We start from the raw sequence: 72,089 nt of genomic DNA on the forward strand, positions 1-72,089 counted from the left end.
CTTCATTTTAGCTTCGTTTTTAATTGTTTTAACACGGGATTTTCGCTCAAACTTTATTTGAACATATAAGACCCCTTTAATTAATGATTTATCATGTTTTTAAAGATAAAACCTTATCCAAAAGAGTGGGTGAAGTACAAAGGTGGAGTGTTGACTTTCCTTTATTTTAAGACACAAGCAACCTCCCATACCCACTCCATGTCACTATTCCCCATCAGCCCTTACCTAGTCACTTCATTGTACTTTTCCCACCTTTTTCCAACCACACAATTGGTCAAAGGCTAGAAAAGTCTCCTCTCTCCTCACTTCTCTCATTTTCTCTCCTATCACAAAAAAGATCAAACTCTTTTCTCTCTCACTTCCTCTCTCTAGAATTCGAGATTCAAGGGCTGATCTTGGGTTTTCCTCCACATTTGGTAAGCAAAATCCATTCTCCTTATGATTATTTCACTTCTTTCTACTCAAATCATGGATATCTTATACAAACTCCATCATAATTGTGTTAGATCTTCGAATCTTCAAGTGATTCTTCAAGTGTTCTTGGGTTGAACACTTCTCTTCTTCAACACTTATCTACTGAAATCACTCAAGGTGAGTTCATACCCCTACATTTTCATGTTTTCTCAATTTTTTAGGGGGGGAATACAAGTTAAAACACCAAGAACATAACTAAACTTTTCCAACAACCTTCATCAGAAAAGTTCAACTCCATTCATGGACTGTTTTGGACAACTTAAACATTTTAGTTTTCAAAACTATTTTAGGTGCAAGTAGTTCCACTTCTTAGCTTTAAAATGACTACATTCACATCTCCACACGATTTTTCTACAATTTATGGTGATTTTTACAAAACAGCTTGTCTTTTCAAACACAAATCCGGACGAGTCTGTGAATATGAGAATTTTAATACAAGTTAAAGGCTTCCAAAAATCATAATAAAAATTATGAGAAAACTAGACACAATTTAGGAACTCTCAGAATTTACGGATCTAGTTTTTGACTCCGTATGATTTTTCTATGAATTTTCTAAAACAGAATAGAAATGGCAATACTAGAAAAATGTTTTCAATTTCATATACACCTTGTAACTTGTTGAGCAAGGTGTGTACCTTCATGTGATGATGTGTTATTACCATATATGTCATCTTGCCTTATTATATAGACATACATCAGAAAACAAATGGATTCTTACCTCCATAAGTATGGTAAATATATATAAATGATATTACAAGGCTATATCCATTAAAATACAAACATTGGTAAACTATGACAAGTAAGGCTTATGCTCACTACCCACACAAATATTTAATAAACTATAATAGGTATAGTTTAGGGTTATTTTACATAACAAACACATTATTAAAGGTGTCACACATACAAAAGAGTTATTACCACTATGAATAATTATGATAAACTATAATAAGTATAGTTAAGCCATTATACCCCCCACAAACGAACATGCTAGTTATAATCGGTATAGTTATGGCATATATATATATATATATATATGTATATATATATATATATATATATATATATATATATATATATATATATATATTACAAACAAAGTGATAAACTATAATAGGCATAGTTTATGTTTCATCTACACTACGAACTTAATTACAAGAAAGGAATTCACCATCACCACCACTTTTGATAAGCTATAATATGCATAGTTCATGTTCACTACCACTATCACTATTTGATGAACAATGATATGTATAGGTTATATTCACCATCACAATCACTTTTGATAAGCTATAATATGCATAGTTCATGTTCACTACCACTATCACTATTTGATGAACTATGATATGTATAGGTTATATTCACCATCACCACCACTTTTGGTAAACTATAATATGCATAGTACATGTTCACTAGTCACTATCTCTATCCGATGAACTATGATATGTATAGTTTATGTTCACAGTCACTATTACTATTTCGTACACTACACTAGGATTGGTTCCGGTTTTTGGATTTAAGTCCACATTCAATTTCGCATTGTTAGTTTTCAGCTATAATTTCTAAGTGTATATGCTAGAGTTATATAGAAACTAGTCGTGATTGGCTTAGAATTGGTGGTTCCGCCTCATCTCCTGTTCCTCATTGGGTTGTGGACCTAGGGCAGACCCATTACATTCGACGTTTTATCTAACTCTAATTTTATATAACTTATATATGCAAGGAAATTATAGAAGGAATCTATAGGGAATTCTAGGATGCACTATTTCATAACATAGAAACTTACATTTCACATTTTGAGGAAAAGTACCGGGTTTTCATACGAATGGGTACATTCCAAAGTATCGGGTTCACATAGAATAGTTATTTTGGTATTAAAACTATATTTCATCTAGAATTGTTAGACTTCAACCATGATCGCTGAGCGTATATGCTTGAGTCATATAAGAATTTAGTCTTGATTGGCTTAGAATTGGTGGGGCCCGCCTCATCTCCTGTTCCTCGTTGGGTTGTGGACCTAGGGCAGACCCGCTATATTCAACGTTTTATCTAACTTAAATCTTATATAACTTATATATGCTGGACGAATATAGGGGAAATCTATTGGTCATTCTAGGGTTCATTAACGCATCATATAGAAATGTTATGTTCATACTTAACTAAGAAAATATTGGATTTTCTGGAAATCAAACTCTATCGATTTTACAAGGAAAACGGTTTCTATTTCAAACAAAACTCTTATGAACTCACCAACTTAATTGTTGACACTTTTTCAAAACTACTTGTGTTCTCAGGAAATCAGTGAAACAGGAAAACTTCAGCGCTTTGAGGATGGGACGTTAAACCGTCAACAAGTTATTTTTGTCATCATAATGTAATTGATTTTGAAACATGTAAACATATACTTTGGTGTAACTTTTTCAATTATATTTATGACGGTTGTATTTACTTTGAGCACTATTATATACGTTGTTGTGATACTGTACATGAAGTCCTCCACCCCCGGACGTTTCCGCCATCCTTGGTTTGGGGGTGTGACAAGTATGCAGTTTATGTGTTCATGCTACTTGATATGTTTATGCTATGCTATGTTATGCTCAGTCGTTTCTGAACTTTGGTCTGATGCAGTTAGTTCCGGACTTCGGTCCGATGCAGGGGACAAGGTCCCAGTCAGTTCCGGACTTCGGTCCGATGCAGAGGGCAAGGCCCTGGTTAGTTCCGGACTTCGGTCTGATGCAGTTTCCAGACTTCGGTCTGATGTAGAGGGCAAGGCCCTGGTTAGTTCCGGACTTCGGTCCGATGCAGTTTCTGGACTCTGGTCCGATGCAGTGGGCAAGGCCCAATATGTGTTATACGTTATTGTATGGTATGTGGTAGTTTAGGGAAGCTCACTAAGCTTCGTGCTTACAGTTTCAGTTTTGGTTTCAGGTACTTCCGCAAGTAAAGGGAAGAGCTCGGGATGATGGCATCGCACACACCACAGCTTCAGTTTGTCCTGGGAGTTGATTTTAGCTTTTCATTGATATGTTTTGATTTAGTCTTGATATAGTTTTCTTGTGATACTTGTTATGGTTTTGAGATATTGACGTATGGGTTTTATTTTATGGTATTGATATAATGATTTTTGTAACGATTAAACAAAAAATTTTGGGTCGTATTTAGAGATGTTACAAGTTGTTGTTTACAGATAGGTTGCACATTGATAATACGTAAACACATCATTAACTTGATGTTATAAAACGTATTGTTGTGTTGATTTGATGAGTAAATAGTACAAGCATATGAGTCAAATTTTATCCATTCCTTTTACCCTAAGAGGGATGAAAGCGATATTTGTGGACCCCTAGATGATTTAGTGATGACACCTGAAGTTCTTGGCCAAGCCTGGACTAAGTTGATGTGTTCAATTGTAGTTAGTCTTCATAAATTGGAAATCGGGAAACAACACATGGATTGAGAGAATGATTATAATCCATGTCTCATATCCATATGATATCTTGTAGAATGGATGAATATATGATCCCTTATCTAAAGAACACGTCAGAATTCGATAACGGATTTTCAGAGCTATGATTGCTAATCGGATTTTGAAGTTGCATTGGCAGTTATAGTTATTAGTCTTATCCAAGTGAGAGACTATCGGATTCGGTGTCTAAGCCCAAAACTATAATTGATATGTACTTGACCAGATAGTAGCATATGGTCCATTTTAGGTTGCATTCACCAAAACAATTTGATAGGATGGATATTTCTGAAAGAGGTTATTTGTGATTTATTAATATATTATAAGTATAATATATTAATTGAGAAATCATATTATTTAATTAGTATTTATCAAGAATTAATTTGGAATTGATTTAGTGATCAAAAGAGACCGATTAAATTAACGGGGACTGATTATGTAAATCATTGATACATATGGTTTGGGCTAATGATCCATGATTGATTTGTGATGGGATAAACTTATGAGACAGTCCATGAAGTGTTTGTCCAAATCAATTGTTGGATCATAAGCCTAAGTGTAAGAATTAGGGTTTTCAAGTGAGTCTTGCAATTCTACACTATATATTGTTGGGTTTTGAGCATAACATCATTCATATGGTATACATTGCAACCCTAATTGCTTTGGATCTAGGTTTTTCTAATTTGAACATATAACTATGAATACCAAAGCAATAACCCTATAACTAGCATACATATATCGAAAATCACATATGATTAGGGTTAGAAGCTTTACCTCACTTGTTATATTGTAATAACAAGAATTCCTTGACCTTTGAAAGATTAGTGCCCCGAGTATTGCACCTCTAATGGATTCACAAACACCACTAACAACAAGGAAGAACAAGAGAGAGAGGAGGAGGCTTCAAAAGTCGGCTAAGGTTCCTTCTAAGGCATAGGCCGATTTTGAGAGCCATAGGGGATCCTTTTATAGTTGAGGATTACTAGGGTTTTTAAATTGGAAACCCTAATTCCATTGCTTAGGACCTAAAAACATATGGACTCCTATTTTTCAAGCCTTGGACGAAATCTTTATGGACTCTCATATAGATTTCGTCCACCTTACACCAATAAGGTTCATGAGCCCAAACGATAAATATTACTGATTTACATAATCAGTCTCCACTAATTTAATCAGTCTCTTTTGATCACCAAATTAATTCCAAATTAATTTCTGATCAATACTATTTAAATAATATGATTTCTCAATTAATATATTATTCTTATAATAAATTAATAAATCATAATTAATCCTCTTTCTCCATTATTCATCCTATCAATTGATATGGTGATGGCAACCCAAAAGGATCATGCTCATAATCAAATCAAGTACATATCAAAAATAATTATGGGCTTAGACACCTAATCCAACATATATGTAACCTCTAAGCCCCTAAAATCGTACCAAGAGTATTCTAAGAGGATATAACCGATTTTTGGTGCTCCAAGCTCTCTTTCTCATTTTCATCCAATTGTTGGTGGTGTTTTGTGAAACATCTGATGCATCACACTTGAGGTGCTAAGCTCTTGAAAAGCCAACTTATACAAGCTACAACAAGAGGTAATCATCTAACTAGTTTTTTATGATTCAAATATCAAATTTGTATGCTAGTTAGGCTTCATGCTTTGGAAAAAGAATATTGCATGTATAACTAGTGAAAACTTAGATCCAAAGCATTATGGTTGTATGTGCACCATAGGGATGTTATAGTGCTCAAAACCCAACAATTTCAAATGTAAATGTTTATCGAACAACAATTTATTACATATAGTTAACTACCTGGAACTCCTCCCAATATAATGTGTGCATTGCTTTGCTTACTTTTCCCCAAGTGTACCCTTGTGGAACTACTCTTTGTAAAAAAGGATTGACTAATAATGTGTGCACAAGGGCCTGGTGGCATGAGCCTGCAAATAATCATGTGATTGTTTTAGTTTTAAATTAATTTGTACGTGTACACTAAAAGGTTATACGTAGAAAAAAGTTGTAAGATATGATTTGTAACTCACGTTTTTTTCCAAACATGAACAGTTAAACGTCTATCTGGTCCACAATCTTCATAGGAATTGTTTTCACCTTCTACACTTTCCACAACAGATCCATTCATGGTTCGTTGGGTTGGTGATGGGGTAGATTCTGGGATAGGTGTTAGTGATGGGGTATATTCTAAGGTACGTGTTGGGATAGATGTATATGTTGAGGATGTGGTAGTTCCTTTAGGTAATGAGGATTTGGTAGTTACTGTAGTTGTTGACAATGGTAGTGTCGATGATGGTTTTGAGGTTGTGGTAGTAGATATAGGTGTTGATGATGTGGTAGTGGATGTCCGTGTTGAGGATGGTTTCGATGATGTAGGTGTTGAAGTTTTGGTTATAAATGTAGGTGTTCAGGATGGTATTGGTCTAGTTGTTGAAGTCTTAGATGTATTTGATGAGGATGGTGTGGATGTTGTAAGTGATGTTGAGGAAGTGGTAGTCATAGTTGGTGTTAATGATTTAGGTTTAGGGGTTTTAGTGCTAGATGTTATAGGTGCATTGGATATGGTTGCTGATTTTGGGAAGTCAACTTCTTCATCTTGTAATTGTCTGCTTATGAATTTTGCAGTTGAAATCCTGTTGCAGTTCAAAACCTGTGGTGCAATGAATGTAGTTGCCTTCATGACTGATGCTCCTTTTGGTTTCAAGTTCGACATCTTTCTTGCTTAAAAAAAATAAAAAAACTACGTCAATACCAATGTATTAAAGATGATAAACTATTGATGAGAAAAGAACAATCATACAATAAAAGTAAATTATAGATGAAGGCATTACTACGCATGCATACTATTTAATACAATTAATATTACCTACTTCGTTAATATGTGATTAAAGTGAGGCAATCATAGATTATGAAATCAAAACCAATGTAGTTGTAATTTAAGATGATAATATATATATATATATATATATATATATATATATATATATATATATATATATATATATATATATATATATATATATATATATGAAGATGATCAAAGAACAAAAAATGATGATCACGACAATAGTAAATTAAATAAAAATAAATTTTAGATGATTGACAACCTATATCGCTAAAGTCGGTTCACAAATATAATAAAGAAAGATTTCGATCAATTACCCACCGGAGATGATTACAGAAAATGTAAGCACTATTTGTAATAAGTTAAATTACCCTAATATGCAGCCTTAACGTGTGTAGGTTAGAGCGAAAGGAATTGCGAAATATTTTGAAGCTCCACTAATGAAAAATTCAAACTGTACAAATTAGCGCTAAATATCTAGTAATTCAAAATTTTAAAGTAGTTCCAGCTTGATAAAAAGGGTATATAACATCAAGAAAGAACAAAGAGCAATGAGGTGTTCATAGTACCATAATTTTAATTTAAAATTATAAACGAGAATTAAACAATAATAAACTATACATCTTTATGTTGCTATGTTTGAACCAAAATTTATATATAAAAGACGTATGGGTCATGGGTCGATGTGTTAGTTGCTTATAGTGTAATGGTAACACCCATGGATGACATATGGGTCTTGATTCATGTGGTAGTTGCTTATAGTGTCATGGTAACACCCATGGATGATATATGGGTCATGGACCAAGTTGTAGTTGCTTATAGTGTCATAGTAACACCCATGGATGACATATGGGTCATGGATCAAGTTGTAGTTTCTTATAGTGTCATGGTAACACCTATAGATGACATATGGATCATGGGTGTGATGGTAACACCCATGGATGACATATGGGCCATGGGCTGCTTATAGTGTCATGGTAATACCCATGAATGACATTTGGGTCATAGGTCCATGCGGTAGTTGCTTATAGTGTAATAGTAACACCCATGGATGACATATTGATCATGGTTCATGTGGTAGTTGCTTATAGTGTCATGGTAACACCCATGGATGACATATGGGTCATGGGTCATGTGGTAGTTTCTTATAGTGTCATGGTAACACCCATGGATTACATATGGGTCATGGATCAATTTGTAGTTGCGTATAGTGTCATGGTAACACCCATAGTGTAGGAAACGGTGTGGGCGTGGACTTTTAGGAATGGGTAGATGGGTGAGTAGGTGTGTGGTAGAAGTAGCTTAGGGTGGGTGTGGGATTATAGGAATGGTTCTAAACCTCTAAGCCCTAAGTCATAAGCCTTACAAGCCATATGCCTTAAGCCCTAAGCTATAAAATGCGATGTTTCTTCCCCTGTTGTGTCGCACAGGTAAATAAAATGCGAACCTACTCCTGATTTCCCTCTTTACAATTTTGTTTGTGATGTTGTTTGATTTGTTCACGTCAATTTCTTGAAACCCCTACTATTTGATGTTTTAAAAATGGATTTATCGATACACCTTTGATAATAGTAGGTGTTATGTACCTTTGTTCTAATCCTCTGCTTTTCATGCTTGTATTGTACCATAAATGACATAAGCAAAGTTAATTGCACTAACGAGAGATAGTCAAAGTAAATGGTTTTCATGCTATAAATATTTGGGCATAAATAATGATAAGTGGTTTAATTAATCCATTGAGATCCTTTTGTTGTAAAGCTGCAGCTTTGATTGGAGACTATTGTTCATGGTTAGAGTATAATAGATTATTACATCTACTCAACTCTTGCAATGGGTTCTTCAGATATTTTATGTTGAACTGTTCTTATTGTCAACCCTTTACGACCACCAGTCAATGTTGATTTCACAATTTGAATTTTGTATGAGTTAGAATTGTACAATGCCCACCCCCAAATGTATAAATTTATCAACGTTTAAATGGAAACTATTTTCATTTTATGGCACTACTCATTATTAGGCATAGTGCCCCCCCCCCCCCCCCCCCCCCCCTTAAAAAACTAAAGAAGAAGTATCTACGCCTTTAGTGTCAAAGATAATTGGTAGCTTGTTAAGGGAACGGGCATGACTAGACATTGGTCTTGAGTTGAAAATGTAATCGTGGTTCGTAATCCGGAAAGAGAATCAAAATCAGGTTCGGCTGTAAACCGACGTCGAGGTGGATTGAGAACCAAAGATGATTGTGTGTCTTCCCGTCCAAATGGTATGATAGAATGATACCTCATAGGACTTGTCTAACATGGAGTAGGATAGGGCGAGATATCTCCTAACAGTTATCATATCAGTACCCTACCCATATTCGGAGAATAATCGCGAAAGAAAAAAGTTTGAGGCACCGACAATTGTTGCAGATAAATTGTCGATACCGAGTCCAGAGGTTGATTGTCGGGGACGAAATCAAAACTCCATAGCGACAACCGAAGGGGAAAATCTCCAACTCAAAGTGAGGTCTGGTAGCAAGATGATACACCCACAACACCGAAGGCAATGAGGTTTAAGCAAAATACAATTAATAATGGCATCATGAAGTTCTGATCAGTGAATAATTGAATATCCCCACTATTTGATTTTCTCAACATTATTTAGTTGATGTTTTGCACCAAAAAATCACTTCATCTTTGAAAAGAACTGTATATACACATATAAGGAACTGTATTATTTCATTGAAAAGAATTGTAGGCAAATGTATGGTTTTAATATTGAAGGGCAATTTAGCCGATTAGCTTTTTCTCATAAATTAATATGATTAAAAATTATAAAAACTGATTAAAAATGTTTAAAAATAAATTTGGGTAAATTCGATATTTTAAAAAATTAAGAAGGATAAATACCATATTTAGAGTTTAGAATATGATATTTAAATGTTTAGTAAAGACATATATGAAATTCTTTTTTTTTAAATGAAAAATTATAGTACTAAATAAATAAGTTAACTATTATAAAATACATATCATAAGTCATTTGATATCAAACAAATCAATGTGAAAATGCTTTAACAAACCACATTTGATGTCAAACAAATCAATGTGAAAATGCTTTAACAAACCACCAAATATACATGGAATTTCAAATACTAACAATCAAAGTAGTCGACTAACATTCTGTCAAAATCAAATAGAAATGCAAAGTTGGCATTTTATTTTTAACTGTCGTTCTCTTTTTCAAACAATTATGGCACTAAATGCGAATTTTATGTGACAAGTATTTTGTTGCTAGGCTAGTTGGTTAAGACAAGTAGTAGTATCCATCATGTAAAGTTCTTAACTCATTTAATTAGCATAGTCTACATTAAAAATATTTGTTTGTTTTGAGATAAAAAATACAATTTACTCTATTCGATCATTATCTTCTATATATAAGTTTCCTCCATCTAAAAAATACAATTTACTCTATTCATTATTTTCTATATACAAGTTTCCTCCATCTCACGTAGACATATATTATTGCACTGCCTAGTTTCCCTTTCGAGAATACAAACACAAAATGTCAACTAGTGAAACATCATATAGGAGAGTTGATTTTCTTCTTGTGTTATATGTGGGAATTTTACATCTATCAAATACAAAAGGAGACATTCAGCCATTAGTTCCTGGAATCATGGTATTCGGAGACTCTATTGTTACAGTCGGAAACAATAACCACCTCACAACCGTTGTACAATCAAACTTCCCTCCATACGGTAGAGACTTCAAGAACCAGCTCCCCACTGGTCGGTTTTGTAATGGAAAACTCGCCTTGGATTTCACTTGTAAGTATTTTATGATAAAATTATCACCATCACATGTTACAATTATTGTATATATTTCATACTTTATGTACAGGTGAGAACCTTGGATTACCAAAATACCCTCCTGAAATACTAAACAAAGAATTAGCTAAAGGGGAGAATCTCTTAGTTGGAGCAAACTTTGCATCTGGTGGCTCGGGATATTATGAGACCACTGCCAGGCTATATGTAAGACCAGGTTTCCCTTGTTACAATGACTTTAACATCATGTAAGAAATTGATATATAATTAGAATATAATCCATTTTAGTTTTTTTGATATATAATTAGAACACGATTCCATTGAGCAAGCAAGTTGAGTATTACAAGGAGTACCAGATAAAGCTGGTGGATGTTGCAGGGTCATCGAATGCAACTTCAATAATCAAAGGTTCAATATACCTTGTGAGCGCTGGAACTAGCGATTTTGTCCAAAACTACTATGTCAATCCATTCCTATACGAAGTCTACACACCTTACCAATTTTCAGACATCCTTATACGAGCCTACTCCCATTTCGTCCAGGTTTAAAAAAAAAAAAAGTTTTTAACACTCGAATTCTGGTTTACGTTAATAAAATCGTATGGCGTAACTTTTTTTTTGTTGTTGTTTTAAATTGATTGAAATAGTTTGTTACACTTATGGGGTTACAAACAATAAAGGGTGTATATCTTTTTCGAAATATATTCCATATATAACTTTCAAGAAACTTGAATTATTTTAATTTCTCAGGAACTATATAGGCTAGGAGCAAGAAAGATCGGAGTGTCGACATTGCCACCAATTGGGTGCCTACCAGCATCTATTACACTATTTGGTAAAGGTTGCAATGAATGTGTCACAAAGATGAACTCGGTAGCCCAATACTTCAATAAGAAGCTCAACGCCACATCTAATATACTAAAGGCCAAACTCTCAGGCCTTAATATTGCGGTGCTCAATGTCTACAAACCTCTTTATAACCTGATACAGAAACCTAACGATTTTGGTATACGATTGAAGCGTAAAATTTGTTAATGCATGCATCTTGTATATACATATAGCTAGTAATGTAATGATTCGTATTTTTAGGGTTCTTTGAAGCACGGAAGGCGTGTTGTGGTACAGGTTTGCTGGAGACATCGTTTCTATGCAATGAGAAGTCACCAGGGACGTGTGCTAATGCCACGGGATATATTTTCTGGGATGGGTTTCATCCATCGGAGGCAACAAACAAGATCTTGGCAAACGAGTTGCTCCTTGATGCCATCTCTCTTTTGTCATGAATCATAATTAATGGCCTAGATCGGATCGAATTTGTATACAATGGTACAAACATAATGGAAATTCAAAATGGTATTTGCACAAACTTGCTTAGTATTAAAAGTGGTGCATCCCAAAATCATAATGTAAATGAAAATTATAATTGTATCGGTTGACTCTTCATTTGTTAAAATCAATCTATGAAATCTTAGTAGAAACATATCATTCTCAATGAAAATAAGCAAATGATCATTTGAAATTTGACCACTCATGTTATTCTGAAACTTATATTTGACATGACTCAATCTTCTAGAAAATATTATTTCTATACTTGTCCATATCAACGGGAAAAATCAAAATTAACTTGTAGCAAGCTTAAGTGCTTTTTTATTTTCGAAAGAAGTAAAGAAATCTTTAAGACGGAAGCAAACCATGCATATAAGCAACTCCATAGTCATTTATGTAAAATATATGGTTATACTCTCCCTATACTAATAAAAGACTAGTTCTATTGTTATGTGTCACCATGTTAGGCCTTGCAATTAATATCATGTCACTTGTTAATATATTGATTCTCCATTTCAAATTTCAAATTTCAAATTTTAGATTTCTCATTTTAATTACATTAAATTAATAACATTAAAATAAAAATAAAATAAAATTTATACAAATTAAAAAATGATATAATTTTACGTATTTATTTTAATCAACGACAATGATTTTATATATAACTAAAAAAATATATTTTAATTAATAAGTTATTTAAAATAATTAATTAATAGTTTTGAGTTTTTACTTAGAAAGTTTAATTAATTTTGTAATTGTAGTTCTCACGGGTTATAAACTAGTTATATATAAACTTATAAGTACATACAAAAATTATTTAAATGGAATAAAGTAATTAATATACATATAAGAAATAAATTATTATTTACCAAATAAAATAAATAAATAAGTAATTATTTATTAATTTATTATTTATTATCTAAAAACAAACTAAATAAATAAAAGAGTTATTTTATTAATTAAATTAAATGGTATATTTATAAACCATTGTCACTAAATAAAATAGGTCACTTACTGTAAAGTTAGAGGTGATAATTTTTTATTACACTAGTGACAAAACAATAAATAGGTTTGAGTTGAGCTTTTCTGATTTATCAACCCGCTAACCGTTTATTATATGAGTCGTGTTCGGGTTGTAAATAATTATATGGGTTGACTTCTGAACCTGTTTATTTTATTAGATTAAAAAAATAAAAAAATACAGTATATATTTATTAAATAAAGAAGAAAATAAGGACTAAGTAAATATATGTTATTTAGACTTTTCCCTATGACCCATGAACCCAGTTCTGAGTCATGAACTTGAACCTGATCAAGGAATCTGAATCTGACCTACAAACCCATGTAATTAAAAGAATTATACAAATTAGCATGTTTGTGACTAATTTATGTTAGGGTTGAAAGGGACGACACAAATATTTATGAGTCATCTTCGAACTAATCTTTTATAGTTTGCAACCTATTAACGCACAACCCTTCAACCTGAAAACACTATGGTTGCCACCCCTATGTAAAACCATAAGGCTATGAGGAGTGGTCACCACCAACCCACCAGAAAAGTGATGTCACCTCTACGCCACATCACTTTCACCAGCAACCCATTCAACATAGGAAATGGTCACCACTAACAATATTTATTTTTTTATTTTTTTAATTTTAAAACATTAGATTAAATAAAAAATCATTATTATAAACATAAGTAATCATTTTACTAATTAAAAAATCAAATAAACATAATGTTAATTTTTAAAATTAAATAAACATAATTAATTATATATAGTTAAGGGTTTAACATAATTCAAATAAAAACAAAAGGGTATAATAGTATTAACAGAATCTCAGGGACCAAATATATAAGTTGAATTAAATCATATAAATTTTCCACCCGGTTGTCTTCTTCGCCTTCTTCACCCGATTACTGTAAAACGAGTTCATCCTTTTATTCCTTTTTTTTTTTCTAATTTGATAGATTAAAAGGAAAATCCAACGTGCTTAACGGTAAAAAAGCATTGAACCAATCACTTCCTCCGTCTTCTCTCGTCTCCGTGAAGACGCAAAGCCCAACCCACCGGGATGGGGGCGGTGTTCACGCGTGAAGAGAGGCCCCACGTAAGCATCTCACGTGTGGAGGGAGCTACACTCCAGATGACCTAATAATCCTCCTTCAAATCCCCAAAAGAGGTGCTCCTTCCTCCGGTTTCGTTGAGACAATGACTTTAAAAAAGTGAATAAGGAACATTAGATTTGATGATTTGGTTGTCTAGCAGTAGTCATTTCAGTTTTACACGGATATTAAAAGAGGTAATCATTAATGATTAATGTTCTCCCATATCAATAGATCGATAATGGATTTTTACATCCTATAGTTGTTATTAATCATCATTATAGCTATCGCTGGATACAAATCTAAGGATAATAAATTTTAAAACTATATTTTATTCTGCTATGTTGATTCTTGAAACTCTTTTTGAACATCCCCAAAAAAAATATTAAATTATTTTGATTGTTCTTGATCCATTCTTTGGTTTTGCTTTAAAGTATTAACGATTTATAATTATAATTTCTATTAAAGTGTTATTATTGTTATTAGTCACATGCATGATTTGATAAAATAGTATCATGAAGCTCCTTCATTGTGAATGTGTTGTTCTTGCCACATTTAAATTGTGGTTGAATGTCTGAACGTTCTCATTATTTTCCATCTGAAATGTGATGTATGTTAGTTGGCCAAATTATGAGCCTAAATCAATGTAGTACTTAATGGTCCTATTTTCTTGTAGTTTTCTTGTAATATTATTACAAACTAGGTGAATTTCTGCGCGTTGCGCGAGAATAAAATTATATAGTTAAATTAATAATTTTTACAAAATTATTATTTAATATTTCTACTTTAAAATAAAATGTTAGTAGTAAAGCAAATGTATAGTTAACATATTAGTTTTATTAAACATTATAGTTTTATTTTTAAGTCATTGTGATATATACAATTATTTGATAATTTTATAAACCGTTTAAAATTGTGTAAATTATATATATCAAATGAATGATAATATAACGGGTAACAAAACGTATGAACAAAAATATGAACTGCCACTTTTAGTAACATAAAAATTAAAAAAAAATATTTATTATAACATTTATATTAAAAAAGATATATATACAACGAATAATAAAAAATATGAAAAATAAATACTATAACTTTTAATAACATAAAAACACTAAAACATCTATTATAACATTTATATTAACTCTTCATATTTAAATAACAAATCTTTTCAAATACATTAATGTTTTTAGAGAGCAAAACCTTACAACCTTATAAAAGAAAGGAAAATAAAAAGTTATTAGTGATTACTAATTAATAATCATAAGTTAAAAACTCTTGAGTTGTAACTAATAAATATACATAAATTAGAAAACACTTGAGTTGTAGTGTGAGTTTCAAAGACATGCGGTACTTTGAAATGTATATTTATTATTATTATTATTATTATTATTATTATTATTATTATATTCGTCTAAATAATTGGTTTTGATGTATCATTTTAATCCCTTCAATTATTAAACATAAAGGTATTTAATTATAAATTTATAACGTACATAGGTGCATATACATGTTAAACAAATCACATATAATATATATATATATATATATATATATATATATATATATATATATATATATATATATATATATATATATATATATATTCGTAAATGTCATGTATTTCTTGTAGTAGTAATATGGATAAGTTACTTTTATATAAAGAACATATCATGATAAGTTTATCATAATTACATATCAAATGTTCAAAATTATGTTATCTTTTAAATATTGTCTTTTAAATATGTTGTGTAGGATAACCTAACAAAAAAAATAGAGAATAAAGATAATCAAAATAGAAAAACTACAATCAAATAAATAAGAGCATTAGGTGGTTGAATATAAAGATGTTACATATGCATACATTTAAATCAAAAAAAAAAACTAACATTCGTCAACTTTGCTCAAACAAAAAAAAACTATATCCATTTTATGAATCTTCTTTCTTCATTTAACACCATTCAACCATAAAAACTTGATGACAATTCTTCACTAACTGCAATCAAAATATTTTCCTTGAAAAAGAAGAATCAGAAAGATATTCCAAGCAAAACATTCAAGATTGAGTAATACACACAAATAACATATAAAGATTAAATGAGAAACTGAATATAAAGAAATAATATAAAAAGATTCATTTGTTTTGGTTGAAAGAAAAAAATCATATTATAATTACCATCGATGCTACATAACCTATTTTTTCAAATCATCATATTTGGACCATGAATGCTTCAATTATATGAAAATTTTTAAATCACAATATCTTCAAATCCTTCATACATGTAAGATTATATATAACACAAAAGACACAAAAGATTGGTCTTTTTATAGTAAACTTTTCACTAAATGCTAATTAAACATAATATAAGTTATAAAACTTTTGAGTGTTAAATCATAATTAAGAAAACTTTTGAGTTGCATTTAGTTAAAAAAGGGAGTTTCAAATGAATGTGGTTTGAAAAAGTTAAAAAAGGGGGTTTCAAATGCATGAGATTCAAGAAAAAATGCTAGCTTTATAAGTATGTATATAGAGACAATACAAATATATAAAGCCCAGTGGGAGATGGAGCATAAAAACAATCGGCCTAGCAGCCTAAAAGGCTTGGCTACCTTGGCCTAACAATCTTAGCATAGCATTGATAAAGCTGCCACAAGCCCACTAAGAGGGAGATGGAGCATAAAAACAATCGGCCCAGTAGCCTAAAGGCTTGGCTACGTTGGCCCAACAATCTTAGCATAGCATTGATAAAGCTGCCACAAGCCCACTGAGAGGGAGTCCAACCTGCTTCTCAGCCCATCATGATAGATTGTCCCACCATCAGCAAGCCTAAGACGAATAAGACACCTATGAGTACCTCCCTCTCCGCCCGCGTGTGGTTGCAACACCCCACCCGACCACCCCAACATTGGTGGGTGACGCCCGAAATTTTTTTCTTAAAGATTTTTTCCAATAACCCGTTAGATTTAGACCAAAATTATTTCACAATTTTCATGAAATAATTTGTGTATTTGATTTTTATGTTTTTAATATGGGAAAATGACTCGTGAGGGTAATGAACTATTCTTTTTGTTCATATTTGGTCATTTGTGTTTTTTTGTGATCTATTTACCATTAAACTTTTTTTTGGAGTTCCAAAATACCATAGCAACCTACTATTGAAGGGTTTACGGCGACTTTATCACCTCTGGCGGCTCTCTGCTCATCTTCTCAAGCGATCCTCCGACAAACATGAGTTTTTCGGCTATTTCAAACCCCCAAATCAAGATCAAAACCCACAAAAACCAATGCTCGATTGTTCTTCTCTATTTTCCAAATCTTCAAATCGAAAAAAAAAAAATATGTAACTGAAATCGATTTTCATTTATGATTTTCACACCATTTCAGTTTTTAGATCTAGTACATCATAACCCAAAAAGAAATCTATAAAAAATCAAAACCCACAAAAACCAAGTTTCAAAATACAAAAATCAACCTTCAAGAATACATACAAAGATCAAAGGCTTTGAGTTTTTCTTGTGCTCTTGAGTTCGGAGTTCCATAAACGAAAACCCTTAAACTCATTCAAAGATCAAAGGGTTTTTTCTTCTCCTTTAAATCGATTTTCTTTTTGTCTTCTTGAGTCTTGACCTTGTAATTTCCAGAATAAAAACAGATAATATCGATTTTTTGGGTAGGACCTTCAAGAACAAATGAAATTGATTTTCTAGGCAGATGATTTTTCATCTAAAATCATTTCTTGGGTTAAGAAATTAGCATCTTCATCATCTTCTTGAGTATTGAGTTCGTGATTTCCATAAATGAAAACAGATAAAATCGATTTTTTCCATAAATGAAATCGATTTTCTGGGTAAGAGCTTCAAGTACAATTAAAATCGATTTTCTAGGCAGATGTTTGTTCGTCTAATGAATGAAGCTTTGATTTTACATTTCAATCTTTGATTTTGAAGCTCGTTTTTTAATATGGAATATGTTCTTCGTGTGTATTCTTCAGATTTGGAAACAATGTGGAAAATGCTCTTCGATTTTTTATTTCGATCTTTGACTTGAAGTTCGATTTTGGATCTTGGATTTTGAAACTTGATTTTGGATATGGATTTGTTCTTCGTGGTTGTTCTTTCATATCTGGAAAATGGTGGTTTCAGATGATGTTTTCTTGTTGATTTTGTGCAGGTAAAATGAAGGGGATGATGGTGGTATGGGAAGATGGTAGCCTAAGGTGATGAGGAATGCTTCAGAAGAAGAAAGCAAGAACATTTGTCAATAACTCACTAGAATATTTATTTTTCGCCGAAGTCTCGCCGAAGAAGCTGACTAGAGAGTCTCTGGAGAGGACAAAGACACCAGAAACCTTCAATAACAGGTGATAGGCGGTCAAAATGGTTATGACGAATACAAACAACAAGTTAGATGATATATTGCATACAAAAAAAAAGGATCAAATGTGAACAAAATCAACAGTTTGTTACCCTCCTGAATCATTTTTCCTTTTAATATTTTGGTTAATGTTTTCTTTACGAAACAAATTAAATCATAGAAACAAGTTTTTTTTAATGGTTTATTTTGGTAAAATCCAAAATTGGTTTTAGTTATTTTTCATTTTAAAATTGTTTTAATAAAAACAACTGTTATTTAAAATTGGTTTTAAACAAATCATATAACGGGGTTGTATGAGGGGAAAATATTTGTAACACATATTTTTGTGACCTTAGAATACTATCAACACTCTAAATTTAAATCTTGTCATCCAATCCTTGTAACAACTCATATGCATAATTTTAGATATTGTTAGACCTAGCCACACTGCCACCCTAATGAAACGACCCAAAAATACGACCCAAAAATTTCATTTTTCAATATAACCAAAAACCATAAATCTGAGTATCATATCATAAAACCACACACTATGTATCTCAACCATAGTAAAAATACTGTGAGGAAAACTGTATCATAACTATAACATATCAAAATCAAGAAACTGAATCAACTCCCAGGATGAAAACTGAAGTTGTGGTGTGTGCGATGCCATCATCCCGAGCTCTTCCCTTTGCTTGCGGAAGTACCTGAAACCAAAACTGAAACTGTAAGCACGAAGCTTAGTGAGCTCCCCCAAACTACCACATACCATACAATACATATAAAACACATACTGGGCCTTGCCCACTGCATCGGACCGAAGTCCGGAACTAACTGCATCGGACCGAAGTCCGGAACTGACTGCATCGGACCGAAGTCCAGAACTAACTGCATCGGACCGAAGTCCAGAACTGACTGCATCGGACCTAAGTCCGGAACTAACTGCATCGGACCGAAGTCCGGAACTGACTGCATCGGACCGAAGTCCGGAACTACTCATCATAGCATGACATAACACATAGCAACTAACATAAACACACATATTGCATTCTGCATCGGACCATAGTCCGAAACATATGACACACAACGTGCTTGAATCACGGAGACATCAAACATACTGAACTACTGCTTCGGACTGAAGTTCGGAACTGCTACTAACTAAATGGGCCGGCATTGTGGCCGTAGACCCGTTCCTACTGGAAGGAAACTCACCTCGTGAACTGGCTGCTGTGTGTATGGCTCTGGAAGCTATCTGCTGCTACTCCGGTATCTCCCCGGCTACAAGTCCATAAACACACTCGATCAATGCTAATCACTGCACTGGGGTAAAATGACTCTTTTACCCTTGGTCAAAGTCAACTCTCCTGGTCAAAGTCAACCCACAGTTGACCTGACTCGCCGAGTTGGGCTGCCAACTCGCCGAGTCCCTATTCTCACTTTTCAACCCTACTCGCTGCTACTCGTCGAGTATGGCATCAACTCGACGAGTTCACTTTCGAATCTAAAACTTCAGGCAATCTGCATCCGACTCGCCGAGTCGTATGAACAACTCGACGAGTTGTTCTTCAAGCTAAGAAGATTGCCTTGGACTCGCCGAGTTGTATGAACAACTCGCCGAGTCCCTCCATTACTGAGTCTGACCTCAAACTCGCTGAGTCCACTCTACCACTCACTGGTCCCACTCGGCATCACTTAAAAAAAGAAAATTGGGGACTCGCGATTCAACTCGCCGAGTCGTTCTTCCGACTCGTCGAGTCGCTTGCATGCAACAACTCAAAACTCGATTCTGCTTGAATCCAGTGTATAGAACTTATAGATCTGGACTCCCTTAACTCGATTAGCACGTAAAGATTCTATCTTTACGTGCCCATATGCATCCATGAAGATAAAATAGCTCAAAAAGCATAATAAAGGCTAGATCTAGGGTTTTCATGCAAAGTATCATCAAAAAGGCAATAGATCCGGGCTCTACAACTCCTAAATGAACAGATCTAAGGATATCTCGACCTATTAGGGCATCCATACAATCATAAGGCTTGAGAAAAGCATCAAACTAGATCTAGAAGAGCTCTAATGGGGTTTTAAAGCATAAAAGGGGAGGAAATCCAAAGAATACCTCAAAGAACTCTGATTTGCCCTTGGATCTTTGCTCTTCACCTCTTCTCCTTGCTCCTATCTTCTTCTTCTTCTTCAAGCCTTCAAAATTTCACACAAGAATACTTAGATCACTCAAGGATGGATTAGGGTTTTCTCACAGCTCTCTGAGGGTGAAGGAGGCGAGATTGGGGGCTATAAGGTGGTTTAAATAGTGAGCAACCCAGGGATTTAGGGTTTCTTCCAGGCAGGCAGACTCGCCGAGTCGCCGACTATCACGTGCTCGAAACCCGTCCCTACTCGGCGAGTCAGGCTATGAACTCGCCGAGTCCCTCTTACAAACTTCTAATTAAATACTATGGAATCATCGTACCGGAGACGGGTCGTTACACCTAAGGTGAAACTTTTGGCTTTTGGTTAGGCCTAAGCAAAAGTTCAAACGTTCTAAATTAGACAATTTATAGATGGCCATGGTCAAACCTCAGCACAAAGCAAGGACAAGACTAAGCATGCCATTCTTGAATCTTGACACTATCTTTGTTTAAAGAGTCTCATAGACATCTAAAAATTATATAGGTATATAATTGGTACTTACTACCAATTGGTTCAACATATCATGGGAATAGTATGAATAATCATTTGGTGCATATCTTAGCCTTTATAAAGTTTATTGTTTAATACCTCTCAAAAGAGGGACACCGTCTCGGAGGTCTTCAAGCAATGTTCTTGAACTCGAATATTGTTATATACTTATAAAGGAAACATTTTTCCTTTCACCACATTCATTTAAAACTTCCATGCATTTTTTTTTCTTTCACCACATTCATTTGAAACTCCCATAACTTTTCAATTTCTTTCAAATAATAATTATAATTTGGTTAATTAGGTTAAATAAATATCAAACCTGAATTGTAATCATATACTCCATAAACTAAATTTCAATATTAAAATAATATATTTACTTCTAATTATAAAGTTATGATTTTTAACTTTTAACATATTATACTTAATTCATTAGCTTTAACATATTGTTAGATGTAACAATTATCATTTTAAAGATACAATTTTCTAACAGTTTGTATAAAATACTTAAATTATTAATATAAATATAACATTAGGGTCAACTAAAATATAAATTTTAGTTATAAACAACCCAGATAATATTTTGTAAATAGTTATAAGTGATAAACTGTAGTGCATTTCTAATAATGATTATAAGCTGGTTAATAAGGTTAAATAAATATCAAACCAAAAATGTAATCATAAATAAACTAAATTTCAATTTTAAAATAATATATTAACTTCTACTTATAAATTTATGTCTTTAACTTTTAATATATTATACATAATTTATTAGACTTAATATGTTGTTATATATAAACCATTATCAGTTTAAAGCTACAAGTTTTGAATATAACATTACAATGTCAACTTAAATATAAATTTCAGTTCCACTTAAAATAACCAAAGAATATTTTGTTAATAGTTAAAAGTGTTAAATTATAGTGATAAATGCAAAAACCAAATTGTAATCTCAATTTAACTAAAATATTTTCTAAAGATAGTTTTATAATCATTAAGAGCTTTTAATTAAGTAGCTTAAAATAGCTTACAATAACAATAGTTAAAAATAACTCTATATAAATTATTATATTGTTACCTTTAAAATCAAACAATAATGTTTGATATTTTAAATTATTATAATGATAGAAATTAAAACATTAAACAAATAAATTTTAAAAAAATAATTAAAAATAACAACAAGTATAAATAACATTAAACCATATATTATCTTTAATTTTATTCATGTGTAACTTGTGGGTAGAAGTCATTCAAACGATTGAGATTATGAAGTTATAATAGATGTACATATTATCATATAATTCAAAATAATCAATATATTAATCAACTTAGTATACAAATTATTATATCAAATTTAACAAAGTTATTGTTATATTTAAAAACAAAAACATATATTTGTAAATATTTCAACTATATATGTGTTTTTGCGCAACGCACTGGTAATTGCCTAGTAACTTGTATAATTTTGGTGGCATAACACCACTAAGTATGTCGTCCCACTTGACCCTTTGGTTACTATGACAACCATCATTATGACGTCTTGTAAATTGAGAAATAAATCTCTTAGATATTTTATTTGTAAATAATGAAAGCAAATGACATTGTTAAATATGTTTTGAGTATTTAAAACAATAATAATTTTTTGTTTTGTTGGAAACAATGTATTATATATGAAAGTTTTGAAGTAAATGGTCATCAAAGCTTCAAAATTATCATAATTTAGCCACCCAAGTTCAAATCATGCTAATTAAGCCCTTAAAGTCTCAAAATTGTCACAATTTAACCACTAAGGCATGTTATAACAGGCTCAACAGGTTATAGACCCACATGGCATGCCATGTAGACAATTTCTAAAAACATTTGTCCTTGTAGAGCTAACATGGCATCCCCATGGAATTGAAGAGGTTATCGTGAGCTTGATAAATATATGGAGTTACTGAACAAACCTTGTTTCCAGGTATCTTCATTCTTCTTTCGATTATTTCATCACGAATACAAAAATATATGATGCAAAATTTCTTATATCCTTTATGAGGTATCATAAGCTTTAAGTACACTATAGCCACCACCATCATAAGCTTCAAACCTCTTTCTTCTTGAACTCAATGGAACCTTTGATGCTATCAAGAAGAGGAGTGAATTGGGGATATTCCAACAAGACTCTTAGAAATCGGTTTGAATCAAATCGAACACGTTTCAACAAGAACCCTCAATGAATCTAGAACTAGAACTCGAGTTCAGCAAAAACCCTAAGACTGATGGGTGTCATGTCACATTCACCACACTATCACACTCACCACACTATTTCAGTATCACATCATCGCCACATCACTCTTCCATTCACCTCACAAAACTGGTGGGTGTCATACCACAACCTACCACACTTTTAATTTATTTTTTATATTGAATGTAATTTAATAAAAATGAAATTTTGTAAAATTAAGAAAAAGAAAATATTTCATTAATTAATTAAAACAATTACAATGATAAAACGATAATTTAAATAAAACGACTACATAGATAATATGATGATTACAATAAAATGACTACTAAATAAGATTAGTTGTAATATTTTTTCATGCTATCCGCTCTAGCCTTCAAAACCATATCGAACTCGTTGTCGGTGAGATGATCGATTGGTTTTGTTAAAAATTCTAAATCACGTGTTTTTTGTTTCTCCTCACGAGTTTTTTGTTTCACCTCTTGCGCTTTCTTTTTCTCTTCCATCTTTTCTTTCTCAAAATTCAAGTGACGCTCGAAATTCAAATTATAAATTTCAAAACTAGATGCGACCTTTTGAATGTCAGAGCCACTTCCAAAACCTGATCTATTTGATGAAGACCATTTCTTTTTCGCTCTATTTCGTCCCATCGGTCGAACTACTTCTTCAAATTTGAGCTCATCTCACTATTCAAATCAACGCCAAAATGCGCATCCGATGAAGTGGCGTAACTTGTCTCTGAAACTTTTGTTCTTTTCTCACCACCTTCTTCTTCTTCTCCATACTCTTTTATCCATTTCGGGGATGCGGATAAAAATCTCCTAACATCAATAAATTTGAAAAACTTTTTAGTATTGACAAAAAATATTTTAAGCGATGTCTTGAAAATTTGTTGATCGTTTTCCCTGCTTTTCCGTTGAGTAAGCAAGTTCTTGTAAATGTCGTTGAATTTAGTAAGCGGCTTGTTCATCTCTTGAAACTTGCTACAACATTGGTGTTTTATACAGTGTTCCCCATGACTCATGACACTAAGAAACCGCTCCATAATGCGTCACCAAAAGTTCTCATCATTTTGCACATTTCCGGTTTGTGAATCCTCATAAATGTCGATTCATGATTCATCTAACGTCATCTCTTCATCCGGTTGCCGTTGTTGAGCTAGGGCCTTCTCTTTACCAAAACTGACGCTTTTCCTTTCCCATATCTTTTGCGGTTGGATGGTTCGACTTGTGTTTCGTGAACAACGTTGGGTTGGTTTTCAGTTACCAGTTCTGGATCGGGTTGTGTTTCCTGGACAAATTCGAAATCCAGGCTATATATTTAGGAAGCGGGGAAAAATTTTAAAACATGTTTGGGCGTAAAGGTTACATGGGGTAATAGTAAACTTGTTGGGGATGGGGTTGGGGTCGGGGTGAAATCATGGATGGATCAAGTTGAGGTCGGTATACCGACGTATCCAACGGTCGAACAGTTGGACGTAATTTGCCCAGAGCGGTAAATTAAGGATTGTTTGGATTCATTTTTTGGAAGAAAAAGGTTTGAAAACTTGTGGAATAGAAAGTGTTATGCGTGATATATGTGTGAGGTAAGGTTTTAATTTATAGTTAAATTATTAGGTAAAAAAATAAAAATTGGCTCAAACAGTCCAAATCAAAGGCAGTAAGACCACCACCGGCAATAAGGATCTCAAGTACGATAATGAGGGTCAGAGTTGCGTTCACCGCACACTAAGATGCCAAATTAGCAATCGCAGTGTGCGGTACAGGGTGCACCGACCGCCCTAAGTCGACAATGAATTTGGAACACGGAAATGTTATACAAATCGGTTTAAATCTAGAACCCTAAATGAAACATGTTTCTTGTTGTTTTCAACGAATCCATAATTGGAACTCAATTTCAACAAAACCCTACATCAAAATCTTCTCTTACTATTTCTCAACAAACCCTAAATCGAACATGTTTTTTGGAACTCGAATTCTGTTCTTGTTATGCTTGAGTTTTTGCTGAATTTAGAACTTGACTTCTGTTCTTGAAGCAAGAATAGGTTGCTTGAATTAAAGCTTTGGCATTCGCTAGAATTTTTTTTTTTTCTTTGAGAAGATTAAATGACAAATTATCCATTGTACAAACCGATATATCAAAGGACAAGTTAGACTTCTTTGGGAAAAATGTTGGATGAACACAAGAACACAAAGAAAAAAAATAGTATATGTTTTAAATTCTAACCATCTTGATGAAAATAGTCACCAATTGACTACATGTTATGTCATTCCAGGTAGGTCGTTAACATGCTATAGTATGTATTAATAGTGACGATTTTAAGATTTTATGGACTTAGTTAACACAATTTGAATTTAATGGCTAAATAACAACAATCTTGATAATTTGATAGTCAACTAAGTCAAAATTCTATATAATGATAAAAGAAAGAAAAACTTTGGTGTGTGGGAGTGAACTCTTTTTAAAAAGATAGCGGTAAAGTGTCACGAGGCTGCTGTGGTGGATAAAATCCACGTGGACACAAGATAACCACCAAAAACCTCCACTGTCATCCTCCTCTCCACCAACCACCAACCACCACTACCACCACCACCATCACCGGATTTCACACAAACAAATTCACGTAGAATCAGTTTCCCAAACATGATATCGATCAGCTCGACTGATTGACTTTAGGTTACGAAAATGGCATTAAAATCTACGCCTCCAATTTTTTCCTCCTTACACTTCCCGCATTTATCAGTGGTTCGTTCGCCGCCGTACATTCTGTTTACAAGATGCAAATCGATCAGGTCAACATATCCGGCGATCTCTCTGCGGAAGAGCTGCTATTTTCTGTTCCCAGTTCCACTGGAAGTCTTATCGACCGGTAGGTCTAAGCGTTATACGAAATCAACGGAAGATAGTAGGCAGGAAACTCCTGCTGGTGATAATGACGACGATGATTCCATTGAAGAGACTTATCCAAGCTCAGACGATTTTGATAAAGTTACTTCCAGTGATTCGAGGAAAAGTATCTCGTCCTTGTCTGATGCTCTTAACCTTGGGAGCCGTGATCCTGTTTATGAGGTTTGATTCGATTTCAAAAGAATACATCGTTTCAATCTTATGCAGCTTACTTTTAATTTTCTCAATATGTTAACCTGTATCACTGAAAACTTATCTATAATACAATGAGATGCACATTTGATAATCTTCACCTGACATACTGCTTAAGGTATAGAAACAAAATTGAGAAAGGGTGAATCTATTTTCCTTAAAATGTTAGTGATGTATGCATAAATGTTCCAGTAATTGTATCCACAAAGTAGACATATTCTTACAGATTCAACATATCTGGCTGAAACTGAATATTATATGCATGTTTCAGCATCATTGGTTTATAAAAAGAAAAAGTATTCTCAGTCATCTATCTTATCATAACTTCATCAAATGTTCTTCTTTTTCTATCTTAAAGGTTGTGGAAGTTAGTTCAAAAGGAATGGTCTCAACCCGAAAAGTTAACAGAAGGCATCTACTAAAATCAAGTGGTGAATAATATAATGATTTGTTTCCTTCTAAAATCATTGATCATTCTATTATTTCAATCAATCTCAAGATTCACATAAGAATGCATCTTCTTAATTTAAGTTTCTGATTACAGGTCTTCGTCCACGTGACATACGAAGTGTTGATCCCTCATTATGGTTAACAAACACAATGCCCTCTTTACTGGTATATTCTATTTTCCAATAAAACATTAACATTATAATTTCTTGTCATCAATATTATATACACGTGTCTTTTTTATATTTTATAGGTTCGTGAAAACGCTATACTATTGAATTTAGGCTCATTGCGTGCAATTGCAATGCAAGAATGTGTCTTTATATTCAACTACAATCGGTAACTATCAACTACTAATAATTTTCATACTGAATCAAAGTTACTAAATTGACATTATTCTTTTCGGGTTTATCTTTTGAGAATTACAGTAGAGGAGGAAAAGCTTTTATAGATGATTTGTTACCTCGATTAAACCCTAAAAGTATGATTGGAGGAGGCGTAGTAATGCCCTTTGAGCTTGAGGTTTAATTATTCTCTTCTTTACTAAAGATTCAGATTCAAGATTTACAAAGACTTCACAAAACCTTTATATTTTTTAACTTTCAGGTAGTTGAAGCTGCACTTAATTCACGAATACAGCACTTCGAACACAGACTAATGGATTTAGACCCACATGTGAGCATAAAAAAACATAAGGATTTAAATTTCTAGCATATCATAATCTGTAGATTTAAAAAAAAAAACCGTTTATATTGTGTTTCAGGTTCAAGATTTACTCAAGGTTTTACCAAACCGATTAACAGCTAACATACTGGAACAGCTTCGTATATGCAAGCAAACATTGGTAACCATAAATTTTAGCCACTTTTCATTTTTTTTTTTATAAAGTTAATTAGTTGATATTATGAACTAAAAATAAAAGGATTTTTATGGAAGGTGGAACTTGGATCAAAAGCAGGAGCACTAAGACAAATGCTGCTTGATATGTTGGAAGATTCTCAAGAAATTCGACGACTTTGTATTGTGGGTAGAAACTGTATATTGAGTAGAAATAGCAATGTTGAATGCTCAGTTCCACTTGAGAAGCAGATTGATGAGGGTAAGTGTGTCTTTTGCATAAATTGAGATAGAGTAAAAAAAAAATCATGGTTGATTTTATTATATGCAGAAGAGGAAGAAGAAATTGAAATGTTGTTGGAAAATTATCTTCACAGGTAGAAGTTATTAAAATTGTGTTTGTTAACAGGTTTTTCAGTAGCTTTTTAAAAAAAATAATAGGTTTTTGAGTAAATTACATTTTTGGTCCCTCTGTACAGCTAATTTTTGCAATTTTGGTCCAAAAAGTATAGTCATTTTACTTGGAAATAAGTTAAGGATCAAAAATTGCAAGAGAAACTTTTAGGGATCAAAATGGAAAGTATCATCTATACTCAGGGACCAAAAATGTAATTTTCTCTAGGTTTTATAAGTTGAATGTTATGTGTATGATTGCAGATGTGAGTCATGTCATAATCAAGCAGAAAGGCTTCTTGATTCCGCAAGAGAAATGGAAGATTCCATTGCTGTTAACTTGAGGTTTACTGTGTTAAATATTACAATTTCCATTACACAGAAGGATATACTATATAGTTATATAATGATGAAATAATTTGTTTTTTACCGTGTTTAGTCCAAAATTGAAACATTTTTTTTCAATTTTGGTCCTTATTTCCAGGTCTCGTATTGATTTTGGTTCTGTGTCTTTCTGATAATAACGTTCCAAGGACCAGAATCGATATTAAACATGAAATAAGGACTAAAACTGAAAATATTTTCACTTTTGGACTAAAACGGTAAAAATAAAAAAGCAGAAGGACCATTTGTGTAATTTACTCTATTTTTTTTCAGTTCGCGGAGGCTTCAGGTGAGCAGATTTGAATTGCTTCTTCAGGTTGGGAGCTTTTGTCTTGGAGCTGGTGCTCTTGTTTCAGGTCAATAATTCTTTTTACTTAAATCATACATGAAAAAAGTGCAAATTTCAAATTTATGCACGTGGTCAAAAGTCTACAATACCCTTCAACAATTGTGTCTATGTAGGTATATTTGGAATGAATTTAAGATCCTATATTGAAGAACATGTGGTACTTTCTTCTCAAGTCCTTAAACTTTTAATATCCTTCCAAATTCAAATATTGTCCACATTTTCCAAGACTTGACGATTTTAACCCTTGCAGTTTGCGTTTTGGCTTACAACAGCCGGAATTATCTTCGGTGCTGTGGTGGCATTTTTTCTCACATATTCATACTTGAGGGCAAAGAAAATATTATAGGCGGATCTTGCAAGGTACATTTACATCTCATCATTTATTACATAGCTATAGATCAAGAAATACAAAAGTAACATACAGATTTGACATGATACTACCATTTGAACAAAAAAGATCAAGGGATGATAATGCCATTTGAGGTGAATATGCAAGGTTTTAGCAAGATGGAAAAATAGATATGCTGTGTATAATTGTATGTAAATTCTAAATGTTCATTGTGTACACACCATGATAGATAAATGTGATACCAAGATTTTCTGTCTACTGTTGTATGGATAAAGTGTTGCATGGATAAATGGATAAATGATATTTAAGAAAATGACAACATACTTTTAAGAAATGGAAGGAAACAAATGCAAGAATACCAATGTAGAGTTTTTGTATTCCTTCTATTAGAGTGAAATACAAATTTGGTCCATGTGTTGAGTTTCTTCTGTTTGGATTGAAAAGAAATATATATATATATATATATATATATATATATATATATATATATATATATATATATATATATATATATATATATATATATATATATATATTCTTGGTTCTTGTTTTGAGACTTCTATTTGGCTTTGGCCTTTCTTACTCACAATGTGAATTTAAGGTTGTGTTTGGCAAAATAGCTGAAAAGTTAGTTTTTTATCTGAAAAGCTAGCTTTTGTCTGGTGGCTAATAAAGTAATAGCTTTTGGTAAACTAGATGATAATTGATAAGCTAGACTCCAAATATAAAATGACAAAAATATTTAAGGTATATTTGAAAAACTTGTAGAAAAAAGCTTCACGAGCTTAGTTTTAAGGTATCTCAAATATCTTTTAAAACCCTTTAAAAAGTTGGTTTATAAGTTGCTTTTGGTATTTTGTTAAACATAACATTGCAATAAGCTCAAAAAATAAGCTAGTTTTGCGCACAAACTACAATGTAAATCTGATAAGCTCAATGTGAAATTACCATTTTGCCTTCCATTTGTATAATTTACCCTCTTTTATTTTATTTCTGATTAAAGTATTATACTTTGAAAATCTACTTGTAACAATGGGTAACCTCAAGATTTGAATCACAACACAAACTCACATGTTCTTTAAAGTTTAAACCATATCATTGCCCTCATAGAAAACCTCTCAATTAAGTTGTCTATTCTGCATTAAGTCAAAAAGAAGTGTACTCATATATAACTTACTGGATTAAATCATGTCAAACACTTTTTCATGTCATCTAATCAATCATAAAATGAGTCACAAAATCAAATAAAATGTACAATTTGTGTGACCACATTACAAGTTCAAATCCAATACACAAACATCCAAAAGAGAAATCCCCAAATTGTACAAAGAATAATTAATCACCTGTAAAACTCATCAACTTTACCTTAATTCCGAATTGTCAACTCCCCCAATTGCTATTTTCCCAATCCCAACCTCCATAGCTTCCCTCTCAGCTTTCTCTCTACTATTCATCTGAATCTGACCAGTGATCCAAGGATGATTAAGACACTCTGCAGCAGTAGGTCTTTTCTCAGGTACAAAGTCAAGTATAGGAACAAGAAAATCAGCCAATTCATTTGCATCTTCTTCACTAAACTCATATTTCTCCATTAACACCTTGTTTAATGGCCAAAATTTCAACCTCCTGATATGCCTCAAATCACCATGTCTGTTGAAAAAGTCTCGTGAATACCTTCCACCTAAAGCTACCTTTCTAGGCATCGTTCCTAAAAGCTCCATCATTAAAGCCAAATGATCCTGTAAACCATAAACAAAATTCAACAATGGAGTATAGATGACAGATGAACACTAATAATGAATGAATGTACATTACATACCTCATCTCTGTCATAATTTTCACCACTATGAGGATCAAAGAGAACATCACCAGTTGCAAGCTCAAAACAAATGCAAGCAAAAGACCATAGATCTGCAGATGTTGAGTATTTGGATCCTAACAAAACTTCTGGACATCTGTATTGTCTAGTTTGAATATCACTTGTGAATTGTTTGTAAGTCCAACATGCGTTACCAAAATCAACCAGTTTACACTTGACATCAACCTCTGTTAACAGCTTCTTCCTTGCTGAACGGCTTCTTCTCCTATTTCCATGGCTGGAATCCATTGATTTCTCTTTACAAGCTTCAACATCCTCGGATTCTTCCTTTCCGGAAGAATTTTGGGCGGCTTTCTTAGCTTTTTTCCTGATTTTCTTCTTCTGATTCTTTGTAAGATCACCATTCAAAATCTTACTATCTTTTGAAGCTCCGGTGTCCGGTGGAACTTTTTCAGATGGGAGAATGAGAGGTTTGCCTGTTTTTGGTGGATCTTTTTCTGGATCAATCGTGGACAAAAGCAAAATGTTCTCCGGTTTAAGGTCGGTATGGATGATGGAAAGCTCGCGATGCAAGTAATCCAAACCTCCTAAGATGTGGTAGCAGATTTGTTTAACTTTGTAAAGAGGAATCCCTCGATAATCTGAATACTTGATCATAGTTAACAGATTATCCCCCAAATACTCGAACACCATACACACATGTTGTCCGTTTGGGCCTGAGTGTTTGAAATGATCTAAAAGCTTCACGACGGATTTCTTATCGTCAGGATCTCCTTCCGCTATCTGCTTTAAGATCGTGATTTCATCCATTGCTGCTTCAGTGTAATGTTGAGCGCTTTTTTGAACTTTCAAAGCTACATATCTCTACAAAACAAAATCAAATAGATCATGTTTGAAATCCTTCACTTGAATCCTCAAATTAGAGAAGGAAGAACACAAAGACAGAAATCGTACAGATTTATGAGTGTCCCAAGCGAGCCAGACAGTCGAAAAATGGCCCCAACCGAGTTTGCTCTGAACAACATATCTCGAGTGCTTAAACGTATCGCCAATTCGAACAGCGTGATAACCTCCACGCCTGTAATCCTCTGTTCCTTCGTCTTCTGAAGTGTAATCGCTTGCTTCGCTCCGATCATCGACATCGCCGGCGCCGGAATGTCTTGTATCATTACTATTATTTTCCTCCGCCATTAAAAGTGTAAGATTGTGCGATTAGGAGCCCGGCAGAAAAGATGGAGGGAGTTGAGCTTTCAAATCAACCAATTGCTATCGACCTGGAATGGAAAGTGCAAAGTAAAGATTGTATCGCCTTTTTGAAAATTGAAAGAGTGTATCTCGGAAGCTGGATTCTAGGGTTTTATATTTTTATTTTCAGGGGAGAAATTAAGAAAACGTATGGCACATAAACTAATTATATGAACAGACGACATATGTTTTCAGTGTACAGAGGGGACAGGTTCTGAAACATAAATTATGTGGTCTGATTTATATTTCCTTAAAGAATTAAGGTTATATATTTAAAAACGTTCCATCCATTTATTTTTATTTTATTTCGAGTGATTTTCCAAAATGTGAAACTCGAGTTCCATTTTATAAATGTTGGGGTCACAACCAGCTACGAACATTATTTCTTGTAAATATATAAAGATGCAAATTCAATGGAGAATATGTTTATAGGAGATAACTAGGAGAAGCTTTTATAACAATTGAAATTTGATATCAAATTTCATTGAATATGACTTATATAGAAGTAATTGTGTCATACCCAATGTAAGAATGAAATTTGGTGTTAAAATTACATTTGGTAAAAAGTTAGCAAAAATTTGCAAAAAAGTCCATAAAATTTGGTTTTATTAACGTAAAAGTTGTCATTTTTTTTTTGGCAAGTAAGAGGCTGTTTGGTAGCCTCTTAATTGAAAATTTAAGAGGCAACCTCTTATTTTTTCAAATTTAGAGTGTTTGGTGGTATCTGAATTTATCGCTCTTAATTTAAAAGATACCTCTTAATTTCTCAGATGTGAGTGTCTCTGAAAATAAAAAAGAACATGCGTTACCTTTTTTGCCCTAATACTTCAGCTCTTTTGTTCTTCTCTTTCTTCTTCACAAACAACCCAAACCCAAGTCATTTGCAAAAAAAAAATTCTCTCTCTAACTTTCTCGCTGTTTAGTTTTTGCATGAGTGACTCGGCGGCGATTTTGGACAGTAGGAGTTTTTTCCGACGCCGGTCTCCCCATTTCCCTATTCGTCATTTCAATCTAGTCCTTTGTCTACAATTTGTGTAGTCGCATGTGTGATGTTTGGAAAATTTGGAAACATTTTTGGCATGAAGAATACTAATCCACCATACCCAGTTCGTCAAAGGTTAGCAGTCCCCTTCCTATGTCCCCTTCTTCTGTGAATGATGCAGTCCCTATTAAGGGTATTCTGGCTTCTTCTAAGCCTGTTGGCCCTGATCTAAAACCTGTTACGTTCCTTGTTCCTGTTAAAACTATGAATCCTTCAGTGGGTGTTAATGATGAATCGATGAAAGAGATTTTGAATAAAGAAGTGGATTTGGGTGTTAAATTTGGGAATGATGAACCGGTGAAACTGGGGTCTATAACGAAGATCAATTTTACAATGGATTTAGGAATAAATCAATTTAACAGTGGATTTAGGAATAAAATACGTCAGTGGTGGTATGTTACAGATTACTAGTCTTTCTCAAATTTTACAAATGATTTTTGTGCAATTTTGGTTCATTGGAGTAGATAGATTCTTGGAAATTCAAAAGTAAGGGAGGTAAAGAAACAGTATGATCTCAAGCAAAATTGTTGTATCATTGTTGAAGCAAATGGCATGTGAGGCATGATTACCTTAACATATGTACTAGTATGAGAGCAGCAATGGAACATATCTATTAGTTTTGATGTTGTTTTGGTTAATATTGGTGTTGTTTTTATGAATTTTGATGATGTGTTTATGAATTTTGATGTTTTTATGAGTTTTGATGCTATTTTGGTGAAGTAGATGGAAGTATAATGTTGTATTTGAAAGAAATAACGGAGAAGGGTAAAATGATCATTTTTGTTATTCAACATGATAATTCAGAGGTTTCAACCAAACAACATGTTAAAATTCAGATCTTAAAAATTCAGACCCTCTTAGAAATTCAGACCTCTTAAAAATTCAGAGCTTAAAAATTCAGAGCTAAAAAATTCAGATCCTGCCAAATAGCCCTAAGTCTAAAAAAACTAGTAAACATTTGCAAAAAAACTCATGTTCCCATTAACGCCGGATTTTAGAGTTTTTGTAACACTCGTTTATTTATTAGTTAAATAAATAAATTAATGGACGAATGGTAGCATAAAATAAATAAATATATATGCGGGGTGTTGGGTTCGAGGAGTAATTGCCATATTTCTAGAAGTTGGGGGCAAAAAACGTGAGTTTCGGACTCATTTTATAATATTTATGAAGACAGGGGCTTTGTGGTAATTATTTGAACTTAATTTAAAAGGAAATGAGGTGGAAGGGTTGATTATGTCATAATTAAGATATTGAGGGTTGTTTGGTAGTTTATGGGACTTAATTTGTAAAGGATTTAATGTTTAGGGTTTATATGGTAAATATAGGATCTATTTCGAGATAAATGGGAGCTGGAGGGACCATTTTGGTCATCATGGCAAACTCGTATAAGGAGTCGGTATATAAAGGTTATGAAACCCTAACCCTATAGACCCATTGCAGCCGTCACTCTCCCTTTTCGCATCCGGCGCCACCATCCACCTCGTTCACTTTTCTGATCGTCTAGCACCATCAGCATAGTTCTCATCACCGGAAGTATTGAAGACCGACAGAAGATGGGAGCAACCACTGCATTAATCGACAGCAAAGCTGGAAGACAGCAACCGCCACTACTTCATTGCCCCCGAACCGCCACCGTCGTGCCTTGCTGTCGGCGAGAACAAGATCTATCGGCGAAGTGGTGAGCGTCGCTGCTATCTCTCCGTCACCATCCTCTTCTTCTCGTTTCTCGTCGCCGCCCGTAGCTACTTTTGACGTCGTCGGTGCCTTTTCAGCGGTCTCGTTGTCGACTCCATTCAACAACAAAGGTTGTCGTCGCTGCGCCGAAACCATTGAAGATGTGATTTGCATCACCGCCGCCGGTCGTAGTGTATTGGATGCCGCCGTTGCTGACTGTTCTAGCGGGATGGCGGCAGTACTCTTGATTTGTGGTGCTGATGCTCGTGTATTTGGGTTTTCGATCGTGTTAGAAGCCTCGAAGGACCACCATGGCGACCAACCATGGTGGCAGTCGCTGAAGGCGAGGTTACTACCGCTACTGCCTGTCTCTTTGGGTCACATTGCCACCTTACGCCGCCAGGTGGGTGGCTGGGTTTATTTCGCAACAGAAGACGTGTCAATGTGTGTGTCTAGTTGGCTGGAAATTGCAAAGAAGTCCACCACCACCAACATGAGGTGGTGGCTGCCGCCATGTGCCGCCTGTGTGTGTGTTTATTCCCGTTTAGTGTGTTTATTTCTTGGGTTGTAATTGTAAATTGGAAATGAAATAATAAAAGAAATTGGAAACCACCACCTTAGGGTGGTGGCTGCCGCCTCCTGCCGCCACCGGCCGCCGGGTCGGGTGGCGGTGTGCTTGTCTTGTGAGTTGACTCGGTTGGGGATACTTGAAACCCTAATGGGCCCAATGAAGCCAAATGGGCTTAGTGAAATCCCTAATGAGTCTAATGGACTCTAATTGGCTCAATAAAACCCTAATGGGCTTGATGACATTCTAGTGGGCTTGATAGGCCCAATAAAGCCCTAAATAACCTAAAAGTCCAACAAATTAATAAATGGGCTAGTATTTGGGGTTGGAAACCCTAATGCAATCAAAACCCTAATTTGGGAAATTAATCGGGACACGGGAATTATTTAACAACTTGGAATATTAAATAATAATTATTGGCGGAAATTAATCTAAGCAATATTGGACTTAATGGATTAAGTCCTTAATGGGTTAAGTAGGAAACTTAACCCTAATCATCATTTTATGTGAAACCCTAATTTCATTTGGGTTTATTGTTGGGCCTTTCTATTGGGCCTTGATGACTGGGTTATTAAATGGGCTATCCAAGATCAAGCAAATGGTCTAGAGTAATTCAATGGGCCTAGGGTAAGGCCCATGTAAGGGGCTTGGGCCCAATTTGGAAAATTGGGCCATAGTTTGGGCCTTAATGATTATATGATGTTGGGCTTTAGAATGAGACCATGTATAGGCCTAGGCCCAATTTGGAAGATTGGGCCATGTGTTGGGCTTTGATTCCTAATTGACTTTGGGCCTACGGATTGGGCCTTGGGCTTGAATAAGCCAAGCTAGGGGTAATGTAGTAATTACCCAAAGAATGTACGTATGGTTATGTATTGGGACCCAATTATTAATTGGTTGTTATTTTGGTGTTGATAGTTCGGGAATCTGTCAGCCAACAGCTAGGGTCGAGTCTGCGGGACTTCAGCAAGTGTGGGATTGTGTCTTCGGGACTTCAGCAGTGTCAGGTGAGTTACCTTCCAGTAGCGGTGGGTCTACGGCCACAATGCCGCCCCACCAGTAGGATTGTATGATAGATATTTGTCTCTGTGATATTCATATAGGTTGCTACTACCTGTGATATGTTATTGTGCTAGTATGATATGATGCTATGTGCTAGTGACAGTAGGGGGGATAGTCCCCCAAAACACCGATCGATAGGGCCGAAGGGGCGGTTATGCCCAGCCATGCTAGATAGTTTGAGATATATGTGTTATGTGGTAGTGGTAGGGGTGAAATAGTCCTCAGTATCCGGTCGAGAGGGCCGAAGGGGAGGCAAGCTCCTAGATATACTGGTCAGTATCCGTTCGAGAGGACCGAAGGGGAGACCAGCACCAAGATATGCTAGTCAGTGTCCGGTCGATAGGACCGAAGGGGAGACCAACACCCATATATGCTAGTCAGTGTCCGGTCGAGAGGACTGAAGGGGAGGCAAGCTCCCAGATATATTGGTCAGTATCCGGTCGAGAGGACCGAAGGGGTAGGTCGGGCACCCAGATATGCCTGACAATATATGTATGTTATGTGATTATATGGTATGTGGTATGATGGGGGAACTCACTAAGCTTCGTGCTTACGGTTTTCAGTTTTGGTTTCAGGTACTTCGTGTTTAAAGAAAAAGGAGTCGGCTTGATCGCAGCGCATCACACTATGGTTTTCCGCACACGAGATCTTTGAGATTACACTCTGATATTGTTTTATGATAACGTGTTTTGATTATTTCTACTTGGGTTTTGACATGACATGATATTATGGATGTTTTTTTTATACGGTTGGTTTTATAATAAGGTATTTAAAAATGAAATTTTTGGCACGTATTTTTAGGATGTTACAGTTTTTTAAAAAATTTTAAGGACTTTCTGAAAATAAACATTTATAGATGATTTTTTTGTTAAAATTTAAAAACATTTTTTAAAAAAAAAATTCTTTTTTATATATACTAAATTAATTAGAAGAAAAATCATATTTATTTATTAGAAAAATTCAGAATAAAGATACCATCTACATCATTTTCACTAAAAAAACTCATTTTTATTTATTAAAAACACAATAATGATAAATTATATGTCATTTTTTTTTTTTTGGTTTTTTGTGATAACGATAATTTATATATCATTTTTGGGTATTTAGGTTATGTGTTATAAAACAACTTGAACTTAATTTGATCACTTTTAAAAACTTACAAAAATAAAAATAAAAAAATCATCCATTATCATTCTTTATATCTACGTCACTTCCTTTTATACAAAAGACTTGAAAATTCAACAATAAAAATTATATGGTATCTTTATTGTTGATTATTCAAGTCTTAGTTGTAAATATGAATTAATTTAAGTATATAAAATGACAATGTTAAGAGTTTCTACTTTTTTAGTAGTGACCAAATTATGTTCAATTTGTTCTACAATACATAACTTAAATGTCAATATGGTTAAATAGTTGCAAAGAATGATATAAGAGCTACAATAGTTATATACGTTAAAAAAGATATATAGTTATGATATTTATTGAAGAAATCACAAAAAAAAACCCAAAATGATGTATAAATTATCATTATTGCGTTTTTTAATATAAAATTGAGTTTTTTTTTTGAAAGATCTAGTATGTCCACGAGTCATTATAGAATAATATTGCTAATAATATATGATCTTATAGGGTCACACCATATAGCAAGTTACCGTCAATTGATTATTTATTAGTATAATTTGATTATTAATAAATATATCAACACTTGTATTTAATTGGAAAATTATTATTTCATGGAAATAATATTTTACTAATTGCGAATTTATTATTTGCGGAAATAATATTTATTGGAGAAATAACAACTTATGAAATATATCATAAAGTATGATTATTTATAAGCTATATTTATATCTTAATAAACTAGTTCAATCTATATAAAAGATAGTTTTATATAAAATAAGATATTTATATATGACTAGTTATATATATATATATATATATATATATATATATATATATATATATATATATATATATATATATGTTGGGAATTCCTTATAAAAATGATTGATTTTTATAAAGATAACATGTATGTATATATAAACTAGCCATGAGACAATTTTTGTCTTCTTTTGTGCCTAGCTTTTTTTGAAAATTGTAAAGAGACCAAGCATGGTCTTCTTTTGCCATGTTTGGGACAAAGTTGTCTCTCGTTTTACTTTATGGTCTCCTTTCACTTTTTGGTCATTATATAAAAGAGAGCATGAAAGGTTTTTTGATACACTTCTTGCAAGCTTCTTATTCTTCTTCTTTAGAGTCCCAAATCCGTGAGCATGAAAGGCTCAAAGGGGCTGCCAAATTTCAAAAGTTCAAGCCCTTCTTCTCCTCCATTCTCTTGCATTTTGATGCTAGACAAAGCCACTTTGTTGCTTCACATTTGAACATATATTTGGTATATATTTCAAAGGATTATGAACAACAAATTACAAGTAAAAACTAGCATGTTCTGATGGTTTTACTCTTGCTTGGTATATACTTGTAGAGAACTCTTGCTTTAGAGTTTCATGCCACACTTTGTCAACTTCCAACCTCCCAAGAGGATCAAAGTCTTCAAAGGTTGTTATACTTTCCCTTCTATGGTTGTTTTAATCTTTCTAACTCATGCGAAATGATCCTTGCTGGGTAAAATACTTTTAGTTTTATTTAACATTTTTAAAGCTTCTGTTGTCAATTTTACCGGTTGTGAAGCCAGATTTTGAATAAAAACCCAACAATTGTTATCAGACCATTTTTGCAAGATTAGTTAGATTATTTCTATAGCTGATGAAATCTTTGTTTTTGGAAAACATGAATGATTTTCTCTTTGCAAGAAAATCCATTCATATTTTCTATGACAACTTTAAAATGTTTATAATTGTTATTTTTTGGCCAAAAGTTTACATGCATCTTTTTGGTCATAAAAGTTGTCTTAGAAAAACAAATAGTTGTTTTATATATTTATGAGTATATAAATATGTATACTCAAAAATACCTTTTAAAAAACTAGTTTTAGTTTATAAGTTACTTTTGATGTTAGTCAGTGTCCGGTCGAGAGGACCGAAGGGGAGACCCGCACCAAGATATGCTAGTCAGTGTCCGGTCGAGAAGACCGAAGGAGAGACCAGCACCCAGATATGCTAGTCAGTGTCCGGTCGAGAGGACCGAAGGGGAGACCAGCACCCATATATGCTAGTAAGTGTCCGGTCGAGAGGACCGAAGGGGAGGCAAGCTCCCAGATATACTGGTCAGTATCCGGTCGAGAGGACCGAAGGGGTAGGTCGGGCACCCAGATATGTCTGACAATATATATATATATATATATATATATATATATATATATATATATATATATATATATATATGTTATGTGATTATATGGTATGTGGTATGATGGGGGAACTCACTAAGCTTCATGCTTACGGTTTTCAGTTTTGGTTTCAGGTACTTCGTGTTTAAAGAAAAAGGAGTCGGCTTGATCGCAGCGCATCACACTATGGTTTTCCGCACACGAGATCTTTGAGATTACACTCTGATATTGTTTTATGATAACGTGTTTTGATTATTTCTACTTGGGTTTTAACATGACAAGATATTATGGATGTTTTTTTATACGGTTGGTTTTATAATAAGGTATTTAAAAATGAAATTTTTGGCACGTATTTTTAGGATGTTATAGTTTTTCATAAAATTTTAAGGACTTTCTAAAAATAAACATTTATAGATGATTTTTTGTTAAAATTTAAAAACATTTTTGAAAAAAAAATTCTTTTTTATATATACTAAATTAATTTGAAGAAAAATCATATTTATTTATTAGAAAAATTCAGAATAAAGATACCATCTACATCATTTTCACTAAAAAAACTCATTTTTATTTATTAAAAACACAATAATGATAAATTATGTGTCATTTTTTTTGGTTTTTTGTGATAACGATAATTTATATATCATTTTTGGGTATTTAGGTTATGTGTTATAAAACAACTTGAACTTAATTTGATCACTTTTAAAAAACTTACAAAAATAAAAATAAAAAAATCATCCATTATCATTCTTTATATCTAAGTTACTTCCTTTTATACAAAAGACTTGAAAATTCAACAATAAAAATTATATGTTATCTTTATTGTTGATTATTCAAGTCTTAGCTGTAAATATGAATTAATTTAAGTATATAAAATGACAATGTTGAGAGTTTCTACTTTTTTAGTAGTGACCAAATTATGTTCAATTTGTTCTACAACACATAACTTAAATGTCAATATGGTTAAATAGTTGCAAAGAATGATATAAGAGCTACAATAGTTATATACGTTAAAAAAGATATATAGTTATGATATTTATTGAAGAAATCACAAAAAAAACCCAAAAATGATGTATAAATTATCATTGTTGCGTTTTTTAATATAAAATTGAGTTTTTTTTTTTGAAAGATCTAGTATGTCCACGAGTCATTATAGAATAATATTGCTAATAATATATGATCTTATAGGGTCACACCATATAGCAAGTTACCGTCAATTGATTATTTATTAGTATAATTTGATTATTAATAAATATATCAACACTTGTATTTAATTGGAAAATTATTATTTCATGGAAATAATATTTTACTAATTGCGAATTTATTATTTGCGGAAATAATATTTATTGGAGAAATAACAACTTATGAAATATATCATAAAGTATGATTATTTATAAGCTATATTTATATCTTAATAAACTAGTTCAATCTATATAAAAGATAGTTTTATATAAAATAAGATATTTATATATGACTAGTTATATATATATATATATATATATATATATATATATATATATATATATATATATGTTGGGAATTCCTTATAAAAATGATTGATTTTTATAAAGATAACATGTATGTATATATAAACTAGCCATGAGACAAATTTTGTCTTCTTTTGTGCCTAGCTTTTTTTGAAAATTGTAAGGAGACCAAGCATGGTCTTCTTTTGCCATGTTTGGGACAAAGTTGTCTCTCGTTTTACTTTATGGTCTCCTTTCACTTTTTGGTCATTATATAAAAGAGAGCATGAAAGGTTTTTTGATACACTTCTTGCAAGCTTCTTATTCTTCTTCTTTAGAGTCCCAAATCCGTGAGCATGAGAGGCTCAAAGGGGCTGCCAAATTTCAAAATTTCAAGCCCTTCTTCTCCTCCATTCTCTTGCATTTTGATGCTAGACAAAGCCACTTTGTTGCTTCACATTTGAACATATATTTGGTATATATTTCAAAGGCTTATGAACAACAAATTACAAGTAAAAACTAGCATGTTTTGATGGTTTTATTCTTGCTTGGTATATACTTGTAGAGAACTCTTGCTTTAGAGTTTCATGCCACACTTCGTCAACTTCCAACCTCCCAAGAGGATCATAGTCTTCAAAGGTTGTTATACTTTCCCTTCTATGGTTGTTTTAATCTTTCTAACTCATGCGAAATGATCCTTGCTGGGTAAAATATTTTTAGTTTTATTTAACAATTTTAAAACTTCTGTTGTCAATTTTACCGGTTGTGAAGCCAGATTTTGAATAAAAACCCAACAATTGTTATCAGACCATTTTTGCAAGATTAGTTAGATTATTTCTATAGCTGATGAAATCTTTGTTTTTGGAAAACATGGATGATTTTCTCTTTGCAAGAAAATCCATACATATTTTCTATGACAACTTTAAAATGTTTATAATTGTTATTTTTTGGCCAAAAGTTTACATGCATCTTTTTGGTCATAAAAGTTGTCTTAGAAAACAAATAGTTGTTTTATATATTTTTGAGTATATAAATATGTATGATGTGCATAAACTAGCCATAGATCTTTGTGTGGTTGCATGTGTTGATTTATTTAAAATGGTTGTAATTATTTAGGTAGTGTTTGTTTTTTGTCTGCAAATCTGTGTGGCCTCTTCTGTCTGCGCCGCGCAGACATTAGCATTCGCAGACTGTTTGTTTTTTTTGAAGACTACAGACCTAAAAATGTCTGCGTGCCCTCTTCTTGGTGCAGATGTGGACTAGAGTCTTCTAACATCTTCATACATCTTCTAGCCTAAAAAAACATATATATCTTTATTTTTCTAAAGTTTTTTTTTTAATTTATAATTTTTCTAACTTTATTAATGATAAACAATTTGAAAAAAAATCACAAAACTTAAAAAAAAAATGTTCAACGATACAAACATGATATTTTTGACAAATTTATAAATAAAGATTTATTACAATAATAGTCGTTGAAGTTGTTTATATAAATATGAAAAAAAATCATAATATATTCTTATATTTTTCTGTTAAATATTATATAAAACATTATTTAATACAGTATCATCAATTTCTCGAGAAAATATTTATGGTACGTTTTTAATGGATTTAATTGAAAAATTCGAAGTTTATTTCCATCCATTTATATATCGAATTTTTTGATCATTAATTACAATGTTTAGTTATAACTTTGTAACCAAAGTTGTTGGTTTTTATCAAATATATACGTTAATTCATACATATTTTATTTATATTTTTTATACAATAATACATAAAAGCCGATCTAGATTCGTTAATTATTTATAAAAAAAGTCATAAAAATATTAAAAAATCACTTTAAAGTTTAAAAAAAATCAATTTATTTATATTTCAGTTTATTTTAGAAGTCCGCAGATGTTAAAAAAAACAAATAGTCTTTTTTTTTTTCAGACTGCAGACGTTTGGTCCACCTCTTCTACTGCAGAGGTCTATAGATGTGGTCCGCAGACTGCATACATTTTGCCTCAGAAAAAACAAACAACATCTTAGTTGTTCATATGGTATGTAATAATTAAATATATAATTTTCTTTTGTTAATTTTGTAAGTAATAGATTAGTTTGGTCCACCTCTTCTACTGCAGAGGTCTATAGATGTGGTCCGCAGACTGCATACATTTTGCCTCAGAAAAAACAAACAACATCTTAGTTGTTCATATGGTATGTAATAATTAAATATATAATTTTCTTTTGTTAATTTTGTAAGTAATAGATTAGTTTTAGAAATAGTTTATTTTTATAAAATGTAACAAGAATGAAGATGGTGGCCATTTTGAAGATCAAAAGTTTATAAAATTAATTTTATTAAAGTTTCTCAAACTTTATAAAATTATTTTATAAACTTGCTCCAAGGTGTTGAAGCAAGTGGGAGCACATGAAGACTTTGCAAGATAAAAGTCCCTTATATCCCTTTAGAAATGGATTTGATAATTTTGTGATGGTTCACAAAATTATTACTAGTTAATTGCTTGGTTTATGCATATATATTACAATTGTTATGCATGCTTGTGTTGTTTTATGTTTATGTTGTTATTATTATTATTATGTTATGATTGATAAATTAGTTTTTCAAATGCAAAATAATATTTGAACATAAATAAACATCATACAGAGTTTGGTTTTAATGAAATTTACCTTTTAACATAAGATGCAAAAAAATAGTTTTACAATAAAACAAGTTTTATCGTTAAAACTAGTAACTGGTAAAATTTTGGGATTAAAATTGTATAAGTTTAAAATTGAGATTTATAAACTTATTAAACTTCAAACCTTATTTTATAAAAGAAAGTTTTATTAAAAGGTTTCCAAATGTTCTAAAGCGCTCAAACGATATGACTTAATACTAGTTATTAATTTAAAACTTTGATCGCGTCAATTATATAAAACTGGGTTTTACATATAGAACATTGTTAAAATGTGGTTTTTTCTTAAAATAAGTTTTTCAAAAGGGTATACCATGGTTTATTGAATGTATGCGATAACCATGATATAACATGGTTTTTAAACTAGAATTATAAAAACATCAAAGACCCCTTACAAACCTCAAATCTATGCAATCATTTTTTTAAGAACACTCGCACGTCTCGTGTATGCACTAGTGAGATAAATGATACCTAACCACTTAGTGTTATCTTTTGATGACCGAAGAGTTTTCTTGATTTCTATAACTAAGTTATAGGCCGATTACACAAGTTTTTCAAATTGGACAATTTGATCGAGAATCTTTTGTGATAAAAGATACATAAGCAAAGAGAGTTATGAGGCATAAAGGATACCTAACCATTTATTTGTTTTGCGATCCCATCAATCTAGGAATTTTATGGTGAGATATAATAGACAATCGATATCTATTGGGTTGAATTCGGATGAATGGGATAAATGACACCTAATCATTTATTTGTTTTGCAACTTGGATCCTAGACTTTGATAATTAATATTTTTAGGAACTAAAAGGGGTATTAATTATTAAAGATTAAATATTAAAAATACTAAATGAATTTTATTAAAATTTTGTAGATGTATAATCCACTCTCATAACCATGAAATGTCATTTCTCTTTAAATGACTTAATGAAATAATAACATTCAATAGATACAGTTCATGTCTTAAGAGACAATCTCGTGAGAGATGTGACATTGTACACACTTAAATGTCCTAATCCTAAACAAATTACTTTGAGTAATAGACCTAAATATGTTACCTAGTAAAGACATCACTGTGATGCTAAATATGCTTCTAACATCAAGCTACGAATAGTTATTCATGACTTCAAGGAAGTCTTAGATAATTTAAACATATATATCTGATGATATAACAGATCAAGCAATATTCCAATAAATATAGTGATATTCTATTTAAAGCAAGTTTAAACATTGGAATAATGTCAGACTAAAAGAATCACCTTGTGTGATCTAAAAGGCCCATGTTTTATGGAATAAACACCTTTAAGCCCAAGAAATTCAATAAGGCCCACATAGATGGATCTTATTTATTTTGTGAAGAAACTAGACACTGGTAGAGGAACTGCTCCTCTTATCTAGAAAGAAAGTCTGAAAGAGACTAGTACTTCAGGTATCTACTAGATATAACTCATACTTTTCTGGTAACACTTAAATACTTGGTGCTTAAATGTTAATATAATATTTGTAACTTGATTGCAAATATTTACAGAAGAGTAACTAGTTGAGCACAAACAAGTTGGAACTACACTCTCGAAGTTTAGTTTATTATTTATGCTTAGAACATAAATTGCTTGTAATATATAACAATATTTGTTTTGGAACAATGTATGTTTTAAATTTAGCATGTCTAAATATTTTTGTCTCGGTTATTTGTTTAAATGTTTGATTATTTACTAGATCGTTTTTCATAACGATAATACTCATATTCTGAAATGGTTGACTTTTATTTCTGAGACTAGATCTCTTAATAGAATTATAGGGTAAATATCAACATTTTATAAAATTAAGTTCTATATGCAAGTACTTTTGACTTAAACTTGTTTTAAATCAAACTTATCCATGACATTGTTATCTTTATTGTATAAATGAAATCCACATATTCCAACTTCAAGAAAGGGATCTTTGAAGGGAAATAATGTAGTTTATTTGACATATGTGAATCTTATTTATATATAAAAGATTCCTAATAATATTTTCACTAAAGTGTAGAAAAAATAATTATTAAGGAACTATACACTTTGGTGTATGACTTCATTTCTAATGAATGCATATGATTAAGTACAATATACAACTCAATAGTACCATCTAAAGCCTTAATGATAATAAAGGATGAATTAAATCTTACTTGGTATGATTTACTTTCTAATCAGTAGAAATGCCTTCATTTTTCAACCTTTTTGGGATTATACTTCAATCATTATTAATTGTATCTAGAATACAAACACCAACAAATTACATAATTGTAGAATATTCTAAAAGGGGCATTTAGATTATTATATACAAACCCACTAAGAATTAGTTCCTTTATTCCTCTGAAAGCTGAGTTAGCAGAAAGCAAACTTCTAATGACAAAGCAAGTAGGAGGAACATGGAACTTGAAGCAGCTCAAGAACCATAGTCGGATGTAACAATTGTTGGCACTAGTTTCAACAAGGAATTGTTGAACATAATAATAGCTATTCATAAACACAAATTCTTCACAATAATGGTAGAAATCATTTATGACTTGACAAATGTGGAATCTTTCATTGATGAGTTCTTGATGGTTTCTAGTTAAACTATCAACTACGAAAATGCTATATCAAATTATGAATCTGACAAATGACTTAGAGTCATAAACATTGAGATGTAATCCATGTTTAATAATCAAGTATGGGTTTGATTAATCTTCCTCTTTATAATAAGGCTAGAAGGAGTAAGAGATTCTTCTAGAAAGAATATATATATATATATATATATATATATATACATATACACACACACATTTAGTAATACTTGTTATATAAGGATTTTCTCATACTCATGTCATTGACTATGTTCCTTATCATACTCATGACATCGACTATGATCAAACCTTTTCACAAGTAGCTATGATTAGATCCACGTGTTATCCTAACCAAATGTGTAAGGCTTAAGATATCTATATAGCTTAGCTTGGAGGTTTTCTTAATACATGTTATCCTAACCAAATGTGTAAGGCTTAAGATCCACGTATGGATATAAAACAAACATCTTAAGGTTGGAATAATCATTTTAATATAAAGATACAAGATATGCTTTTATATCAAAATGAAAAAGAATGTGTGTGTGTTTACTAAGAACTAATGGGAGGATAGTGATATTCCTAATCTTGTATGAAAGAGACATACTTAATCATTTGAAATGACATTCCGACTATCCAATGTGGTTTTCACCTTGACTCAGAAAGTATTTCTAAAATGAAAGACTTAGGAATGAAACGATACATTCTTGGAATGTAAAATCTATAAGAGATTGATAAAGATGAATATTAAAGGTTTTAAAATTCTTTTTGCATGAAATGACACTATCTTGAAAGAGGTCAAGATACAAGATTCCTTTGGAAGATTATTGACATTGTCACATGACACCATTTTTGATTCTGTCACAAATGGATCTAGCACATCGGTTTGAGCTAGAAAAAATGATTTATATTCTATTTATTTGACAAATGAATCCATCATTTATGTCATATCATGAGATACAAAATTGAATACATGGTTAAGTCACTAGACCACTGTGAGAACATTCTAAGAGTAATTAAGAAGAGCTAAGAGAATGTATATGAGATAATCTGTTTAGAATAAAATCTTAATGTAAAGAGCTACATATGATTTTTTTTTTCTAAATAAATATAGATAGTTATGACTTATAATTATGATTTCATTATTGAATTAAGAGTAAGTTTATTTGGAATGAGGTCGAAGCAAAACAAAATAACACAATCTACTAAATAAGAGTAACCTACTTTTCAGAAATAGAAATCAAATATAATTAGATGAACTACATCACTGAAAAACTAGGTTGAATCCTTCCATTCAGGGATAACCTAGAAATCTTTTCTGAGTAATAGAGTGTACTTAATCAAGCTAAGAAACTATATGTCACATAAGAGCACCAATTATATTCTCCAAAATATTTAACTATACTTAGAGTAATGTCAAATATCAAGATAATTGTATTTGCAAAATTCACACAAATTGAATTTAGTCAAATCCATTAATAAAATCTTTCCTTTTTAAGATAAGTATGAGTGGTCACACTTCATCCATAAGACTTTTGTTATTCTACTAATGAGATTTTGATTTGAATTTAGTATTTGGATATTGGAACATTGTAACAACAACTATTAAATAATGTTTTGATATACTGAGATATGATCATTACATTAATACGTGTGATGTTCTATATTAACATGTTTAATCCATGAATAATCTTATTATTCTATAGGTTCATAGTCGGTCATGATTGTGGGAGCAACTATGAAGTAAGACTAATATGAAATGGATTGGTTGACGCTCACTAGATGAAAGTAGGCAAGTGGTTGTAACCAAGTTTCATAGGTACTTGTCAGAGAACTAGTACTGAACGGACCCGCATCAGGATCATCTCATAGATCTCAGTTATGAGTGATACTTTATTAAAAGGTATTATCTTTGTGTCCTTAACACCTGAGACATATAATGGGCCTTAAGTATAGAGAGTATTGTGCTTTAATATGGCCAAATGTTGTTCATTGATCGGGAAGTTATAAAAGTCATTTTCGGATATGGTGTGAACCATGCAAGAGGCTTATGTAGTCAATATGGGATTTGTTCCTCTTATGTGTTTAGAGTTAGAAATCTAACGTGCGTTACGCAAAGTTGAATTACAAATGAGATTGATTGCGATCCAAGGCTCATGTTCAACAGGATATCTGTAACAAAGGGATAATTGATAAACTTACCTTATTACATCAACTGAAGCTTAAATCTTTTGGGAATTGGATGTTGATGAATGACATTCTTCATCATATGTTATTGGAGGCAGTGAAATGTTGCTAGACGTTCACCACTGTCTATGTCAATCTATGATGAGTCTTGTGCAAGTGGGAGATTGAAAGATCTAGTATCCCCAAGAGTCATTATAGAATGATATTTCTAATAATATATGATCCTATAGGGTCACACCATATAGCAAGTTACCATAAATTGATTATTTATTAGTATAATTCAATTATTAATAAATATATCAACACTTGTATTTAATTGGAAAATTATTATTTCATGGAAATAATAGTTTAATAATTGAGAATTTATTATTTGTGAAAATAATATTTATTAGAGAAATAACAACTTATGAAATATCTCATAAAGTATGACTATTTATAAGTTATATTTATATCATAATAAAGTAGTTCAGTTTATATAAAAGATAGTTTTATATAAAATAGGGAAAATACCGGCTATAGTAAAAAAATGGGGGGTAAATTCAAATTTTAGACATGAAAAATGAAAATTCCGGATATAGACATGCGTTCCGCGGAGGACCCTTTGCGGACCTCTGCGGAACAATGAATCCTCCGCGGAGAGGGGTAGTTTTGTAATTTCACCCTCATATTTTTTGACAAAAATGACTCCTCTTCTTTGGTCCCCCACTGGTCCCCCGATTCGTCTTTGGCAAAAACCCTTCCTCCACATCGAGTATGTATATCGACGATTCTGGTGCCGACTTCAAATCCGGCAACGACGAAATCAAACGACATCATTTTCCAGCGATTCGAGTACATACGACTTAAAATCCGGCACCGATGGAGGGCAATTTCCCCGATATTTTAGCCGATGGATTCAGCTCCCGGGTATTTCTCACATTCCCCTCTTTTGATTAATGTCGTATATGATTTAATTGTTACGAAAACCCAATTGAGTACATGGAATATATATATATATATATATATATATATATATATATATATATATAGATTTGGGATGTTAGGATTCACAAGATTCGATTTTGGGAAGATCCATTCCGCAGAGAAATACATCATTCCGCAGAGGATCATCCGCGGAGTGATGTATTCCCTCTGCGGAATGATTTAAGTGACCAAAATTGGGTCTCCACGGAGGTGTAGAGCACTCCGCAGAGGGTTCTCCGTGGAATGACCTAAAAAAGTTTTTTCCAATTTTTTTTTCTGATCTTTTATATCCCTCTATATTTGACGTATTTAGTTATATATAAAAAAGTATGTTGCTATTTATTTCATAAACCGAATTAGAAAAGTAATTTTGAATCCTTGTTTTTTATTTTCAATTACTAACGTTTTATATGAAATTAAATGTTATGTTTTGTAGCACGATGATCTCAATCAAAAAGCGGATTTAACTTTAAAAGGCGTGGTGGCTACTATCATTGAAGACTATTTTCCGCGCCTAACACAATCACAATGACTATTATTTGAAGCTTCGTCGTTTGTAATATTCTTTGGAATGCATATCCCACATGGTGATCCCTTACTTGTGTATTTGATGATGTTGCACAAAGTAAGGTCTCAACAAGTATTTGAAACAGGGAGGTTTCTTTTTGATATACATGGGATGCAGTTGGATTTTGGTGAAAGTGAATATTTTCTCATTTGTGGTTTAAAAGTTGGCCCATATGTGGATTTAATCCATGACGAAAAAGGCCGGTCAAATTCAAATTTTCGTGCTCAGTTGTTCCCAGACATTTCTGATGCATGTTTGCAGTTGAAAGATTTAGAAGACTACATTATGTCTCCGAATTATTTGTCACTTCAGGATGAAGATGCTCTAATGCTTATCTACCTTGTTTTTATGTTGAAAAGTCTCCAAGGACTGGATGTTAAAACGGACATTCCCGTGATAGTATACAAGCTTGCTGATAATATAGATGATTGGAACAGGTATTACATTTAAAGATTGTGTATAAATACAACAACAACAACAATAATAATAATAATAATAATAATAATAATAATAATAATAGTAATAATAATAATAATAATAATAAATAAATAAATAAATAAATTGAAAATTGCAGGTTTGCATGGGGTACGTATTTCTAGACCTATACTTCGCGGTTGATGCGTGGAACGTTTAAGGATTTCAAAACCTCGGCCTCGTGCGTTGGGTGTACGAGGGGTGCACGAAACCGTAATTTTAAGTGTGTATACCCTATTTAAGCATCCTAAGTCTTTAGGGTTGACCTCTTTACCAGCCCCAAGACCTCCTAAAACCCTGAAACAACCCTTAGCCTTCATATTGGTGTTCATGAGCTTTTGAGAAGGATTTGGTGGTTATTTTGGCCTTTGTGAAGGAAGTGAATAAGACTGAGGGTGATTTGTTGTGACATCCCTAATTTCACGGCTAGAAATGATCGATATAAAATTCGATTTTCGGGCTGTGCACTACTATGCTAAATCTTATAAAAATCATATCTTCCTCATACGAAGTCAGATTTGGATGTTCTTTTTATACACACTCTCGGTTTAACATATACTACGACTTTCGTTTAGATTACTAATGCTAAAATGTATTTTATCGTAAATTCACTTTTTACAATTCCCAGTGTCGTGCCGGTTTTGCCGCAAAACTTCGACAGGTCATAACTTCTTCGTTATAAGCCGAATTTCAGCATTCCTTACCCAAAATCCTTGTTACGACTACTTCAACTTTATTCATAGATATTCGATCTATCTATTAGTTTATTTTTGATGCTTATGTTTATTACTATTTTATTACATCATAATAAATAAGTATAATGCACATAAATCACATAATACTTAAAATAATTCTTCTTTATTACTTCAAAATAGGTTACAGTTGTTGACCCTAACTATTACATCATCATACTAATGATTAGCCAGAAACATGGGCGTTATAATTCTCTCCTCCTTAGGATGATTTCGTCCCGGAATCATGCATCAACAAATAGATTTGGATAGCGACTCATCATGTCACTCTCTGTTTCCCAGGTGAGGTTCGGCCTATTCGTATGTTTCCATTGCACAAGCACTAATTCGACCATCTTGCATCACAACTTCTTTGTCTTATGGTCATCAATTGCTTCAGGCTCTTCGGTTAACCTCTTATTTTCATCCATACTTAACTTCGTAAGTGGAATTATATTGAGAACTTCTCATGTGAACTTCCTCTAATAACACACATGGAAAGTGTTGAATGCCATACAGTTCTTCCGACAATTCTAACTTGTAAGCTTGGTTCCCAATCCTCTGAAGAACCTTGAATGACCCAACAAATCCTGGAATAGTCTTTCCTCTCTTTCCAAATCTTATAAGTCCCTTCCACGGTGAGACTTTAAGCAATACTGAATCTCCAACTTCGAATGTCATTGGTCGTCGCTTTTTGTCAACATTCCTCTTTTGGAGATCTTGAGCTGCTAACATCCTTTCTCTAATCATTTTTAACTTTTTAGTAGTCTGATGGACTATTTCGGGACCCATAAATTGCTTTTCTTCGACCTCAAGCCAACAAGACGACGTACGCCACTTATGTCCATATAAGGGTTGATAAGGTGTCATCTTGATGCTCGAATGGTAACAATTATTGTAGGAAAACTCTACCAGGGGTAAATGCTCATCCCAGTTACCTTGGAATTCTAAGGTACCTGCTCTTAGCATATCTTCCGGTGTTTGAATCGTTCTTTCGCTCTGACCATCAGTCTGCAGATGATAGGTTGTACTTAAACACAACTTCGTACCCATTTCCTCTTGTAGACTCTTCCAAAATTCTGATGTGAAACGACTTCACGATCCGACACAATCATTAATGGTACACCGTGAAGTCTTACTATCTCCTTCACGTAAGCCTTTACAAGCTTATCTATAGACTACCTCTCATTGGCTGCTATGAAGTGTGTACTCTCAGTGAATCGATCCATGACAACCCAAATCATGTCTTGACCGTTCTTCGTCTCGGGCAGTTTAGTCACAAAATCCATGGTAATGTCTTCCCATTTACCCATGGGTATAGGTAAAGGTTCTAAACTCCCATACGGTTTTTGATGTTGTGCCTTAAATCTTGCACATGTTACATAATCTGCCACGTACTTTGCAACACCGAGCTTCATCGTTGGCCACCAGTAGTAAGGTTTTAGATCCCTATACATCTTAGTGTTGTCGGGGTGAACCGAGTACATGGTCTTGTGAGCTTCTTCCATCATAAGACCTCTTATTCCTCCTATCTTAGGTACCCAAATTTTGTCTTGGATTACCTTTAACCATTGACTATTTGTACCGAATACCAATGTCTTGCCTAAACGTTCTTCCTTTTAGTCATTATTCTCCAAAACTTCTTCCTGAGCGTTCTTGATGTTTTCCATGATTGTTGAGGCAACTTCTATTCTTAACGCTCTTGGCCTTTTTCTTTCAAGGTTTACTTTTTGACTTAGAGCATCAACTACAACATTTGCTTTACCAGGGTGGTAAAATATCTCACAATTGTAATCCTTGAGCAACTCTAACCAGCGTCATTGACTCATATTCAATTCTTTTTTTTTTTTTATCAAAGAAAGATTGGAGACTTTTATGACCAGTGAAGAGTTTGCACTTTGTGCCATAAAGATAATGCCTCCATATCTTTAATGCAAATACTACCGCTGCCAACTCTAGATCATGAGTGGGGTAGTTCTTCCCGTTCTCTTTCAATTGTCGAGATGCATATGCTATCACCTTATCTCTATGGGTCAGAATAGAACCTAACCCAACTTTAGATGCATCGCTATAGACTGCAAAGTCTTCAACTTCTTCAGGTAAAGAAAGAATCGGTGCTTCACACAACTTCTTCTTTATCTTGTCGAATGCTTCTTCATGTTTCTCACTCTATGTATATGTAGCTCCTTTATGGGTCAAAGTTGTCAATAGAGCAGCTATCGAAGAAGAGCCTTGGATAAACCTTCGGTAATATCCAACTAATCCCAGAAAGCTTTGAATCTTGGTGGGACTTTTGGTCGTTCCTATTTCATCACAACTTTAATCTTTGTTGGATCAACCATTATTCCTTCTTGGTTAACCACATGACTCAAGAATTGGACTTCTTGAATCCAAAAATCACATGTGGAGAACTTTGCGTACAACTTCTCCTTCATCAAAACTTCTAATACTTCTCGCAGGTGTTTGCCATGCTCCTGTTGGCTCTTTGAGTAATTCCGAATGTCGTCTATGAACAGTATCACAGATTTATTGAGGAATGGTTTACAAAACCTGTTCATCAAATCCATAGATGTTGTTGGAGCGTTGGTTAGCGCAAATGACATAACCAAGAACTCACAGTGTTCGTATGTTGTATAGAACGTGATCTTCTCAATATCTTTCTCTCTCACCTCTAGCTGATGATATCCTGACCGAAGATCGATCTTTGAGAAATAGCTCGAACCTTGTAGTTGATTGAACAGGTCATCAATCCTTGGCAATGGGTACTTGTTCTTTACCGTCGCCTTGTTCAACTCTCTATGGTCTATGGACATCCTCATGCTTCCATCCTTCTTCTAAACGAATAACACTGGAGCTCCCCAGGGTGATTAACTAGGTCTAATGAAACTGTTGTCCAACAACTCCTAAATTTGCATCATAAGCTCCTTCATCTATGTCGATGCTAACCGATATAGTGCTTTCGCTATTGGTGTTGATCATGGCAACAAGTCTATTCGAAACTCTACTTGTCTATCAGGGGTAATCTAGGAAGATCTTCAGGAAAGATCTCTGGATAGTCACACACCACTGATATTCTTTGTATCTCCCTCTTCTCCTTCTTTGCATCGATGATAAATGCAAAGTATGATGTGCATCCTTTAGAAAAACACTTTATGGATTTCATCAGGGAAATGATTCCAGAATTTACTCTACGTTTGCTCCCGTACACCATAAATAAATCTTTTCCAGATAGGTTTACTCTTACTATCTTCTTCTTGCATAGTATCTCGGCATCATTGGCGAAAAGCCAATCCATTCTCAGTATGATGTCAAAACCATTCAACTCAATGGGTAACAACTCCTCGTGGAATTCATTCCCATTTAAATCAATGACGATGTTTTTAATACAATCGCTAACAGGTATGAATTTGCCACTAGAAACTTCTACAACTAGAGCATTATCAATTTTATCTATAAGAAATGCTAGTCTTCCACCAAATTTGTGTAATATAAAGAAGTAATTTGCTCCCGAATCAAACAATATATTGGCAAACAATCTATTTACGAGAATGGTACCTGAAACGACATTTTCTGCATCTTTTGCGGATTCCAGTGTCATCTGGAATGCTCTTACTTTTGGCTTTGCTGGAACATTAGGCCTTACTGCCTCCTTCTTCTTCGGGCAGTCCCTTGAAATGCGCCCTTCTTCATTACACCAATGACAGACCTTCTTGTTGCATTGGCATAATGCCCAAACTTTCCACACTTAAAACAAGTGACCTCCCAATCACATTTTCCATAGTGCTTATTTTTGCACTTCTCGCACCACTTCGCTTCACCCCCTCCTCCTCCAAATTTCTTCGAACCAGACTTCGAGAATTTGCTCTTCTTGTTGGACCTTGAAGATCCATCAAACTTCCTTTTCTCGCCCACTTCAACCTTGATGGCAACTCTTCCCTTGATCATCTCATCAACAAACTTGGTATCCCAGATAGCTACCTTAAGAGTAGGTGTCCAGCGTACTAGCACGATATACTCCCATGGTAGTCCCTTCATATACTTATCGATTTTCGTTAGCTCGTTAGGGACAATGTGTAAAGGAAACTCCACTTTGTTTGTGAAGGCATTGGTATACTCATCAATGGACATGCTGCCCTTCTTCAGTGTCAGAAACTGATTTTCTAGTTCCAACATATTTTGGGCTGAGCAGAACTTGCGTTTAAAGTGGACCAAGAACTTTGCCCATGTCAGTTGTAGTGTCTCATTGGGGCTTCTGGTCTTCCCCAAGGTGTTCCACCAGCGAACAACGCCACCCCTAAACTAACGCACTGCAAAAGTGGTTTGTAGCTTACCCTTGCAACCACCACGTTATGAAAGCTAGCTCCATTTTAGATATCCAGTCCATAACTCCGATTGGATCTTCTTTCCCAGTAAAAAGTTGATGGCTTGCAAGTCGTGAAGTCTTTGTACTTGCATCCATTCCTTTCAACCACTTCATGTTGGTTATTTTTTCTAACCACTAGCGGTTCAGCTTGGCCAACAGTACGACAATAGTTTCCTTCTTCTGACTGACCCTCATTCAGTTCAGGTTGTTAGTAGGTTCATCCCTATTCCGTTGAAGTAGACGCCTTGTCTCTTCCATCTGGCAATCCAACATCATTTGAATCATGGCTTGTACTCCTGCCATTGTAATTGGCTTGGGTGCAGCTACTAATTCTGGTGCACGCTCAATCACTGGTGGCTCAGCCTGATGGTTCCCATTAGCATTTTCTACTCCGCTTCAAGTTCTCACCATGTCGATCTATACACCAAAGTAGGTGAATTTAGATCTTTATTTACAACAGACGTTTAATTCTTCCTTGTCACTCCGAAAAGTTATATGCTAGTTCTAATACCGTCATTTATACATTTAGAATTCTAGCACATAAAGTTTCCAAATCCATTCGGCAATAGACCACAGATCCGATCAATTAATAACATATAAGGCATCTTTATAGCTATAACATAAATCATTTAGCACATAATAGCAATTTAGGTATCTTTCCTAAAATAAGCTAGTACTCGTGTCTAAAATATAGCAGTCACTCATCTCATAATCATCGATTAGCATTCTAAGTTTAAGTCTCGAAATCCTACAAATTCCTAGTTTGTTTAAACTAATGCTCTGATACCAACTGTGACATCCCCAATTTTACAGCCAGAAAAGTCCAATCTAAAACTCGATTTCCGGGTTGTGCACTACTATGCTAAATCTTAGAAAAATCATAACTTCCTCATATGAAGTCAGATTTGAACGTTCTTTTTATGCATGCTCTCGGTTTAATGTATACAACGAATTTCGTTTAGACTACTAAGGCTAAAAACTATTTTTTATCGTAAATTCACTTTTTACGATTCTCGGTGTCGTGCCGGTTTTGACGCTAAACTTCGACAAGTTATAACTTCTTCGTTATAAGTTGGATTTCAGTGTTCCTTATATCCCCGAAATCCTTGTTACGACTACTTCAACTTTCTTCATAGATATTGGATCTATCTATTAGTTTATTTTTGACGATTATTTTTATTACCATTTTATTACATTGTTATAAATAAGTATAATGCACATAAAATCACATAATACTCAAACAATTCTTCTTTATTACTTCAAAATACGTTACAATTGTTGACCCTAACTATTAAATCATCATACTAATGCTTAGCCAGAAACACGGGTGTTACATTTGCTTGATGAGGAGTTCATAGATCCAGAATCATCACCTTTTTTGCAAGACTTTGGAGGTATCAAGTTCATACCTTGGCTTGTAGATGTTTAGATCTCTTTATGGCTTGATTTTTTTTATGTTTTTGGTCCCTTTTGGGTTGGTTGTTGAGTTAAGGCATTTTAAGGACTATTTCTTTTGGATCTGAGCTTATTGAGAGTTCCTTACGCATAAATGTGCCAACTTTATAAGGTATTGGGTCTCATGCATGCATTAAGTCACATATTAAGTCCTTTTAAATCTTAAGAGCTTCTTTTAGCCATGCATGAACATAAAGTTAGTAACTTTACATGGTAAATCAGTCCAAGGAAGCCAAATCTAGGTTGTGGTGTAAAGTCTTTATAGAATAAGAGCTTAAAATAGAAGTTGGCTATATGCAAGGGTATGTTGGGCGTACAAGCAGGTACGCTTAGCGTACAAGCCCTAAGGTAAGTACGCTGCGCGTACGAGATGAGTACGCCCCGCATACTCAACAGAGTGGACCTCGGATGGTTTGGGCTTTGGTTTGGGCCATTCTTGTGGGCCTAGATGTTTAGGGCTTTGTTGGGCCGACCAATTTCAAGTGTTATTTTAGTCTGGGAACATTATTGGGCTTTGGGTTAAGGCCATGGAAGGGAATTGGGCCCAATTTGGATAATTGGGCCTTATATGATAAATTGGTTTTTGGGCCTTTTGGATAGTAGGTTTGGGCCTTGGTTTTGGACCAAGCTAGATAAGGGGTAAAATGGTCTCTTTACCCTAATTGTGGATGATAGTTATGGATTGAAATCCAAGTATTAATTGGATATTATTTGATGTTGATAGCTAGGGATTTGTCGGACCAGCAGCCAAGGATTTATTAGTATGGTTCAGCAATTCAAGGTGAGTATCCTCATTATGTTTAGCGGGTTGAAGGCACCAATGTCGGCCCATGGTTTGCTATGTAGGGTGCTAGATGTTTGCATGATTCTTGCATGTGTATGTGCTTGTTTTCTTACTGGGTAGGGCCCGATGGTTATTCTGTATGCTAGTATCTGGTTATGCATATATGATTTGTATGTGGGCGGGGAACTATGATTTTAGGGTATGTTACTATCTATGTGATTATCGCATGTATTTGAATGATTATATGACTATATGGTTATATGTTTAGTAGGAGGGGCCCGTTATATGAGTTTGGGTGGGGCCCGTTATACTCAGTGGGAGGGGCCCATTGTATTCAGTGGGCGATGCCCGTTATATGAGTTTGGGAAGGGCTTGTTATACTCAGTAGGCGGGGCCTGTTATATGTACGATATGTATGGTATGTGGTATCTTGGGGAACTCACTAAGCTTTGTGCTTATGGTTTTCATTTGTTTCACGTACTTTTGGTTTCAGCGGGAAGAGTTCGGGATGATTGGTACACTTGTTTTATTAGGATTGTAATGATGATGTTTTTGAAATACTGATTTTATTAAATTAAAAATGGAACTTTTGGGTCTTATTTTTGGGATGTTACAATTTATATCATCATTGCTCTGTTGATAATGACTAACCTATAAATTAAATTTAGGTTGAAAAATAGTCCACAAAGATTGATATGCCCATGTTGAAGAACCCATTATTATAGCATTGAACTCCTTGATGGAAGATACACATATCCTTATGATGCCTTTAGACCCAAATGAAAATCATGGGTCCTTCATGCCCACATCCCCATAGCATGGATGATTCCCTTAATGATGTCATTATCATCATATATATCTTTAGGAATAGACAAGTACTAGTTCGCCACCATTTTGCCATGAGCAGGCGATAATGCCTTTTTAGGATTCCACTTTTGGGAACTACGACCATGGATATTTTTGGTTAAAGATTTTCTAACTCTTTATGTGTGTTAACACTTAACACGTTATTATGTTATTGAATGTGTTAAGGTTTGTGTCCATTGTCTACATATTATGGTATGGGTGCCATTGTTTATCAAGTGTAGTACATGTAATGTTTAATGGATACCGACCAGTTTTTCAATACCCTACACTTTGGATCAGAGAAAATTTTATTGATCGGGCAACTTACCCACCTTGGTTTGATGTTGACTTAATATGTATGAATATATATTATATAAATACCAAATAGCTTCTAGCCCAGCGATCAGGTGTTGAGGTCGAAGGTAATTACATAAATTTATGTAGATTGGATTTTCCGTTCAAAAGAATAATTACATAAATTTATGACTCTCCAGCTCCATGGTGTGCAACCTTTTAGGTGATATCGACTATTGCACGAAGGTAGGGATCTATCCTATCTTGAGGAAGAGCTTCAGAAACTACCTTGTTTACTATTTCCTAGAAGGGTACCGACAATCCACCCAGAGAGGTCATGCGTTCAAGTCTCATTAGGAGACATAGGTGGTGTTTAGAATTAGATTAGGACTAGGATAGTTTGTCGTTTCAAAAAAAAAGCACCACTATATTTAATGTGGGAACTATCTGGTTTTGCTTTTGTCATTCCGCGGCCATACATGTTCCATAGTTGATTGGGTTGGAGAATCTTTTTTAAGAAAAAAAAATCTTTTTCCTAAAACTGTCATATAAGGTTATAAGGTAATGAGAAAACCCTTAACTTTTTTCTTGATTTAGACATAAAAAAAGATTCACTTAATTTTTATAAAAACACATATTTTTAAAACCTTAAAAAAAATTATAAGATAAAATATTCAGTAAAAAAATTCCAATTAGATATTACAACAACATATAGTAAGATATTATTTGCAAAATTTATGACGTTCTTTGTTGCAAAGTTTTTGCAATAATTTGCAGATTCAGCAACACTTTTGATCACAACTTTATGACTTCTTCAAACATGTACAACACAAATTTCAATTGAATGCAAGACTTATGTTATCACCATCTTTTTTACGAGTCTTCTAAGTAGGAATGGATGGAGATTTCTCTTCTCTTTGATCAGCATTGCAAGAAATTTACAAAATACAATGAATTGTTAAACATAAATACAATTTGGGTTTTGGTTTGATCATCATTAAACAACGAGAGATTGGGAAAATAAATCAACAATTGTACTACATGCTATGTATTATCTTAACTGTTGTGCAAAAGAGGCAACCATAGACAGAATAATCATATGCACGGTGATTTCTTGTGTATCTACCATGTACTTATGTTATGTATAACATCATCCATGAATGTTGTTGATAAGCAAATATGTCACTTATAAAATTTGATTTTTAGATGATGTATCATGTAGTACTACGGGTGGTAGTCTGATAATTTCAATCAATTATTCGTTAGAAAGATTATACAATGAAAGGGAATTGCTGTTATAAAACTTTACAATGAACAATGTGTAACTTATATATACTTGTGTCACATATACAACAAAAATTTTGTACAGGAATTTGTTAGTCTGTTATTTCCTAGCTCACTAAGATCGAAAATTGACATACCTACTGATAAATAAATAAAAGGTGCCATGTGTGTGTGATGATTAATACTATAATATATATATATATATATATATATATATATATATATATATATATATATATATATATATATATATATTACACAAACAAAAATATTTACTTCTAGAAAACTAAGATGTTATGATGAGAAACAATAAAATACCAATAAATGTAGCATGTAAGCAAGAATCATGATGAGGGTCAGTTGATAAGGTTTGTGCTGCAGTGAACTGCTGCTACTTGAGATTCTTCTGCGACCACTTGATGTAGCAGACACGTTAACAGGTGTTCTACCTGATAACAAGATTCAAAATATTACAATCTTTTTTGTTTGTTAATATGTGTAGTGCATCATGTGTAGTTTAAGGACTAATTATGTCAATTATGTATAGTTGGGATAACAAATACAATGTAAAATCCTACTCTTCTAACTAATCAAAATTAGAGAACTAGTTTTTCTTTTTTCACCTTCAATCAATCAAGAATTTTATGTTTAAGGACTTACAATCGTGGTCTACCCATCCAATTCGTTGAGCACCCAAGTCATAAACGATAGCCTTGTCTTTCAAAACAATGTCTGCATGAAATAAGAACACATAATTAAAAAGGTAATCAAGAATATAAAAAATTTAAATTTAAATAAAATCTTCATATGTCACTGCTTGTAAGTTAATTATACCTCCTAAAATCGTAAGTCCTTGACCCTTAACCTTCTGAAACCCTATACACCATGCCAATCCACCATCCTAAACAGATGTAATTCTTGTTTGTAAATTCCCTAATTTTAAAATAAAAAAAAAATAACTTATGATAATATTTAGCATGGAAATACCACAGTGTTTTGTTCCAAAAGGTAATTATCTGGTTTTAAATTCATCGAAGCATCACCCTCAAAATTGAAGCTCACAGTTGGAAAGATCTCAGAGACACTGAAATAAAATTAAAATAAGATTAAATGGAAATACTAAATTCACTAAAGAGCTATGAAGTTTCAAGATAAAAAAAACCTATCGTTAGTTAGATAACACTGGTATCCCTTTGCATCAAAAGCTTTTACAGATTGAGGAACAAACTTTGTAATCTAAACATTATGCAAACTCATTAGTCATCAAGATCAGCAACATAAAGTTTATGACATATTTACCCTTTTTCATACTTACAGCATCCACAAAAGGATTGTAGGCCTCTTCTGTCAGGTATCCAAGTGTTGTTCCAGAATCAATTATGGTTCCTTTTCGATGTTCTGATATTTCAAAAGCTGATGGATCAACTGGCAATGTTTTGTCATTGACTGAAATACTAGTCATATGTAGATTATAATGTGGCCTACATGCACAAAACAAATGATCAAAGGAGTAATATTTTGAAGAACCCTAAAATTTATTTTGAGTGAAAGAAAACTTACTGTGATGGAATGAGTGGTGAATAGACCATTTTTGGATTCATTATTTGACCAAGAACTAGAATGCCACCACCATCACCACCACCATCAAGACAATGGGAGAATGCATCTGGAGCTGCCCCTTTTGAAGCAAGTTGTGAAATTACGGATAAACCCTGCTGACCAAAACCAAAGATCCCGTTGACCGCTCTCTCGGGTTCGGATAACTCCCCAGATTGAGATGTGCTACAACTGTTCTATAAATATGTTAGGGTCTGTTTGGTATGATGGAATAGAATCATAAAAGATATGAAAGAACAATGTAATTGAACGAACAAGGTAATAGAATGAATCATTACATTCCATCATCATGCTTGATTGACTTAAAGAGTTAAGGGAATGGAATGAGTTATATTTGACATGTTTATTACGTATAATTAGAAAACTAAATGAATTTAAATTGATAAATAAAGAAAATATGTTGTTTTTGAAAAATCGCTTTAATGAAATAGAGATGTGTTGCTAGATATATTGCATATAAAATATTTTACATTGTTTGAATATATGCTATATGTATTTAAAATAGTAAACAAATCCACTTAAAGAATTTTTTGTTATAAAAATAAAAAATTAAATACCATGAAATCTAAAAAGAGAATTGTGACAAAAATAATTTTGTTAACTTCAGAAAAGAACAAAAAAAATAATTTAGTTAGAGTTTCCATTCCATCAAAGAATGTAAAAAAAATAATAATGCTAATAAAGAACCTTCTCCAAAATCACCCAAGGAGAAAGGAATCACTTTCTATGAGAAATGTCACATTCCATTTTTTTTTGTTGTAAACAAACATGAATTTTCATTCCAGTGCAACGTTTAATTCCATTCCCTCTTCGATTACAGGATACCAAACACTACCTTAGATCAACAAGCATAATTGTAAACAAGTTATTAACTACTCACCCAAATATCACTTTGGATGAAGCATTTGATGAAGGGTTTGACTCATCTGACATCATTTCTAAATGAATTAAATCAGACGCATAATAACCCGCTGTTGCACTTCCATCTCCATATTTAAATTTGTAAATGCAACGGGTGCTTGTATGTGAACAATCTGCATCACCAAATTTCATTCCTACAAGACACATATCATCTGAACATTTGACCAAAGAAGATGTTTTCGAGCCTTCATGATCATAAAACTCAATTGGAACCTGTTTCAGTATGGAAGGAAAGAATAGTGTCACAGTTAGTTATTCAAAAGTCAAAGTCAATGAATCTTTTTACAAATGAGAACTTGAGTAAGTAATACTTTGAGTCCACTAGATGTAGGGCAACCTTTACAGTCTTTACAACTGACCCACAACACATCACTTCCCGTGTCCACTTGTACATAGTATTCCTTTGGAGGTGAACCCAATTGCACTTTTGTATAATAAAGCCTACATATACAAAAAAAATATCTTCAAAATAAAGAAACTGACATATCAAACAACAAAACAGCAGTCCCTTAATTCGGTACAACCCAATTTGATCTAACGGGTCAATTTAATAGGTTGTGTTAGGGTTAAGCTTTCCAACCAGATGCCAAGTCCCCCAACCCATATAAATATATGTTTTTAATTTAATTTTATATTTTATTTAATCTTATAAATTAAAAAAATATAAAAGCAAAATCCTAAAGTCATAGAACTTTGAAAAATTAATTTGTAGTTGTGTGTGTGTGTGTTTTTTTTTTTTTTTACTTCGAACAATTATTTGGGTTATTAACTTGTTTAACAAGGTTTAAATTTTAAACACTTTTTATACTATAATCCATAAGGAAAAGGGTGTTGAGGATAGTTACACACCGTATAAAGGTGAGATGGTTAAAGTGGAGGACAGTGACATGAGTTTTGTGTGACAAGAAGATGCTAGTGAAAGTAAAGGGAAAACCTTGTAGGGTGGCGAAAAGGTCAGCTTTGTTGTATGGATCCAAATGTTTTGTCCGATTAAGAAGGTACATGAGAGGAAGATGGAGGTCATAGAAGTGAGAATGTTGCGTTAGACATATGGTAGAGCATTGTTGTACGTGATACAAACACGTCAATGAGGAATTCATTAGGGGTGGCACAATTATTGAGATATTGAGAAACGGAAGACTATGGTGGTGTGGTCATGTCTATAGGAGACAATTGGTTGTTGATATTAAAAGTGTGGAGTCCTTACCAAGGACATGAGCTGAGATAATAGAGTATGGAGTTAGCCCTTACCAAGGACATGAGCTGAGATGGAAGTGGGAAGATTACATGAGGTTAGACAGGAGTTAGCCCTTACCAAGGACATGAGCTGAGATAATAGAGTATGGAGATTTAGAATTAAGGTACGAGTAATATTAGCATAGTCTAGGGTCTAGCTCCCTCTTTATTGTTAGTTCTTGTCGGCCAATTCTCACTTTCTTACTCTTGTTTTTCTATTTAATTACATCATGTGTAACTAGTATATTCTTTGGACTTCCTCCTTATATATGGATCCACTACTAGCATATTTATTCATGTTCTACTTGTTCACCCTTGCTCCTCTTCATGTGTGTATTTTCTTTTTTGTTTTCGGTCTCTTTATTCGGACGTACCATTTTATCACTCAATAGCGGTTGACGTTTTATATGCAAAGATCTTATCGAAGGATATCTTTGATGTGGGCATGATTACGAAACTTTTCTTTTACATATTTATTTGTGTTTGCATTTTTATTTTCTTTTTTGCCAAAGGCTTCTACAGAACATGTCTCTCAACCCTATGGAGGGGTTGTCGACCATCCTACCTCCCTCTTACCTCATTTGTATGGGACTCGATTAATGTTGTTGTAAACATTTTTTATCCTATGTAAACTTTGAAATTTAAATAGGTCAACCAAGATCCAACCGTTTATCATATAACAAATTGGTTTGAGAAAAAAAAAAGTAAGCTAAGGTCAACCACGGGTCGAACCGTTCATCTAAGAAGTTGGGTTGGGTTGAAAATCTCAACCCGCTTAATTATACAAATCAACCCAACCCGACCCATTTCCCTCCCACCCTTAACTGCTCGTCCTTCCAATGAAAACGAGGAAAAAAAATTGCATTTTCTATAAAGACCCGGAATTGAGGCACCTAAATATCAAAGGAAAAAAATTGCATTTTCTTATGAGTAGAGGAGATAAAAAAAAATTACGAAAATGTGGAGAAATTTTGAAAAAAATTGGGCACGAAATTTATTCAATTTAGGATTGTATACAAAAGAAATTAAACTAATTACAGGAATCGAAGGGATGAAGCGCAACTGCTTTCAACTTTTTATATGTTTTAAATGAAGAAACATAGTATATCACAATCGAGAGGATGTATTAAGAAGAAATAGATTAAGGAAATACCCAACACGATAAGGATCAAAAGTGCCCTGAAGTGGGAAGTCAATAACATCTTTTGTAGAAGACGATAATTGCTGCTTCAAGAATCTACTGTGCCTTAGATTATCTCTATCTCTAAGTTTGCTCAATTCCATCCGTTGATTGTGCGGAAAAGCTCTTTCCAGTTTAAGAGTCGCCGGAGCCTTACACAGAACAACCACTCCCTGCAACAGCACGGCGACAACAATGCCGGAAAATGTCCAAGTTGCCGGTCTTCTGGCCATTACAGAAGCCCGCATCCCTAGTTTCTCCTTGCTTTTACCCTTTTTCTTTGAGACCTTTTATCAAACAGCAAAAAGGCAACACAGAATCGATCAATTATACACGTCGCATGGATTGCGAATGTGGGAAATTCGTTAATAGGACAGATTCAAAGTGGAGAGGTTAATTTGGGGGGTTTCAGAAAATGGATTACGTTTGAGTGATGAAATGTGAAATCCATATTCGCTTTGTATAAATCATTGGTGTTTGATCAACAATGACATGAACCCCAAAAATTGAAAAGGCAGCGAGATCACACCCACCAGAATTTTCTGAAGACGATACGAATCCCGTTTTGATTTCCTAAAAAATCTCTCGCCATGGATGCGTTATGTTTTCTTAGATTTGCCATAACGAGAAGTTCGTTCTTGCTACAATCCTTGACTTGGAGTAAATTTCAATAAATGGCCCATCATTATTCATCGACCTTCACTTTTCATCTACATATTCTTGATTATGTTGCTACAGTCCTTCAATAATATTTAGGATGGGGTTGGCAAAAATAATTGTTAGCTGAAAGCAGGTAGTGTGTAGCGGGTAGCTGGTAGCGGGAAGCTGTACTTTTATTTGTTATATGAGTGTTTGACAAAAGTAACTGGTAGCTTTTAAAATATATAAAATTACATAAAAGGACAATTGATTAAAAATAAATAAATATATAAATATATTTTTAAGGGTAATTATGTAAATTGATTTCAAAAGCTCAGTAACGTTTTGTTAAACGCTACAGGAAGTAGATTTTAGATTTGGAACGTTTTGTTTAAACTAAAAGTTAAACGCTCGTATTGTCAAACGAAACTTTTTGTTTAAACTAACGCATTTTGTCAAAAACTAAAAGCTAGAAGCTCCCAAATGCTTCCAAAAGCTTCATGTCAAACACGCCTATAGTATTTACAAAAGAACTACATAACATTATGAACAAAAAAGCAAACATGACACGTTTTTATGTAAAATGCCATGTGTAAAATATTTAAATGGTTAAACATTAGTTGTGATACATGTATTTGATAATTAAAATAAAATTAACACAAGAGCATACGCCCCTGTATACTTGGTTTAACCAGTGGCGGATCCTTTATAGGGCCAAGGGGGCCATGGCCCCCCTGATTTTTGAACTTATAATACCCAGATTTTATGTAAATGATTGATTTTTATATTTACAGTATTTTTCTGGCCCCTCTCGTTCATTCTTTATAAACAAAACAAAAAAAATCAAAAGGTAGTTCATAAAATTAGGAAACTAGATAAGTTATCAACAAAATGACTAAAAATTACTAAAAAGAATCAAAATTAATCATATATTAGGGGGAAAATGACTCTTGAGGGTAATTAACTTTTGCGTTTGTACTCATTTGGTCCCTTTTTTTTTTAATTCAATATACCATCGAACTTGTTGTTGGTGTTTACCATAGCCCTTTTGACCGGCTTTTGACCTATGATAGCCGGTCAAAGGGTTATGGTGAACACAAACAACAAGTTCGATGGTATATTGAGTACAAAAAAAAGGAAAGGGACCAAATGAGAACAAACGCAACAGTTGGTTACCCTCCTGATTCATTTTCCCTTTACTCATTTACAACAAATCTCACATCATCTCCTACTGATATTAATGACTTTATGAGATTCATTCTTGCTTCTCTTCAAAACATAACTCACGAAAGGATATTATTCATGCATGTACAACTTTGTAATGCACTTGAATATTTGTTAGAGGAATCTTGACTAAGTAGGCGCATTTCATGACTACATTTACATTTGCAATCAAATGATTTATCATATCATGGATTTTAGACAAGTCTACAAACGAGTGGAATCACAAGTGCTGTGATTTTTGAGTTTACTTAGCTTTAAGATCGAACTCATGGGATAAGATACAACATCAATATGTACAATATCATGCTGCTTTTGTAGACACATCACCATAATATTGTACATATTGATGTTGTATCTTATCCCATGAGTTCGATCTTAAAGCTAAGTAAACTCAAAAATCATAGCACTTGTGATTCCACTCGTTTGTAGACTTGTCTAGAATCCATGATACGATAAATCATTTGATTGAAAATGTAAATGTAGTCATGAAATGTGCCTGCTTAGTCAAGATTCCCCTAATAAATATTCAAATGCATTACAAAGTTGTACATGCATGAATAATGTCCTTTCGTAGGTTATGTTTTGAAGAGAAGCAAGAGTGAATCTCATAAAGTCATTAATATCAGTAGGAGATGATGTAGGGTTTGTTGTAAATGAGTATAGGGAAAATGAATCAGGAGGGTAACCAACTGTTGCGTTTGTTCTCATTTGGTCCCTTTCCTTTTTTTTTTGTATTCAATATACCATCGAACTTGTTGTTTGTGTTCACCATAACCCTTTGACCGGCTATCACAGGTCAAAAGCCGGTCAAAAGGGCTATGGTAAACACCAACAACAAGTTCGATGGTATATTGAATACAAAAAAAAAGGGACCAAATGAGTACAAACGCAAAAGTTAATTACCCTCGAGAGTCATTTTCCCTATATTAGGATACCACCTGATTTGGAAACTAAAATCTATAAAATCCAAAAAAAACCTATTGTAGTTTACAATTTTTCTAACTCAGTCTTTAACAAACAACAAACCATAAACTAGATATTAATGCTTCAAAAAAGAACTGTTCACCGGAAAAAAAAACCGGCCACCTCGGAAACTAAAGAATACAAATGTCTTTGTCTCTCTAGTCTTCTGTAAGTTCCAATTTCTAGGATCCAAACCAATGATCAAACAGATAACAATCAATAAGAATAAGAATGGAGTAGAGGAAAGATTAAACCAAGCATGCACACGTTAATATCATAAAAATGTCAGGTACAGATCGGATACACACATACATCACTCTCAAACTGACACTGACACACGATATTTATAGGACCACTAGCTGTACACACGTGTACAACCATACACCCATGTACGACCGTACACTGGGTGTACGGCCGTACACACGAGTCCGACTGTATACAGCCACACAACAAGCTACACACACCATTACAAAGTACAGAATCCTACCAAGACCTATACAAGATGGATGCCTAGCCCAAACCACTATATTATGACCTATCAATTTCTCTCTGTCGTTCACCGACTGTTGTTTACCGTTTGTTGTTGCTTCCTCTTTGCCTCTCCAATTGTCGTTATCCGATGCTTTCTCTACACACCAGACTTTTGCCGACCTCTGTTTGTTCTTATTTTGTCTTCCCACTCCAAAATCCTCATCCTCTGAAGATGTGTAAGTTTTTGTTTCTTTCTATCTCTAATTTATTTGTCTTTCTTTCTCTATTACATGTAACATATTATATTAAAAAGTTAAAAGACATATGAAGCTAGGCTGTAGGTACTTGTTTACTAATGTATTAAAAGCCTCCAACAAAACTTTTTTTTTTATTGTTTTGTAATTTTATATATTATTATATTGCTAAACATTATAGCATAAATCTTACAAAAAATTAATTTGAAATTAGGATAATTTAGTTTGTTAAAGATGTATATATTATCTTTTATTATATTTATTAAGTATTAATTAATTTTATATTTTTATCAAAATATAATTATCATTGTTGTAAAAGAATTACAATAAATTAAAAATAATCAATTTGAAATATACAATTGTTAATTATTCTTTCATTTGGTTCTTGGTTAATGGTTACTTGTTAGTTAATTATGTTATTTAGTGTATATCAATTAGAAAAAACAAAGTATTGATAGTTTTCTAAAAAAATATGCAAGCTTTTCACAATATTCCGAACAATCATCGTCAATTGTTTTGGATGCAACTACCGCTACGACTAATCATGTTATGGAGATTGAGATAATTAAATGCGAGATAAATCAAAGTATGATTATTTTGATTGTTGTGAGGATGAGTTGAGTGGATAAGAAGGGTAGACGGCTCACGAACCAACCGCTATAACAATAGTAGAAGTGAATAAAAAAGTTCATTATCAAGAACTAATACGTAATTCCTGAAATATGAACTAAGTATAGACCATTATTATGGTTGTAGGTGTTTAGAGAGTTGAAAATCTATTTTAGCCATTCCAGTGGTTTATTTGTGTGTTTGCTACTTCAGGTGAGTTTTCACGGACTTACTTACTATGTAAATTATATGTTATATGTCGGACTAGAGATAGACCTTTTAGAGGGAATCTAGTGGATTCATGATCATGACAGACCTCTCTGAGGGAAGTGGTCAAGACAGTGAATCAGAAGGAAGTGGTCACCAGGTCAATTAGAGATAAACCGCCACAGGGAATATAGTAATTGTGGTCAGTTATGCTAGCATGCTAATAGTTTTATGTGTTACTTATATATATTCAGTTATATATGCTCAAATTTATATGTATTCGATTATAAGTTTATGTGATCAGTTAGATGTTATGTGTAAGTTTCAGAATGCTTATCATTTATATAGTGATTAAGTGTATGATTAGTCGCTACGTCTTAGTCTTACAGTTATGACTTTTTTATGAAAGAGAGAAAGAGTTCACCCAAAAACTCACTCCAAAATGGAAGCCTTGGGTCTCATTTTATACTTACATGCAAGCAGTGTTGTAAAAATCCTGACTGGGTCCTGATTAATCTCATATTAATCCCTAGGCGTTACACGACAAACTGGAAGGTGTCTAGGGATTAATCCCTACCTACAAAATGAGAGAACAATAGCAAATGATGAAATTTTAACACTTTGAAAAAGTTTTATCTCAACATAAACGATTTGAGAAATTATTAGTGTTGTATTAATCATATTAACCTATTTTTGTTATGATATTAGTTGTATTTACGAACTTTGTTTTGATATTAGTCATCTTTAATTTTTAAAAATTCAATGAAATAGTAGTTTAAGGTCCTCGATTAATCTATGTCTAACCGATTAATCACTTAACCCCAATCCACCAATTAGCAATGTTTTAAAAACTGGTTTTTTAGTTGAACTGGTATGATGACCGGTTTCCGGTTGAACCGGTTTAACCGGTTCGACCGTCGGGTTAACCGGTTTCTATATTTTTTATGTTTTTTCCAATTTTCGTACACATAAATACATATATAAATAATGAATTTGATGTTTACAAATTCAAACATTAAAAATACACATGAAAATAAGCTTTTGATGAATCCAAATACATTAAAATAACACATAAGTTCTAATGTTTTACATCAATCCATATACATCAAAAAGAAAATAAAGTATAATACCGTAACGATATATAATTTTAGATGAATATAAAGACATCAAAAAACTTTTATATAATTTACCATATGTTTTTATTTAGAGAAAACTAAATAGATATGACAAAAAAATCACTAAAGTTTATTATGTAAATGGTTTTTTTCATATGTTTTTATTCGGTTTAACTGGTTCAACCGGTTTATTTTGACCGTTTCAACCGGTTTTTCTAAAAACCGCCGGTTTAATCCGATTCAAAAATCAATGTAAAACCGATGATAGTTGAACCGTTCCCTTCCCTGGTTCCCGGTCCAACCGGTTCAAACCGATTTTTAAAACATTGCCAATTAGCTAACTTCGGCGTTTTTAAAACCTTGCATGAAAGCAGTAAGCACCAACCCTTATAAATGAAAGTATGGGATAAAGGAAAGAGTCTTGGATGTGTAAGAAGTTGTTTCACAAGCAACCTATCCTATTTAGGGGGTGTTTGGGATCATGGTTGTAGAACTCGCTACTCGGTACCTACTCGGCCGACTACCGAGTAGCGAGTACTCGGGGAGTACTCGGATTCATTAATTCATATATAAATATTTTTAGGGAAATTATATATTTCAAAATCATAAGTTAAAACCATAAGTTGAATGAAATATATAACAAAATTAGATACGTCTGAATACACAAAAACTAAAAAAAATACAAAATGGTCTAACTTTGTGAATAATTATTGAAAATTTAAGATATATATGTAGTAATAATCACATATGTGTGTGTTCAATAATAAATCATTAAGTATACTATGCATATTAATCATTGAGTTGGCCGAGTTTTACAACAGTGCTCGCTTCAATAACGGGCCGATCGGGGAGTACTCGGATTTTGTAACTCGCCTCGGCAAGGGGCCGAGTAGCGAGTACTCAGACGAGTACTCGGCCAACTCGGCGAGTTTTACAACACTGCTTGGGATTTCATCTAAAAACTCTTTTTTAACTTATTGACTTCTTGAAAAGTCAATAAGTTAAAAAATGTTTGGATACCTAATACGGACTTTTAAAACAAGTTTTGGTTTAGCCTTTGAAAATGAGTTTTGAAGAAGTTACAATTTGTGACTTCTTAGAATGACTTATTACTTATTAGAATAAAAAACAAGCAAA

General features: G+C 33.2%; 4 protein-coding genes across 5 annotated transcripts; 2 read left to right on the plus strand and 2 right to left on the minus strand.

Annotated features, from left to right (window-relative positions):
* The first annotated feature begins 10,337 nt into the window (after positions 1 to 10,337).
* LOC111897820 (GDSL esterase/lipase At5g22810) lies at positions 10,338 to 12,050 on the plus strand. Its single transcript, XM_023893766.2, has 5 exons — positions 10,338 to 10,602; positions 10,676 to 10,809; positions 10,911 to 11,144; positions 11,352 to 11,607; positions 11,691 to 12,050. The coding sequence occupies exons 1-5, from the start codon at positions 10,338 to 10,340 to the stop codon at positions 11,882 to 11,884; spliced, it is 1,083 nt and encodes a 360-aa protein (XP_023749534.1). The 3' UTR covers positions 11,885 to 12,050.
* Positions 12,051 to 25,708: 13,658 nt separating this feature from the next.
* LOC111897829 (magnesium transporter MRS2-11, chloroplastic) lies at positions 25,709 to 29,396 on the plus strand. Of its 2 annotated transcripts, XM_023893775.3 has the most exons (14): positions 25,709 to 26,351; positions 26,740 to 26,812; positions 26,926 to 26,996; positions 27,082 to 27,167; positions 27,257 to 27,350; positions 27,435 to 27,503; positions 27,592 to 27,672; positions 27,765 to 27,927; positions 27,997 to 28,042; positions 28,323 to 28,403; positions 28,716 to 28,798; positions 28,905 to 28,948; positions 29,042 to 29,151; positions 29,249 to 29,396. In XM_023893775.3, exons 1-13 carry the CDS (start codon positions 25,968 to 25,970, stop codon positions 29,135 to 29,137), a joined length of 1,371 nt encoding a protein of 456 aa, XP_023749543.1. In that variant the 5' UTR covers positions 25,709 to 25,967; the 3' UTR covers positions 29,138 to 29,151; positions 29,249 to 29,396. The 2 variants fall into 2 exon arrangements, with proteins under 2 accessions (XP_023749543.1, XP_023749542.1); XM_023893774.3 differs by having other exon boundaries at positions 29,042 to 29,396.
* A 933-nt stretch (positions 29,397 to 30,329) lies between these two features.
* Positions 30,330 to 32,419, minus strand: LOC111897828 (uncharacterized). Its single transcript, XM_023893772.2, has 3 exons — positions 31,914 to 32,419; positions 30,960 to 31,823; positions 30,330 to 30,879 (listed from the first exon to the last, which is right to left on the minus strand). The coding sequence occupies exons 1-3, from the start codon at positions 32,148 to 32,150 to the stop codon at positions 30,502 to 30,504; spliced, it is 1,479 nt and encodes a 492-aa protein (XP_023749540.1). The 5' UTR covers positions 32,151 to 32,419; the 3' UTR covers positions 30,330 to 30,501.
* Positions 32,420 to 60,767: 28,348 nt separating this feature from the next.
* On the minus strand, positions 60,768 to 66,169 carry LOC111897759 (aspartic proteinase 36). Its single transcript, XM_023893710.3, has 10 exons — positions 65,444 to 66,169; positions 63,366 to 63,495; positions 63,014 to 63,267; positions 62,077 to 62,304; positions 61,832 to 61,997; positions 61,679 to 61,752; positions 61,504 to 61,600; positions 61,351 to 61,417; positions 61,177 to 61,248; positions 60,768 to 60,965 (listed from the first exon to the last, which is right to left on the minus strand). The coding sequence occupies exons 1-10, from the start codon at positions 65,716 to 65,718 to the stop codon at positions 60,811 to 60,813; spliced, it is 1,518 nt and encodes a 505-aa protein (XP_023749478.1). The 5' UTR covers positions 65,719 to 66,169; the 3' UTR covers positions 60,768 to 60,810.
* Between the last annotated feature and the right edge of the window lie 5,920 nt (positions 66,170 to 72,089).

Source organism: Lactuca sativa, chromosome 6, assembly GCF_002870075.4.
Source record: "Lactuca sativa cultivar Salinas chromosome 6, Lsat_Salinas_v11, whole genome shotgun sequence".
Classification (NCBI taxonomy): domain Eukaryota; kingdom Viridiplantae; phylum Streptophyta; class Magnoliopsida; order Asterales; family Asteraceae; genus Lactuca; species Lactuca sativa.

Coding starts and splice junctions, on each gene's coding strand:
- LOC111897820 (XM_023893766.2), top strand. CDS start 10,338: ATGTCAACTAGTGAAACATCATATAGGAGAGTTGATTTTCTTCTTGTG. Junction 11,145..11,351: donor CCTACTCCCATTTCGTCCAG/GTTTAAAAAAAA, acceptor TTAATTTCTCAG/GAACTATATAGGCTAGGAGC. Junction 11,608..11,690: donor ACAGAAACCTAACGATTTTG/GTATACGATTGA, acceptor TCGTATTTTTAG/GGTTCTTTGAAGCACGGAAG.
- LOC111897829 (XM_023893774.3), top strand. CDS start 25,968: ATGGCATTAAAATCTACGCCTCCAATTTTTTCCTCCTTACACTTCCCG. Junction 26,813..26,925: donor GCATCTACTAAAATCAAGTG/GTGAATAATATA, acceptor TTCTGATTACAG/GTCTTCGTCCACGTGACATA. Junction 26,997..27,081: donor ACACAATGCCCTCTTTACTG/GTATATTCTATT, acceptor TATATTTTATAG/GTTCGTGAAAACGCTATACT.
- LOC111897828 (XM_023893772.2), bottom strand. CDS start 32,150: ATGGCGGAGGAAAATAATAGTAATGATACAAGACATTCCGGCGCCGGC. Junction 31,824..31,913: donor CTTGGGACACTCATAAATCT/GTACGATTTCTG, acceptor TTTGTTTTGTAG/AGATATGTAGCTTTGAAAGT. Junction 30,880..30,959: donor AAAATTATGACAGAGATGAG/GTATGTAATGTA, acceptor TATGGTTTACAG/GATCATTTGGCTTTAATGAT.
- LOC111897759 (XM_023893710.3), bottom strand. CDS start 65,718: ATGCGGGCTTCTGTAATGGCCAGAAGACCGGCAACTTGGACATTTTCC. Junction 62,305..63,013: donor TCATCCAAAGTGATATTTGG/GTGAGTAGTTAA, acceptor TTTATAGAACAG/TTGTAGCACATCTCAATCTG. Junction 61,249..61,350: donor AGGACTTACGATTTTAGGAG/GTATAATTAACT, acceptor TATTTCATGCAG/ACATTGTTTTGAAAGACAAG.